We start from the raw sequence: 64546 nt of genomic DNA on the forward strand, positions 1-64546 counted from the left end.
AAGGCCTTGAAAACACACAAAAGCCATTTAGCAGACACCTAAGTGTCTTAATTAATTGTGCAGGTATTAACCACTCTGATCCTGCAGTCTTATATCATTAAAGACTTTGTATTGCTAATTTAACCCTTTCTTCCTAGATGGGTATGTTCACGGTATAGAGTGAAGTAAAGGGTATTTAAAAATAAGAAAAATACCGACTTTCTCCAGCAAATTCAATTTATAATCCTAAAACTTGGGCCTACATATCGCGCACTTACTTCAAAGGTGAATTAATTCAATATTTGCCGTTTTTGATAAAAAGCTGCAATACAATTGTTTTTGTAATTTGAAAAAATCTGCCTACTTTATTAATACTTACGAAACAATAATAGCTGTCTGCGTGCGTGTCTGGAGAGCAGTCAGGTCGTGCTTTGTGATAGCCATTCCATCAAATAAGAAAAAAGGGCAAATAATCGCTTTACAAATTTAAAAGTAAAGACCTATTTTTTCTAATATTGCTGACTGGGTAGCTTATTTTTTAAAAAATGCTCGCCCATACGCTCACACAGCATACAACTAGCCATATTTTTGGTTGACACCTGCGGCCATGACTTTTGCCGCCATTACGACAACCACGGTGTGATTGTTGTTTTTTTTTCACTGTTACTGAACGGCATAATGCAGCACAAACAGACACACAGGCATACGAGTACTACACACATAAGCAATTTTGTTATTATATTTTTTTACTCTTTGCTTTGTTACTTTTTATTTGTTAACGGAAGGTATACAGACCATAGCGCCGGAAGTAAGCGATCATGGCGACAAACCACAATAACAAAAGTAACAAAAAATTCCAGCAGCAGCAAGGATAACTGGCAAATTTTACTGCTACAACAATCTAGCCACAATGGTGCGACGCGACGGAAGTGTTGTCATTAGTATACAGCGAGTTTGTTGGCGGTTATTTGGTGGAGGGTTGGTTGGGGTCGAGCGTGGATGCTGAAAGTCTCCAGCCGTCGCCGTCGTCGGTAGTCGGAGTGTATGAAAGTGGCCACAATTATGCGGTAAAATAGTGCAACCCGAAATTGCGGTAAATGGCAACAATAGTCGGCGAATAAAAGGTCTGTGGGCTGTATGAACAAGTGAGTGCATATGTGTATGTGTGTGCCGACAACCTCAAACTTTTATATAAATGTTTTAACCTATGCAAATGCGAAGAGATTATTATTGTAATATTTTGATTATACTCGGTATAAAGACATATGGGTGTTTCCATGAAAATGTCAACCAGGACTGAAAAAATAAAAACAACTGAAAAGGGTTTTTAAGACGAATTAATAAGAGAAAAATGCTCGAATTTTTATATTATAGAAGTATTTCAGCTTATAGGAATTTTAAAACTCAAAAATGGAAGAGTAAAACTGAATGTCTCTTCGACTCAGTTTTCTCTAATGAAATGAACTATTTTCTCTTTCCTATTAACTAAATTAAGAGATTTGAAACATTACAATTACATCTTAAAATCAAATTTGCAATAACAACCAACTATAAAAATGGGAAAAGGGAGAAGTTAGAGCTAGAATAACGGTAATTTTTTGATTTGCTTCTGATAGTATTCTAATGTCGCGTACGTTATGCAAAAACATTGTTTGTCTATTTCATTTGTATATTGGCAGTGGCAGGTAATGCAGATTACAATTCTTAAGCGAGAATTCTTCTAGTTAAAAATATACAGTAAAATTTTCTTTCCAACCGAAGTAAAAAAAATTTCATTACCCTTTAAGGTTTGTCGCATACGTTATTGTAAGTAAGAAAATTTCAATCAAATACATCAAAACCAATGTTAATTGCAAATTTTCCATTTAACTTATTTAGAATAGTTGTAAAACAATGAAACGGTGGCGAGAAGAGTTCTCAATAAATACATTTTATTACTTACGAGAAAAATTGTCGCGTACGTTATTGTTTTTTTTTTAATATAAAACTAGCCAGAGATAATTTCTCTTAAAATATGAAAGGATTGTAAAGGTACATTATTTAGCTTAGTTTAGGGATTTTTAAAGAAAAAAAAAACTCCCATGATTCGCAGACTTTTGCATATATGTATATGTGCCTTAAAACCACTTATTTTTTTGTCGCGTACGTTATCACCTGTTTTTGAACGGATATTTTCCACACCAAAGTTTCGAGGCTGCTTATTTTTTTTCTCAAACACAGTACCCTTTGATTGCAACATAACCGTAATCTTTTTTTTTCTGTAACTTCTATTTTTGATAGATTTACGTTACTCTATAAGCGTACGAATGTCGCGTACGGCTGTGTGGAAACACCCATATGTATCTATGTACATACGAAAGCATATGCATGTTGACTGAATGTATATTAGGCCGGGTCGTTCAATTAAATTTCGAAAAAAAGGTAAAAAAAAGTAGCTTTGACATGTGGATAAATATTTCTGTACTACTATTTAGCGACGTCAATATGGCTATACAAAGTCATCAATTTCATTAATGATTCTCTAAGTTTCTCGAGTACCTTCCCGATTTTTATGCAAAATTTACTAACAAATGTATCCATATTTGTATCGATAAATTTATCTATGTATATTGATATCGTAATAATTTAAATTTGGCGATATAATCTATTGATAAATGTGTCGACATTGTTATCGACTTTTTCTTTGATAGAATTAATCGATAAAGTTATCGAGGATGTTGTCAATCATTCTATCTACGGATGCATATCGGTATTTAAAAACTGAAATTTTCTACTACAGAATTTATCGATAAAGGTATCGTTATCGATTAGTTTATCTATGTGTGTGTATTGATAGCCTATTAATTGAAATTTCCTTCTACAAAATTTACCAATAAAGGTATCGATATCGTTATCGATTAGTTTAACTATGTATATAGAAATCGTATTAATTGATTCGTAAGGCTTAAGGGTCGTCCGTTTGGTTGCGGCGGGGTCAGTAGCTATTTCTTGTATATTCTCATAAATAGAATAAGTTCCACTTTCTCCGAATTGACGCAGAGACTGCAACGCGTGGACTGGCTACGTATAAATACTAAAACATTTATCAATAAAAATATCAATATGTTATCGAAATCAGTATGCATACGACTTTATCTATTTCATTAATGATTTTCTGTAAAATTTTTGCTGGACCAGTTTATCTACGCATCATCGTAACATAAATTTTCTTCAGTATTTTTATCGTTGCATTCACTGATTTTTTTCGCGCACTTGGCGCTTGAAGTATTTGATGAGGCTAGAGCTAAACTAGTTGGAAGTTTTACAGGCCTAGAATGCAGTCACATTAGCCTTGTTTTCGCCGGTGTAATGTACTGCTTGTCCGCTTTGGATTATTCAATTTTATGAAAATGTTTGCCATATATACTGACCCACTATAATGGACATAAATGTGTATACATACGTATATGGCACAAAATTTTGGCACTTATGCTCATACAGCTCGTTCATACTCTCACTCTCGCACACATTCCGCTTGTTTTTTCACGTTGGTTTTTTGGTGGCGTAAATTACAAGGCGTTATGTGAAAATTAATTTATGGCCAGTTGGGGTTAATTAATTTTTAACTTTTCGCCGCATTTTTTATAAATGACCGTCTGGAATGTTTGTTCGTTGGTAAATGTTTGTAATTTTTTTGATTTTCATTTTTCAATAAGAGAAAGGGTTTTTAAGGCTATCAAATTGAAAGGTGTATAAGAAAATTGTTGCCTATTTTTGATTTCGTGGAGGAAGACAATAAACAAATCAGGCCTTATATGTAACTTAAGAGCACAAGAACATCTTGTTTTCACTGAAATATCGATGGACGTCGTGTTACGGCTTGTATGAGGTCTTAAAGATTCCACTCAGAGACAAATTGAAATGACCTCAACAAGTGTGTGAGATGAGGCTAATGCCTTATAGCCAAGTGTCATTATAAAGTCTGTTAAATTACTAACTTTCCCAGCTGAGGTTGAGGAGATCTAAAAGTTTGACTTCCGCTATATGTGCAAAGCCATATCCCAGGTGCTTGTGCCATCTGGACATTGACATAGGAAAGTCATTTTCATCCAGACGACTTCTGCAAAGAGCGCTATTTGGTGTATGCCGTAGGTGGAGCTTTAAGTTAAAAATTCCTCAGTTCGTTTTTTGTTGTACCCAGCCATAATGACATTGAGACTCCACAGTGGCGTCGTTTGCCTCATAGATCATTTGTTACGTCTGCGGTATACTCGTTATTTTCCCTTAGTTGTTCAAGAAACTGCAGTCCTTGGGAGTTCTCAGTAACTTTCCCAAATATAACCTTTCTGTTCCCTATGCGCCAGGCAGCCTTATAAGTATATGGCAAATGTCTCCCCTGCTGTCATCAGGCAGGAGATATGATTACATTAAATATCTGCTACTGCTTCAAATAGAACCCAACTTCAATGCCTCTTACAATTTGTTGGACATCGGTGTAGCTGATAAATAATACCATTACTTTCTGTCGTTTGGCTGGCTGGCTTTTTATTCCATCATTCATTCGAGGCTAGCTCTTCAGCAGCATTTTCGCAGTCTAAAGCTGTAACGATTTACAGCGTTTAACTAGGGTGAAAGCAATTGCTGAAGAACAAAGAGGTCTTATTTTAGTCGCATCGACATTCGTATTTTAAAAAGTCACTGGAAAGTAACAGCGTTTAAAAAACTCAAGTAATCTGTATATAAATACGCCACAAGAAAATATTGCAATCCCTTTTTTGAAGGCACCATTCGCTCGATTTCAATGAAATATACACCGCTTTAAAGGATATAGCTTCCTCTAATTAGGGATGCAAATTTTCAGAGCCAACATCGATACATCGATGTTTCGATGTATCGTAAACACTTAGATCGATGCCGAAAAAAATCGCCCCAAAACTACCGATACATCGATATTTTCCGGTGTTTCTCTTTTTTAATAAGTATGTTACAGGTACTTCATGATTTTCAGAATTTTACAGGAAGCTGTTAACGTACGCCACCTTCCATAAGGTTTATTAATGGCGAAAACCGCTTTACCTGTAAAACCTGCAAATCCTGAAATACCTGGAACTGACTTAATGCTTGTTAAAATTGTAAGAAAAACTTAGTGTCCATCTAAACTGCTACACTGTTAACATTTCAATGGGTGGTTTTTTGAATTTAATTAGATTTCCTTCCAATGTCATAATAGATTTGCTGTTTACGCGCAGATAATACTTACACTCACATTAAGTCGTGTTGAAATACTGTAACTACGTCATGGAAATCGCCTATGTTCAACGTTGCCAATTGCTTTTATTAAGTGCAGGGCTGCCATTACCCATAATACGCTTACCCAAAGGGCTCTGTCCTACGGTCAGTAATTATCACGATATTTGGATCGCGATCCATATTGATGGATTGATGGATCGCGCATGAATGCTACATGTTCAATATTTAACGCGTCAGTATTTGCATATTTTTTTAGCTGGACGCTTATTATGACGCAACAAAATATTTTTATTTTGTACGTATAATTTACAGATAATAATAATAATAATAGATTGGCGCTTACACATATGTTAGTGTTTGGCCGAGCTTCTTCTCCGATTTGTGGCGTGCGCCTTGATGTTGTCACACAAAGCGGAGGGACCTACAGTTTTACGCGGACTCCGAACGGCGATTGTATTTTTATGAGAAGCTGTTTTTCATGGCAGAAATACACTCGGAGGTTTTGCCATTGCCTGCCGAGGGACGACCGCTTTTAAGAAAAAACCTTTTTCTATATTTTTGCGATGTTGTTTTCACCAGGGTTTGAACCCAGGTGCTGCGGAGTGGAAGCGCGCACTGCTTACCACTACACCACAGCGGCCGACAGATAATGCATTTATTATTTATGACAATTATTTTAAGATTTGTTCAATTTGTTTTGAAAGATTTTAAGCCCCGAGGGTGAAGGCAGAGCCGATGTTTACATTATGAGAGTAAAAGATGTACTAAAGAAATGTATGGATCGCGTTTTGAAAGTGCTACACGTTCAATATTTATTGACGGTATTGCGATCCGCGATCCAGATTTCAAAATTTTTAGAAATTTTGCGATATGGATCACGATCCATCAATACTGCATACTACACCGTCAATAAATATCGCGTAACTTGGATCACGTCAATAAATACTGACCGTGTGACAGAGCCCAAAGAATATAACATAAAGATGTGAGCGCAATGGCAATTTTGAACCGAAACTAAAGTCGATGTTTAAAACATCGTTAAAATTGACATCGATATATCGCCAATTTTACGAGGTTGAGTAATTTTCAAATATCGATGGTAAACATCGGTTTTTTGGCCGATGTTATCGATGTTTCAGAAACATCGATGCATCGTTTGCATCCCTACCTCTAATACATAAATGTTAATCCTGATACATAGGGGGCCTGGCATCTGACATATAGACTAAAATGTGAAACCACTATATCTCTAAAACCAATTATGCTGGGGAACTGAAACTTAGCACAGATGCATAGATTGTAAATACCTTATGTACGGCGAAAAACCGTAGGTACTGGGAAAGTGGGCGTGGCACCTCCTATACAAACTGAAATTCTCTTATCGGTCATCTCTGTAACCGCCTATGCTAACGTCCTGAAATTGGACACAGCCACATATGCTATCAATGCCGTACTTACGGCGAAAATTGCGGCGCTTATGCTAACGCCTTGAAATTTGACCCAGCTATTTACGCTATCAATGACGTTCTTATGGCGAAAAGAGGTAGATATTGAAAAAATGGGCGAGTTACCTCCCATACAAGCTGAACTTCGCATTTCACTTATCTGCGTAACCGCTTATGCTAACGTTCTGAAATTTCACACAGCTGCATATGTATCATTACCTACCTTATGGCAAAAAGTGGTGTGTATTCGAAAGGGGGATGAGGCCCCTCGTTTACAGAATGCAATTTCCATATCGTTTATATCTGGAACCACTTATGATAGATAAGGTAATAGAATTTGATACACCTACATCTATATACATTTAAAATGGCAAAGATCATTCAATTGGGAACCATTTCCTACCAGATTTCTCAATCGCATTGAATGATTGTTATTTTGTGTAATGATTTTTGAAAGGATCAGTGTGTTTCTCTTCCCTTAGGTGGCGCAGGGATTGAGAGTAGAGATGGGTATGGGACTAAATATTAAGTCCCAATCCCGCCCATCCCGAAATTCAATTTTTAACTTCCGAACCCGCTCATCCCGACTTTTTTCAGAATTGTACCGCCGGCCCGGGGGCCACGAAATCTATCTGAGAGGTTCCATGGGAAAGTGGACCTCAGTGCAAAAATTATTTTCTTTATAAAACTAACAAACGTGGGGATAACACATTTGTAAAAATCTTGAATCAACCAAAAAAAAAAGTAACAAATTAAAGCTTTAAATGCATTTGTGCAATTCAGTTTTAACGTTCCAAGGGGCTCTCAGATCAATATAATCGAAAAAAGTATTTACAGTCTGGTTTGGTATTTGTTTAACAAAATAGTCAGTGAAGAACCGTTAGGCATCTCATCTATACATACATATGCATATTTTTTGTAAATGAAAATTGAGGTTCCTTTCTCGGTATAATTTCGAAAGCTACTAAGAAATTTGATTTTAAGTTTTCCTGTAAATTCGCTATAAATTTTGGTGGTGGACTTCAAAATCGTCATTAGCATAAAGGAGTCAATATTGATGATAAACAAAATTTAAAAGTGCATGAAAAAATGTCGAATTTCGACAACTGGTCGATACTAGTTATTTAAATTCCATGAAAATGGAAAGTTTTCAAGTAATCAGAGATAGTTTCCTTCCTCAAGCAAATTTGTTATCGAGCTTTCTATCTTTATCAAAAAATTATCAGATTTACAAATATTCGGAATTATCGTCACAACTTGCAAAAAATATGGCCAGCATCCTTGTGTATGTGTTAAGAAACCCTATTAAAATTTTACACCTTCTGACCTCGAACTTGACGTGATGGAGGGTAACAGACCGCGGATTCGCATTCAGGGCGTCTAATAACATATAGAATATAGAGGTTTGGTTCAATATGCATATCATTTTTTTTGTAGACCTGTGTTATTTTGACTATTTTTGAAAGGGCGTACGTTGTTTTGTTCCAACACATGAAAGAGAAGAGTGTATCGAGTTTCGAAAGACTATTTAATTTAAAGTTTTATGTTCCGCCACCAAAGAGGTCTGTATTAACCCTTTCAGGATCAAAAAAAGTTATTCCACTCATATGAATTTGTTTGAGTTTTCATTAGTTTTCTATTTGCTATTTTGGAATGTGAATCATTAAACCATTTATTTTAATCAAGCAATCAAAAAAAAATATTTTTATAAAAACCAGAAAATTTTTTGAAAACAAAATTTTTTTGGGAAATTTGACCTAGATTAGAAAAATTGTGTTTTAAAACCTTTTGTTCAAAAAAATAATGTTTACGAAAAAACCGTAATTTAGGAAAAAACCAATATGATCACCCAAATTAAAAAAAAATAACACACAGTAGAAACAAAAATTTTTTTGAAGAATAAAATTATTTATTTCGGGGAAAATTATTTTTGCATTAGAAATTGTAATTTTTTAGGATTAAAATTAAAGAGAACTAAATAGTTCTTTAAGAAAAAAGTTAGTTTAGAGGAAATTCTATTATACTCAAAGAGGGAAAAAACGAAATTAACAAATTAAAAAAAAAAAAAAAATAAAAATTTTTTTTTGCATTTTAAAACATTTTTTGGATTAAAAAATTAAGTTTTTTAGGATCAAAATTAAAGAAATTGTGCTTTTTTAAGAAAAAAATCATATTAGAGGAAAAACTGTTGTTTTTTAATTTAAAAAAAAAAAAATATGTTTTAAGAAAATAGTGTCTAAAAAATGCCCTTCTGAGTGAAAAATAATTAGATAAAATTATTTTTTTTTGGGGAAAAAAAGTTTCAAAAATAGCTTTGGAAAAAATTAATTAATAGCATAAAATTGTGAGATTAATGAAAATTTCTTACTGCCGATTTCACCAGCAATTTTAGTGAACAATGATTTTTCTGCTGTCAGTTTTGATAATAATTAAAAAAAAAAAAATTATTTTTCACCTAAATTGCTTTCGTGAAACCGGCTGTTAGAATAAAAAAGTTATAAAAGAAAAGTGAGGTACCTCGATGTAGTATCTATTTCAATAAACTAATTAACTGTGTTAAATTTGAACAAGTGGCAACCCCCTTCGAAAAAAATTTTTGAGGAAAAAGAAACGTAACTTTTTTCTTTAACACCGGTTTTATACGGTTTTATTTAGCCTATTTTTAAATTGAACTGCAACTTTTTAACCGGTGGCAACCCTCTCCAAATGTATTTCATAATTAAACCTTACATAAACTTCGCTCATTTGACGCCCTTGTTACAATATTTCGTTAAACGTTCTAATTAAATTGACGCTGACTTTCTATATATTTTAAAATTTCAACTTTTTGAGCAGTTGGTAATACAATTTAAAAATACCTGTAACACCCAAATGCAAGTATTTCACTTGACTTGTTAATTAAATTGATTTGGTATTTCTAATCAGGTGGCTACCCTAGTCAAAAAGTTTTAGATTCTCATCGCAGTGACCGTTTATTGATTGATTTAAATCTAAGAACACTATTGCAATGCACTTGCTAAGAGATCTGTGGAAAATGGTTCGGACGATAAATAGCGATTTAGATAATAAGTACCTACAGAGTCCAGTCGATGGACTTTGTCCGTTTTAGTAATTTTCGTACGATCAGCTGCAATGAAAAAAGCCAATTGAAGCACTTGTTTTACTCAGGGAAGTGGACTGTTAATAACTCTTTTGAAATTTCGACTACCCTATTCAAGTTACTTATAATCACAAGTGACTCCATTTAGCGAACTCATTTGCGCCCAACCAAGTATTGGCTTAATTAAATTTCCAATTTTTCACATAAGCAAGTGCAAACATTGCATTTTATACGAACATGCATGTATACTTATGTGTGTTAATTCAAAGAGCGCACTGTGTATGCACATTTATTGGCCACAAATACCTTAATGCCGCGCAAAGTGTATATAGCTTCAGCTATTTGTGTCCTTATTTATGAGCAAATACATAGCGTACATGTGTATGCATATATGTATGTATGTTCGTAGTTGCTTGCCTTGTATGCCCACTTGTGTGTCCTTTTACTGCGGGCCATCAAACCATTGCATTTACTGCAGCATGCATGCTTTTGCGTACATATTTGCAAGCCAAATTCTACCAGGTGCCTCTGTTGCTTGCTACGCGTTCAATGATGAGATGTGGAGCGTTTAACGTATTAAGCGGGCATATTTAATGCAAAATCAACAACGCCGCTGTGGTTCAGTGCACGGTTAATATGTGTTGGAATGCCAAGCAGACACACAGTGCCCAATAGCATAAGCAACAACAACAATAACCACAACAATAAAAAGTCGAAACTTAGCGCTGTAATTCAGAACACACTGACCACCAATGCTAATGGCCAACAATGGCTATGGTGGCGACTTTGTCGTTAAGTACAGCAGCAAATGAGAAACACCAAGGGCGCCATAGAGACATGCATATGTATACTAGGGTGGTCCAAAAATGATTGTGGAAAAACTAAAGTCGGAGTGTTAATGCTCTAACCCCCTATGATTATTCTATACCGAAAAAAATTAAACCCCTGCCTCCTCTGTAAATATTTAGAGGTCGCTCCAGGTTTCCCATGTATTTTATGTGGGGAAATACCACTTTTCGCAGAAATGGTATAGAATTCTTGAAAATCAATATTTTTCGATAGTTTTTTTATTACCAGCAGTTTTTTTTGTGTCCGCCATTGCATTTTTTTGGTTCTTTTAGCGGACTTATAAAAAATGGTTAATATAAAAAATTAGGGATGTGCCGGATAGAGATGTTGCCGGATAACCGGATTCCGTATGCGATGTAAAAAATATGAGCCCGATTCGAATATACCATCGGATATTCGGTAGACTGCTGCCCATAATATTTTTTTAATTTTATTATACTAGGATTTTTTGTTTAGCAACATAGTACTTATGACCAGATTATCTGCGTTTTCGACATGAACTATCCAATACGTAATTAGGAATTCAAAATTTTTCTTCCTAAATCCATGTTATAAAACAATTCTCTATTGAAAAGATAACTTCTCCGTTTGCAACATTGATTTATCGATTATTTTTGGTAAGTAGAGGACGTCAAAGACAAAAGATAAACAACAATGAACGCCGCTAAGCAGAAACATTTGGTTGATGTTTATTTTAAGATGCGATTAAAATCGAGTTACTATGCATGCTTACATATCGCTTCGCTTGCCGTATCGTCACGTAATGCTTCATTGTTGAAATAATTTGCGACCTACGTTTCAAAACTCGTTTTGTTTTTACATAAATAACCCTAAAAACTGGTGGAAGCATAGTCGGAAAGAATTTCCAAATTTGTTTATACTGGTAATGAATTATCTCTGTGCACCACCTTCCTCAGTGAACTCAAAAATAGTGTTTGGTTCATCGGGTAGCAATTATGTTGAAAATAGAAATATGTTGTTGCTTGATAATGCGGAAATCTTCGTTTCATAAGTCAAGTGACATTTTGTCTAGTTTTGGCTATTTTTCTTTTATTTATTTAATGTTTATATTTTTTTTTATAAAAGATTAGCACTTTACATATGTTGTTGCTTGATAATGCGGAAATCTTCGTTTCATAAGTCAAGTGACATTTTGTCTAGTTTTGGCTATTATTCTTTTATTTATTTAATCTTTATATTTTTTTTTATAAAAGTTTAGCACTTTACCTAATCAGCGCCGCATAAGTCCACATTTCGAACTTCGTACAAAAATTGTGAGCATTAGACAAATTTTGTTAAAGTGCAAATTTCATGACGATAGAAAATCGCAGTGATGTTTTATATTTTTTTTGGCTCACGGTGTTGAGCATTTTCTTCCATATAAAGTATGCTCGACAATTTTGTTTGTATGGGAAAAAATGCCTAGCCTAAAATTTTTCCAAAAATTTTTTAATAAAAAGTTTGAAAGTTTTTGTCTAATTACTGATCATATAAATACTATTAAACTTGATTATAAGAATACAAAAAAAAATGATTCTGAACTAGGTTTTTAAATTGAATCTTCTATAATTGAAATCCGGAAATCCAGATTTTAGCTAGAATATGGCCGGATATTCGGATAATAGAAAAACCGCCGGATAAGCCGGATACCGGATATCTACCGGATAGTCGGCACATCCCAAAAAAATGTTTAAATAAACATTTGAGTATTATTATTGGAAGTCTCCTGAAGAGACTAAACAAAGATAACCAAAGTTTTCTAATCCAAAAATATTTATGTACTTTTAAGAAGTCTATGTAGTATATAATTTCTACGAAAAATAGTTTTTTCCCAAGCAAAATACATGATATAAAATAAAAAACAGGGGTATAATTTTTTTCGATAGAGAACAATCCCAGGATATGTTGACATTAAAGTTTTGATTTACTTTTATTGGACCACCCTAATGTACATACATACAAACGTTTGTACACTTGCATATTTTTCTTTTCACTTAGCCAACAACCGAGCTACCCAGCAGAGAAAACTCTCTTATCATAGAAGCGAGCTTGGAATTGTGAAGGAAAGGTATGAGTCACTCTGGTCTTACATCTATGTAAGGCTGTCTGGACTCTCAATTGGCAAGGTGCCCCAGCTCGGCGAGGAGGGAAAAGCGCCCGAAAATTTTACCATGGAGTTAGGCGACTTAATGAAGGTTTAACGGACTGATTGGACATACGTGTGATTAAGACTTCGTAAATTTACCACTACTAGGTGCTCACTAGTAGTAAAATTTTGGAAAATACCTACATACCATTGATTTGTCTATTTAAAAGCCGCTTTCGAGATAGACTTGGCATCATTTGACATTTCTAATTAGCAACAGTTGACACAGAAGAGGAACAGCCAAACTCGTTTAGGCGGCAGCAGCGCTCTCAAAAAAGAAGTCTGGCATTGTCGCTCACGATGCAGAAAATGAAGGTGGCGCTATTCGCGGACCGCTAACCCTCTCTTCGTCGATTTGACAGCATCGACCCACTCGCTGAAGTCACACAATACTTTTGTTTACATTCACTGCTGCCAACTTGGTGCTTTTCTCACTAAATTTAGTGCGTATTCAAAACGCGAAAATTTTTGGGTTTGATGCTTGAATCGTTTTTAGTGCTTTTGTTTTTAGTTTGAAGACACCCAATTTGTAATTCTTTAAAAAATGGAAGCAATATTTATAGAAATCGTAAGTGGTGGCGTAAGCAACTTTTCAAAAATGAAAACAAAATCATGGCACAATGAAAATCATAAGCGGGAGAGCATATGTTTGCCAACAAAATATGTGGCAGCACCTTCAATCATGCCAGAACATTGATTTTTATTAATTTGAATCGGCATTCCTAAATAAAACTTCTATGCATATAAAGTCCATTAAATACGCCAACAAAAATTCGGTGCTTTTTCAAATACAAAACTTGGCAACACGGCCTCTTGTTCGATTCTTCCTCTTCTTCTTGTTGAGTTCGTTTTAGCTCTCTCATTCTGGTATTTGAAGACGTCACGCCCAGTTGCTCTCAGCTGGATTTTCGCAATCTTGCAAAGATATAGCCCTTTGTATCCGAACAATGCACTAAAGAAGTGAAGGAATATCTCTTCATTCCAAAGCAAGGCGTTTCAGCTAAAATTGCCCTTAGAAGCGCTGCCAAAATTCTTTGCTGGGTAGGCATACCAAATAGCGTGAAAATGTTTGTTTGTTTGCGTGTATGGTCGTAAATTCGGGTAACAAAAGCTTCTGTCTGGTTAAGTTGCCATGCACCGCTAGTCTGTGGTGGTGGTGTTGTCGTCGGTTGCATGGTCAAGTCAACTGAGCTTAAGTAACTGGTTGAAGCGGCACATGGCGTTAGCTGTTTGTTTGAATGGACGTACAGACATATGTAAGTACATACTAACTGTACATATGCCAAGACTAAGTACATAGGGTTAGTGTGTGTGTTTCAGTACAAGCCGCACGTTTTGTTAGCGCCCACAGCGATCATAATTTTCCGCTTTCAGCTCTTTTGTGCTCCTTTTGGAAGTTTATTTAGTTGTAGTTGACCTTGGAACTTGGCCCACAGCATAATGTGTTAGTGATTTTAATTCAAACATTTTATAGTGATTTTAATTAAAACAAGTTGATAAAAGCGTTGTAAAATAATCAAATTTGAAATTATTCTATTAAAAATTATTAAAATACTTCACACAGACGACAATCACACACCATGAAATACTAAACGAAATTGTTTTAAAATTCATAACTATTAGATTAGATTTTTGTAAACACTCATACTTAAATACGTACACGCTAGCCGTACATTTGTCGATTGAAATGCAAACGCAAGGCATGCTTTGTATAGCAGCTCGGAAATTTTTGGAAGAAACGAAATCACCATAAGATGGTAAATTTTTAGGCTGATTGTATTGAGAATGGATGAGATTCATTCCCTTTCGCTCGACAAACTACTAAGATTCGTAAGAGTGGTAAGCTGTGCGCGCTTCCCCTCCGCATGGCCTGGGTTTAACGCCTGTTCAAAGCAACATAGCAAACAAATTTAGAAAAAAGTTTTTTTCTTAACAGCGGTCGGCCCTCTGCAGGCATGAAAAACAGCTTCTCATAAAAATACAATCGCCGTTCGGAGTCAGCGTAGCACTGTAGGTCCTTCCCTTTTGTGTGACAACATCAAGGCGTACGCCACAAATCGGAGGAGAAGCTCGGCCAAACACTAACATATGTGTAAGCGACATTCTATTATTATTATTAATTATTTAACACGGCCACCTGTCTTTCTCGCCAACTTGTTAGCTTTTTCAGCACCACGAGAAACATAATTCCGCTGATAAGGAAATTGTGTGAATAATTTTATATTTTTAAAATGCGCAAAATTAGGCTATTTTCATCAGTTTACCAATTTTCATACCGAAAAAATTCTGACTTATTTCCTTTGGTAATTAACCGATTCCGTTTTTAGAAAGCTATATCTTTTGATAAGTAGTACAATTTATTAAAATAAGAATTTTTTAAACCTTTTTATATTAAAAGATCAATTCTAGTATATATACATATATCCATAAAGTTCTCGCTCGCTATAGGCTCTAACGATTTTGATGAAATTTTGTACACCGTTAATGTTTTGGATTTTAAGGTTATCTGAATAAGGATTATCTCCGAGAGGTTGCCACCTATTCGAAATTAGTTAAAAATTGATTAAAACAACATAATATCGTTATAAAATGGAAGGTATTTTAAAGTTTCTTAATTCAGAAATATTTTTAATAGGGTTGCCACCTATTTTGAATCGCATATTTATTGATTTTTTCTTTAGAAAAAAATTTTAAATATTACTATTCATGGGTACCAAGAGAAGATTGCTAAACAATGCTTTCCCTATATACAAAATGTTATCGCTTAGGATAATAGTGTAAGGTTGCCACTTATTTTCGATTCTACACAATTTATCTAAAACATCGCAATATAGATATTAAATGAAATGTATTGTTGAGGGCTTTGGTCAGAAAATATTTTCCATCAGGGTTGCCACCTTTCTATGTAATAAAAGTTTTTATTTTGTTAATTTCAATCAACATTTTTTTATGTATACACAGTACATATACGCTCAAGATATGTACCATTAATTCCAGCGTATTTCGGAATAGGGTTGCCACATACATTTTAGACTAAGGAATTTACTTAATAGATATCGAAATCCAATTTTTTTTGTTTATTTCCAAAATATTTTTTTGTAAAGCTATCCAAATCTTGAAAACTTTAATGCGTACATATATGCACTTCGAGCAAAGCTCGGTCAACTTGGTACTTTTGACTTATTAGAGAAAAAGTTTTCTAAGGAACCTTCTTTTAAGAAAAATAATTTATAGAAAAAAATAAGGAAAAAATTATTTTTACCCAAACTAAAAAAGGTGTACCAAACTGTAAAAAAAAAAATTGTTTAACGAATTAAAGGAAAGAAGTAATTTTGCGGTAAATATTTTGTACATAAGTACTTATTTACATAATTTTTTTTTTGGGATTAAAATATATATTATTTTTAGCGTAAAAATTAAAGCGACATAATAAAAAATCATTTAAGGACAATTATTTTTCTTTAGATTTTTTAGGAAACAACAATTTTTTAAGGAAGGCAATAAAACTACGCGAGCATAATTAATTTTGGAAAGTGAAATAAGGCTGCGGGGACATATATAGTTCATTTTTTGGTTCTCTTATATCCATCCCAAAATTAGTTTAGACCACCGATGAAATAAGAAGGTGGCTTTAAATCACGCGAAAAAGTTATTTCCTTGTGAAGAAACAATGTTTTGGAAAAAAATTTGGAATTTGTATGTAAATATATATGTATAAATATAGTTGTGTAAAAATTAAGGAAAGAAATTTTTTTTAAAGCATTTCAGGGGAAAACAATTTTTTTGACCTTTGAGAAAGAATCATTTTATAAAAAACTGACACGTCTAAAAAAATTAATTTTGTACAAAAATTACTTTTTTAGGAAAAAACCATATTTTGGAAAAAACTACTTTTAAGAAAGAAACTCAATAATACTAAACAAAATCTCTTAGAAAATATTATTTTATAGAAAAAAAATACGGGGTGACGAAATTTTTTTAGAAAAGTTAGGAAAAAGAGTAGTGTTTAGTTGAAATTAATGAAATTTATTAAGAGCAAATTAGCTTAACATTGATTTCCTTTTTTTTTGTGATGTGCAAAAAGTTTTTTATTTAGCGTTCGCAATGATGAATAACATTTTGGAATATAAACAATTGGCGTTTTTCTATTGTAGGCTTATGGTCCTGTGAGGGTTAATCAATAAATGGGCAATATTTCACGATTGCGGCACAATTCCGTTTAGTTTCAATCCGTTTTATAATGCTACTGGCATTAGAGATTGCATTAAATTTTATTAAATTATTAACATAGTATAAACTTTTTTTCACATTCTAAAAAAAAGAAAAAAAAAATATATCCATTTTCCATATTTCCTTGCACTGGATATTGTGGCATGGAGTGACATCCGATTTTTGCTATTCTTTTTGTATGTCGCCTTGCAAATTTTTTATTCGTTTTTTTTGCAAATCTTCAAATTACTTGCAACCAGCTGCAATAAATTTTGCTACTATTTTGTAAAACTGCTGCACGTACTACTTTCCTTCCTTCGCGCCCTAAATCCGCTAACTTAACCTCACAACTTATACACCCTCCATTATTGTGCTTCAATAATATTTGTCCCCACTCTTTAATGTTTTTTTTTTTTTTTAATTTAACAACCCGTAATTTGTGGTTTTTGCGGTCGTCGTTTCTGTTGTTTTTTTCACTTACTGTTTTATTTATAGTACCATTTTAGCGTACAAATAAGCCAACCAGTGCTGGCGCAAGAGTACAAACATAGCTACAAATACACGGGGATTGGCACATGTTTGCTATTATGTATGTATGTATATATATGCACATTGACCGCTATAGCTTTTTAATTGCATATATTAAGGCTTTTCGCATGGCTAGCTGACTGACTGAGTGGCAACGAGCTGGGTCATTTTCTGCATAAAATTGCACCTGGCCAGTTTCTATTATTAGTATTTATCGTAGCGCGTTTTTCTTTTCCTTGCTTCATGTATTTTTGAGCTTGTGTTTCATTTTGTTGTTACTTTTTCTTTTCTTCCTTACTTCCTTAATTGGCGATTGTTTTGTCATTGGCTATCGACTTGTAAAAGAGTTTTTCTTTGTATGAATTTTCGCTTTGTTTGTCAATCAAAGAGAGTTTGAACTGACTAAACTGAGGAGAAGAAAAAGGGCTGATTTGCAAAAAAAAAGTAAAAATTTTTATTTTCGAATTGGTAAGCATATCAACGCGGTTGCAGGAGGGACACTCAAGCGAAGCAGTAGTATAGATATAGAGAGCTTAAGGTAAGGAGGTGGCAATATCCTTCGGTTCAGAACCTAGGTATGGGTGAACAACGAAAGAAAGGGCGCCCGCATACACAACGGAAAATGCGCGCAACTTGACGAAGGATAGTGGCAATTGGAGAAGCTCTTTAGGCTCGATCCAAATCGGCAAACGGCTGTAGTACCCAATAAGAAGGAGATAAGGAGTTCAACGAGGCAATTTTGGCGACTGTCTTGAAAGCTCTTTACTGTCTTTCGAAAGATTATCTGAAAGAACTGCTAAAGAGCTCATAGCGTTATGCTGTTCGCCTTTTAATAATACGTTTTTTTAATTAATTCAAATTTAAAAAATATATATGTATGTTCATTTCTTTTTCGTTTAGAACAATAAAAATTAATAAACACAAGAAAAGAAAAATAAATAAAATGAAAAAAATATATACAAAATTTATAAAAAATAAACGAAATTAAAAAAAAAAAATATTTTTCTTTTTAAAACAATAAAATCTAAAAAAAAATTAAAAAAAAACAGGTTTAAAAGAAAAAAAAAAAAATTATTTTAAAAAAAAATTAAAAAAAAAATTGAAAAAAAAAAAAAAAAAAACAATTTTAGTAAAAAAAATTCGCTACCCGAGGTTTCGAAACTAGATCTCTCGAACCACCAGTGCAAGTGCTTTCTGAACAAGAGATCTTTATTTGAGGGACCTAGAAACTAAATGTAGTTCTCGTAGTTTTGTTCCCAAGAACGATTCAAAAGCAAAAGCGAAATGAGAACAAAAGACTGTCGAGAACGTTCTCAATGGGAATTATATGAAAACGAAACCCTGCGGAACGTTCCCAAAGAGAAAAAAATGCGAACAATACTTTCGGAACATTTCTAAGAGAACAAAATGGAAACAAAAGCCTCCGGGACGTTTTGACAAAGAACAAAACGGGAACTAAAGTCTAAGGAAGTTTCTGACAGAGAACGAAACGGAAGCAAATATTATTTGAACTATTCGGGAAGAATGGAAGCGAAAACAAAATTTTTCACATAGTGTCCATTAGTATGATATGTTTGAATATTACTTAGAATTAATCAAAATTAATTATGCAAATTAAGTCAACAGCTTAAGACATGAATATTTCTTGCACAATTCCCCCTAATGAAAAACGATCTGGAAGTTGGAATGTTCCAGCTTTTCTCTGGTTTATAATCGTAAATCGTGATTCCCACAGAAACGATTTATCATTTCAATACGCAGACTGAAAGGGGCATTCTTAACGTAAAGTTCTCAAAGCTTGTGCTCTCGTTTTGTTCTCTATCAGAAAGTTCCCCAGACTTTTCTTCTTATTTGATCCTCCTTGAAAACGTTCTCGATATTTCGTTCTCATTTTGTTCTCATTCTGTTCTTCTTGAGATTGTTGTCGAGAGTTTTATAAGCATTTTGTTCTTTACGGGAACGTTCGGGAACGGGACATTGCAGTTTGTTCTCGTGCAAACCTAAACTAAAACTAGAAAGCGTCCTTGTCTCTGCTTTTTTTAAGACTTTTGTACTAGAATAACAAAAGTCTTTCTGTCTTTCATTTGTCTTACGAAATACGAAAGATAGTAAATCTTAGCCAGAACTGCCCTATAAACGTACTATGCAATATTTTTTTTGGTAAACAAATTCTTGATGGTATGGAAATTGGCGACGTTATAATTTCATTACAAATATGCGTAAAGAGGACTTTCCAACAGTTCTTTTTTGTTACTTATTGCCCAATAAACCATTAGTTGAAAATAAGTTTCAATAATCTACTCAGACTTTCTCTTCTTACTGCACGGTTTACAAAAAAAAAAATAATGTTTCAAATTTTATATTTTCATTTTCAATTAGTTATTCCAACACTTACCTACCACATCCAGATAGCCCATTTGACTTTTCATTGGATCTGTATTTATTTGACACATATACCAGCCTTTATCGCTTTCTTTGATATCTTTGATTTTCATTGTCCACGTTTTATGTTCGGAATTCGTTATGCCGATACGTTGATTTTTTGTGATAACATGGTTTTGTATTGTTAAAATTGTTTGAGTATCTACACGCAGCCACGCAACCTGGAAGCGGAAAGAAAATATTAGGTAAATATTTTAAAAAGGCGCGAGAGAGGAAAGCCAAAAGATCAAAACAGATGGACCTATGAGTTCAAACTAAACACTCTAAACACTTTCAAAAAGTTATAAGAAAAAATTGTTTGCACATCCATTTCACCAAGTGTCAATCATACTCAGTATTGTCTGCGCCTTTCCTGCAAACAGCCGGCAGAGATGGACCCATGACTAGACAGATCACATCATCCGCATAGGCTTGAGCGTAGATATCCAGAGTAATAAAGAGTGACAAGCACCAGAGCAAAGGGGAAAAGCACACCACCCTGAGGGCAGCCTCCTTCTGCCTGAGACCTGATGTCCCGCTGCGCCAGCATTGAACGAATCCAATTTACCAGTACAAAATCTATCTGGTGCCGTAGATAAGAATTGCACATGCTATCGAAGGTGGCATTGTCAAGAGCCCCCTTATTGTCTACAAAAATGCCCAAAGGCGAATTCTTTCCTATTGATGGCATTGCTAATTCTGGCAACCAGATTTTATAAAGACATTTCACAGGATTTCCCCGATTTCCCCGCACAACGTCAGTTGTAAAACATTATCTACACACGCATGTATATAAATTCACCTTCTTTTCCATTCAAAGGGACCTCCGATTCAGAGCCAGGACACGAAGAATTATCAAGTGTTGCTAGCATTGTAGAGTATTTGCTAGAATGTCTCAGCAACATTTAGAGCATCGTCCAGTATGGTACGTTTAAGAGACTGTCATTTGAAAATATGCACCTGGAATGTCCGGTTTCGGAGCCACAACCCTTATTTTAAACATAGAATATATCATATTTTTAAGAGCGCATTCAAGTTAAAAACTGTACATGAAATATTTGTTTTGATTGTTTGTATTGAATTTAATAAATCAATACGAATAAAAAAATATTACTAACTAGCTATAGAGAAGCCGAACCACATGCTGATTAACAAGCTTATCAGCAATTTCGTTTCATGCAATAGTAGTTTCTGTTCTGGAATCCAGAACCCAAACCGGATTGGTCAGACCAAGAGTATTCAGCTTACGAAGGTACTCCATCACAATTTTAGATGTTACCTGATGAGATTCGAGTGCCTTGATAGCCGCTCGTTCCAACTACGGAACGTAATCTCTCTTCAGTCAATGAGCTATCAGTGTACTAGGTTAACATGTTTTAGTTTATCTGATACGATTTGGATTTGTCTGCACAGCTCTTGTTGTTACTCAGATTAGTTTTAAACCTCTTCGTAAAGCTGAACTTCGGATACATGGTTTTCATCGATAGTGCATTTTCAGGGCACATCTTTGTTAGAATATCGAACTTTCTACGACTAAGAAACATTTCCGCCCCGATGTTGGTACTAGTCATACTTAGTAACTCTCTTTTCACCTGAGTCTGTACACGAATATGAAGGGGGGGAGGGGTCAGACCTAAAAGAACTTCTCAGGATGGAGTTGGAAAGATTCTCATGGCTCCAGAGGCCGCCGCGTTTGAGCGCTATCACGTTCGCGCACTAATAATTATAAGGACTTCCCCGAACATAGAGCGCAGCGCTCAAATCCAGACTTCCCGTCGAAATACCTGACGACAGTACCGAGGAATTGGTACGCGGACCTAAATATATATATATGTATATGTATATCGTTACATAATTTCACAAAAGCCCTAAGACAACTTTTTCGAAACTGTGTTTTTCACAGATTTTGATAGGATATTTAAAAGACCACTTCTCTAAAAATTTGAAAAGGTTAGTATCAAAAATAATTGAGTTTTGCTACTTTTTTAATAGTAGTAGTAGTTTCTGATTTACTTCTTAACCGACTTCAAAAAAGGCAGGGGTACCATGTTCTCTCTAATTCAGCACTCTTCTTCTTTATATACCTGTGGCAGCACACCACAAAGTAATTCAACGTTTTCTACTTTCATATAACATTTTAGATTTAAGATAATATGGCAACATTGTCCCTGTTACTAACGACTTATGTAAATTAGACTCCCACTGGATTTTCACTTTAATATTAGGTATAAGTTAGCTGTTAATGGTGGTGGAAAATAAATCAATCATTCGTTCTAGAACGTTACATACGAGCACGTTTTATTGTCTACATTGGTGACCCCGACGGGTAAATATCAAAATGGGTAATGATGAAAAAACTGAGATTACTCAACAAGATGGGGCGATGACTAGCATAGCTGCGATTTCTACACCTCGCATCCCTCTTCCTACGATAGCCGACAACGATATTGAAGCCTTTTTCTACTCATTGGAGTTTTGGTTCGAAGCGTCGGGAATTTCAGGAGACAGCAGAAAGTGCTCAAAATTGGACTACTTTTTTGCCCATGATTCTGTTAGGACTACGCTGCACCTATAAAGAAGACATTAAGGCAAGCCCTAGCGAACTCGTATTTGGTACCACCCTTCGACTTCCAGGTGAGTTTTTCACAAGTAATGAAACCGACCAAACGCATGCAAATTGTTTGCAAAACCTTCGTAAAGTTATGAGAGAACTGAGACCAACGGAGACGGCTTGGCACTCGCAAAAGAAAGTATTTGTACATCCGAGTCTGAGAACTTGTACGCATGTGTTTGTTAAAGATGGACAGATTTGGACTTCGTTATCTTCGCCTTATAAAGGACAATTTGAAGTCACAAAGTGACACGAAAAATACTTCGAACTCAATATGAATGGTCGACTTGCCAAGATTTCCATCGATCAACTAAAACCTGCCTTGGTTAAGACTACGGAGGAGGGTAGTGTGGCAGTACACCACACAGTAATTCAACCTTTTCTACTTTCATATAACATTTTAGATTTAAGATAATATGGCAACATTGTCCCTGTTACTAACGACTTATGTAAATTAGACTCTCACTGGATTTTCACTGGAATATTAGGTATAAGTTAGCTGTTAATAATTATACATTGTGGTGGTGGAAAATAAATCAGTCATTCGTTCTATAACGTTACATACGAGCACGTTTTATTGTCTACATACGCATGACCCGTTGATGTGCCTAGGATATCTGTGGAGCTTAATCAATTTTGCGCTTCTATTTATGCTTACTAATGGAAAGAGGCTTTATTAAGTCATCTAAAATGTAGATTTGTAGGGGGGCGTGATTTCAGCGCTATCTATGTTTTGGGGCCATTTATTTTGGAGAAACACTTTTTATCATAAAATTAATACCAGTTAAGCCAGGACATTCAATAAAGACAGGTTCTAGAAATATCTCGACTCCGGCGCCATCTGTCGGCACCATTTTTTGCAAAAGTATATTTTACGATTCAGAGGAAAATTACAAATTCATGTGACGTATGATTCCGAAGTTATGGCTGCTTAAACATTTCACTCCTATAGGATGTGCCACGTCCCTTTTACAAAAGTATTTCGAATGCTGAGTGGAAGATCGACCTATCGCGGCAGCCAGTTCGAAAATGCCATATCTCAAAAACTTTTAAAAAACGTCCTATTTCAGAATTTGGTTGAAGAACGCCCTAGTTCAAAATTCGTTTCAAAGACGCCCTATCTCAGCTGCCGATTCAAAAACGCCCTATATCGGAAAATTTTAAATACATTTTGGGATAGGGCATTTTGGAATCGTATTCTGAAATAGGGCGTTCTTCAACCAAACTCTGAGATAGAGTGTTTTTCAATAAAATTCTGAAATAGGGCGTTCTTGAAGAGTTTTTTGAGATACAGAGTTTTCAAACTGACTGGCTGCGGAGATACGTCAATCTTCCACCCAGCAGTCGATTTGTACTTTACTCTAAGCATCTACCATAGATATGTTTGTCAACACACCAAATTTTAAAGTCATGTGACTTACGGTTTCGAAGTTATAGGTGATTAAAAATATCACGCATATTGCAGGTGCCACGCCCCCTTGTCATATCTAATTATTTTATACCCTGGATTATTAAAAATCTATTCAGTAGTTCCGGAGATTAGTGAGTTGAAACAGACAACAAACAATTTACAGTTTTATTATAGTATAGATAGATAATATTTAAACACACGTATTTAAAAAACCATATCTCATAGAAAAAATCTGCTTGATGGCGGAATTTAAAAATAAATACTTCCTAATTTTATGAAATTTTTTTCATGAATTTATTGAAAGGTATTTCTTTCAAATTTTTTTTGATGTCTTCTTCAATTCATGTAAAGGCAATATGAAAAGTAATTTATGGTATTAAATAGAATAGTAAGGCCACACGGTGTAGCCGAATAGGTACAGCAGTAGGTGCTGGGTTCGTGGACTGGTCAGCACAGACTTTCATTTTCTATATTTAGCACATAATTAGAAAACCTGAAAAAAATCGAAAGATTTTTCTAATGATTTCGTTGTAACGATAATTCCACTAAAAATAAAAATAAATAAAAATTATTATTAGGTAGTATTCGTACTTAGACGGTAGGACGCTTAGCTCGGGTTGGAGTTTAGCTGCTGATACTTCCTACCCGTACAAAAAATAAATATATAGGTACTAGTATTAAGAGTATGATTTAAATGCAAATGTCCTCTCACCAGAACAACGAAATATGAGATTCAACAGTCTTTTATTAAAGCAGGCGCCAGAATGTCTCATATGCAAATTAATAAATGGAGTGAATGAAAAATGTGCAAAAAATTGTCCAGGTAATGAATACATTTGAAAAAGACCCAGAATAATAAACGGGTGGAAATCCAAAACCGTAAGACGCACTCAATTACTTATTTAAAATACAAAAGTGTAGAGAGAAACAATTGAAAGAAGAGATATTTAGAGTTTTAAGAGAAAAACCGCTAGCAGCATAAATTGATACGAGTTGGAGGTAGAGTGAACATAAAACACATACAACTGAGGAAATCCTCGGCAGAAATTAAGAACTGCAAGAGAAAAATGGTAAAATAAAACTGACAAAACAAAAAAAAATAAAAAATAAGAAAAAGAAAATAACAATACTAAAATTTGCAGAAAGTAAACAAATATGATGAAACAAATACAAAGCATAACCATGATGCATATTAGACGAGTTGAAATGTTTTGAGGCAGAACAATCCAATAGCAGATGAACGATGAACTGAAATAATGTGAACTGGTGTGGGATAATCAGTTGATGGAGTAAGCAAATGTGAGATGGTGCATTGAATTGGGAACTTCAAAGGAAGCAAAGTCATGAAAACAGATAGTCATAAATTAAAACATCGGGTTTTGGTAAGTGGGGAGAATGATATTCAAACTAAGTGGATGATGAGCTCAGCTAAGATAAGCATCATTGAATTGAGTACTGCTAGGAAGTGGAAGAAGCTTTTATTAACGCAGCAAATGAAGCATATGACTTTAATAAGCAACAAAAGCAAAATTACAACAATAGTGGGAATAAAATATGTGAGCATAATAGCAAAGAACAAGAAAAACAATACACACAGGAAGAGTATAAAAAATGTTAGCGCAATGACAACTCTTACCGGATGAAGAAAAGCTTCAAAACAGGAAGTAAATAATTGCGCAGGTAAGAGAAATAAATGAAGTAAAAACAACACAAAAACCAGAAATAATAAACATTTAAGAACAAGGAAATATAATAACCGCAATCAACAAATACACGACACAACAAAGGCGACAAGGGTATGAGGATAGACGGGGAGATTGAAGCTTCATTGGTTTGGCAATTATGGAATTGTTGACGCGCGTGGGGTGAGGTTGCCGCTGTTTTTGTTTGTGGTGTTATTATTATATGCCATAAATGAAATATGAAAAAGCATAAAATAATAATGAACCTTCCAGCAAAAAAACAAAAAAACAAAACAAAACAGAAACAATTCAACCAACAGGCACGGAACAAAAAAAAAACTTAAACATAACAAACACTCAATAAACAATGAAACCACTATAGCTCACACCATAAACGCAATTTTCTTTCTCATCAACACTCTATGCATGCAGCAAATATGAGGCAGTCAAAGTCGTGGCTAGAAGCGGAGACTAAGGGAGGGTGGGCTAACGCCGCATGCTCAATGCCGACAAGGACCATAAAATAAGTAATTACACCCATGAGCCTGCTCGATTATCTTTTTAAGGCTTAATTGGAGAAAATCATTTATGAAAACAATACACCAAAAGCAACAACAGCAACACGATGCGACTACTGTCTTCGCGCAGCCTTTCATGCCTTATTACTCATTCCATTTTGGTCTTATTCAAACCGAAATTTAATGGTTTTGTAGTATGTGTGCGGGCAAATTGAATGCCCCAACATGCTGTTAACAGCGTAAAGGAGATCGGGTAACTGGGTATGTATGAATGTGAGTATGGGTGAGTGCTTAATTGGGAAGTGACCCTATCGGAATATTTTAGGTTGTTATGTAACGTTTAAAAGAGTGAGCCCATTGGCACGCTTAAAGAACTGTAGGTCGTTTAAAGGTGTTCGAAATTTTAATTTCCTCCGCGCCAATAAAACTGCTTGTGTTTGGAGACAAAAAAATTAGATATCAAGCCAATTTTTGAACTCTGAAATCAATTGAAGCGTACTCCAGTAAGAACGTTCTGCATCGACTGAAACAAACGTGAGTCTGATGGTGCAAGGTCTGGGCTATAAAGCGGGCGAGTTAGGACTTCCCATCCGGTACTATCGAGAAATGTTTTCACGATTTGTGCCACATGCGCCTGACATTTGTACATGGTGGAATATCAATGACAATGCTCGCTTCAATCACATCAGCTGTTATCTGAAGAAAGCCCCGTCGATTGTCTGATTACTTTCCAGAAGCTCATTATACAGTATCCGGTTCTAGTTACATCAAATGCTGCCGTGGTTTATGCGTCGATGGTCCAGGAGAGAGGGAAGATGTTTGGTAAAAGTCGTTATCCAGGTCATGACGATTCAGACACAGACCAGGAGAGTGCAAAACAAATACTAACTCAAAGACAATGGGAAAAAAGCTCTCCAGCCGTACAAGCTAGCCATAAAGCAAAAATAGAGTTCTTCTGTAAATTGAACGGTTAGCTACTATACATTTCGTACTGATCGAACGAAAATATCTGAATAGGCAGATGGCATCAAAATAAGATAAGTACATGATGATCGTTTTAATCCGTATAAAGAAACGACTGCATTAGATAGAGCGGGTCGGTTAAGGCGAATTACATTCATTTTACTGCAAAATATGATTTAAAACCGCTAATCCACCATAAACACGTTTGGTATCAAATGAAAGAGGACTTAAATAGCTTTAAAAGTGAAACATCTAAACGAGGAAAGCCATATATTGAAAAATATTTTAATAAAAAATGTTAATTAAGAACCATAGAACAAACCTTGTGTCGAGTACATTAATTTCTTTAGTTTTAAATTATAAAAAAATATATAAATAGAGGGCGTTCCTTATTTCTGTATATAAGCTATTTCAGTCCTCTTTCATATGATAGAAAATTTGGACAGGCGGTTTTTTTTATTATCCGGAAAGCACTTTTATTTCGGAATAATATTCGCAACAACCCTGGTATGATGTTGAAGAAGATAAGAAAATCCGCAGAGCTGAATCGCTCAGGTAAAATTTTTTATAAGAAAGACACCAAGTATTAACGAAGAACTTTTTAATAACCAGCATTAGCACCAATAACAATGCCAACCTTGAGTCCCAAAGGAATATCATTCTTACCAGCAAGTGCTGCTTTGAATTCAGTAGACAATTGAGAAATAAGGTCCTCTCCCGTCCCGATGGGCCGTTTAGCCCTTGAACTCTTCTAGAGAAAGATTCTGCGTGAAATTTACCCACCTTTGCATGTAGTCGACGAGAATACCGCTGCCGATAGAATGATGAGCTGGGCATGAATCACGTATGACGACAATCATCTGAATGATATCGTGTCGAGATTGTATTGCTTCATGAAAACCAAAAATTGTTTGATCGTTTGCGCGATATCGTCAACTCGATTCCAGTTTTTCTTCTCGTAACAGTAATAGTAACACGTAAGAGCAACACAAATGCTCAAATCAGTGTTTTTACGAGGTCGTTTTGTCAGTATCATTTGAACGACTATCGTTTCAAAGTTACGTGATTCATGCCCTGGTTTTACCACGACATATTAAATTGAATTAAAATATAGCGATTTCGCTGTATTTGTCTTGTCGTACGAAGAGGCGGAGAGGGATTTGGTTTGAATTTCCATTTCCAACTTGCATCAGTTGCTATAGAAGGGAACGATAGGCATATTCTATTGGACTCGGTCAAAAACGGCTTAGGATGTTACAGCGCCTCCCAATGGGAAGAACGTAGCTAATTTTCATGGCTATTAGCTGCCGTAGGACGGCCGCTATTAGATACAACTTTTGCTACATTTTGATGCTCATCGTTGAATTCATCGTCGGAAGTATCAAAATTGGTAAAAGTGATACATTGATTTTCGATTGCAAAAATAGATTCTGTTCTTTTTTCCGAATTCCATTGCTTGCTTACAAAAGTTCTAACGGGGTTCTTTGAGTCCATTGTTGAAAGTATGCGAGAAAATATTACATACAACTTGTAAGTTTCTGTAGGTATGTATGTGCGCCTGAGCTGAATGGGTTGGCAAGTTGTTTCGTATTTGTTAAACACTAAGTGTTGGCATATAGCATTTTGGGAAACATTTATGCCCACTTAAGTTGTGATATCACACAAATACATAGTTACATAAGTATGTATGTTGTTGTGCGAAAGCAATTCATTATTGTTGCCCGTACGTATATGTAGTAGGGTGGTCGCAAAATGCATAAGAAAAAATAAAAGTGCGAATTTAAATTCTCCCACCCCATAGGATTGTTCTATATCGAAAAAATATACCACTGTTTTTTTATTTCGAAATCAAAAAATATTTAGAGGTCTCTCAAAGTTTTCAAAGTATTTTATATGTGGGAAAAATGTTTTCCTACAAATAGTATAAGATTCTTGAAAATCCATATTTTTGATTGGAAAACTATGTTTTCCTTCCGAAGTCTTTCAATAATGTAACTCAATTGTTTATTTTACCGTTTTTTAAGACTAACAGTTTTTTATATTACATTTTTGGGGTTTTTTTTCAGAGACCTATGCGAAATAGCTACTGTTAAAAATATAAACAGAGAAAAAGAGTTTTCAGATCGAAAAATAGTGATCTTCAAGAATTCTATGCCACTTCTATGAAAAATTGTTTTTCCCCATATAAAATACATGGAACACTTTGTGCGACATCTTAATATTTTTCAATTTCGAAATAAAAAAGTTACATATATTTTCGATATAGAACAATCCTTGGGTGGGAGAGTATTGCAGCTCTGACTTTACTTTTTTTCGGACCACCACCCTAATGTATATGTACATGTTTGTACATACATGCGTGTATATAATGAAACGAGTATTGAGCGCGCGCTGTAAGTGGTAGTTGATTATGGTTAATGTGCTGTTAAAGTGTTACCATTGTGCGTAAATATATGTACGTATATTAAAGTATACATGTGCATACCAATGTGAGTGTTTATGTATATATGTACGTAGATACATCCCCGTTTATCTCGTTAAGGTTGCTTGGAATTCCTAATGAAAACGACAAATTGTTTTGATTCGACTTGACATATAGACAGTTATGTTGGATTTGGCATCTATCCGTACGTACATAAGTATAAAGGTATGAAAATATAATAATAATAAAAGCATAATTTTGGGCGTAAACGCTTTGTCAATAAACCACTTACGAAATTATCACGTACTTATCACATTGTGCTGAAGTGTGTGTATCTATTTAGATATGATTCTACCACCAAATAAGTTAATACCTAGTTGTATTCATGTTATAGCCGCTGCGGTTATCTTACATATATCAATGCCCTATAATATTTAATTGCGCGACCTCTTAATAGAAATCCTCAATTGCAGGTTTCACAGTTGTGATTGCTTTCTGGGTTATTTAATAGGCCTCCTCGTATTTCAGTAATTTTCATAGACTGTCGCTTTTATTGTTGTAGCTGTGACTTTTATGATTATTACTGCTGGGTGAAATAAAAATATATGATTTTACGCTTTGTAATTTTACTCTTATTTGGCAGTGATTTGCATTTATATGTTTTGATGAACAAATATTACTGTATAAAAATAATAATCCTATGAGTTAATATTTTAAATATTGAAGTTTCCGAGTGAGTCATTATTTTTCTTGCTCTTTCACGTGAAAAAGGTCTAGACCGATTTGGATAGAACAGCTTTTTGACATAAATTTAAATGAGATATATATCAAAAAAAAAAGAAGCTGATTTTAACTTTGGAGTCCACTTTATTTTGACTATAGCTACGGGTCTAGGACTTTACTATAATCCATCTTTTATATTACTTATGTAAGGCAATTACTTACCTTGTATGAACCCAAATCTTGTACAACGCAAGTTAGAAACGCTTCACGCCCCACAGACGCTGTCACATTTGCAATTGGAAAACTGAATTTGGGATCCGCTGAAAAGTAACGAGATCAATGATTAAACATTTTTTTTTTTTTAAATCAAATGTTTAGCTACTAAGATAAATTACATGGGAATAGAAATACACTACAATAACTGAAAAAATACTTAAATTTGTATACAATTTTATTTTTACAGGGCAATTCTGGCTAAGATAGTAAAAAGTTTTTCGTAAGACAAATGAAAGACTGATGGTAAGATGGATAGTTCGAATTACTTTTGTTATTCTGCACCTTTTCCAACTGTATTTTTTTAAAAGAGAAAATGTATTTCAGAAAACAGCGGAAATGCATAAATGTATTTCAGATAAGAAACCTTACAAATTAGTGTTTTTTTTTGTTCTACGAATGTCCCTATTTATTTCCCATGCAGAATAGCCCACTGATTCCGAAATTCGAGTTAATTTTTTATTCTTTGGATAAGTTTTTGAGATATTTTCAATTTACCGTTATTCAGCTTAAAACAAAAAGTGGTTCCACTTACGAACTAATCCAACAATCTTAATACCAACTACGGAAAATCAAATCTAACAAAATTCTTCATAATCCGTATATACTTCACTTTTCGATAGGTCTGATATTTTCTGACAAATAAATTAATAATTCCATATTTTTTTGTTGTTTTGATGAAAAAATAAAACAAAATTATCAAAATTTAGTAGGACAAAAAATTTTGTAAATTTTTTGCAATTGTGTTAAAGCCTGTTCGGTTACAAAAAAAAATCAAGCTACTAATGAAAAACGAAAGAATGTTACTCATACGCTATGTATGCCTGAGTAACCCTATTTTATTTTATTACAACCAAGGAATGAAACCGATTCAAAATAACGTTCCGGTTTGGGTTTCGGTTTTGCCAAGTGTTTCGGTTTCGGTTTTGGTTTCGTTCTTCAAAATTTATTTCGGTTTTGGTTTCGGTTTCGTTCCGGATTCGGTTTTTCACAGAAATTTTGTTGATATTATTTAAATCACAATGTCTTAAACGTTGAGGAAAGAAAATCGAAAATTACAGTTCACTGATAATATCAACACTAGGTTCTTTCCCTAACAATCCGGACCGGATTTGGTAATTAGAGAATAAGAGAAACATTTTCTTTCAAAAATGGAACAAAGTTCAGAAGTACGGAAACGCAAAAACCCACATTTCGTGCCCACAAGTCGAGAAACAGCTGATTCACGTTGTTCTTGTTTTTGTCACTTATACCATGTTCTGACCGACATCGAAAACATGTTTTCGTTGCTAAAACTGGTTTTCGACCTAAAACTTGTGTTTTCGTCCATATAAAATCTGTTAAACGAAAACCAGTTTTCGCTGAAAACTACTTGAAAACTCACTTTCCACTCATTCCAATCGGTGTCTTCACTAGTTTTTTTCGATTATTTATCGAAGTGGAAGTCATATTTTATCATCTTTAATACGCCATTTCGGATTTATTGATAATTGCCTGGCCAAAGCAAAATAAGAATGAAAGTTAAAGGTTGTAAATGAAAAGATAATGAAGGAAAAATGTTTTGGTTGTCGGTCAGAACATGGTATTAAATGCAAACACTTGGAAATTGAATTTTGGTTTCACAAATTTGATTTTAAGTACATAGATTGAAAATACATCAACAGGCCATTCACTTTTCCTTAAAAGCACCAAGTAAATGCAGGCAACATGTAAACACAATACAGCTGATATGCACTTTGACACTTTATCCATTTTTACTCGGAGAAAATTGCGGGCTGTTTCGGGCAGGAAGAAGAATACACTTACGATCGAATACGCTCGAATTTTCGCTCTCTATTACCCATTTTGTTGAGTACAGGCATGATTTCTGGGCTATTTTGGGCACACGCGGGATCTCGCATTGCGTACGGGAAAGAAACTACTTAAATATAATTAATCGATTATCGATTCACAACAACAAAGTCATCAGCAGATTTTTGCCCAAAGTTACCTTGCCATACTTATTTACTACTTAACAAGAATTTTAGCAAAATGTTGCTGATTTTGGTTAAATAAATCATTTATTTCAAAGAAATCTTTATTTATTATTTTTGTAAATTTCTGTAAACCGATTGAAACCTGTGATTGAAATGGTTTCGGTATCGTTCCTTTTCAGGTCAAGATAACGGTTACGGTTTCAGTTTCGGTTTTGAAAAACGAAACGGTTTTAAACGGTTACGGTTTCGGTTTGGGTTTCGGTTTCATTCCTTGATTACAACGCTTTTATCAACTTGCAATGTTGTATGTCCAGACCACCATTTACTATAAATATAGCAAAGGTATTAATGGAAAACCTAGTCTAGATATCAACCTCGTCGTAGGTATCATATCAAAGACATCATAAATTTTAACGTTGACGTTTTGGGGGTTAAAACCCTCGTCCCTCCCTCCCCCTCCCACCCTCAGGTCAAATAATATTTCACTAATATGGGTCTAGAAAAAAGGCTCCTTAGAAAAAAGTATGCGTAATAAAGTTTCAAACACGAATTTTTAAAATCATATTTTCAATTTTTCCTTTTATTTATAAAACATTTTGATAATTTTAAACACATTAAGTTTTTCTTTTTACTTATAAATCAATGAAACGAAGAATTTTCAAATTTTTCGTGGTTTTTTGAAAAATTCTTCTAGAACTTCGTCAACTGAAAAATTTATATCTTTGTGAATATTCATAGATGCTAGACCGTTGAGCCTTTCTTGACTAGTTGTATTTCTCAAGTAGGTTTTAATTCTTTTCAGGCATGAAAAGCTTCGTTCAGGTGTGGCTATTGAAACGCGCAAAAGTGCCCATATACGTAAGATCTTAAAAACATTCCCAAAAGACGTTGTATTAGCTAATTGTAATGATTCGAGAGCATTTCGAAAATGTGCGTGTTAAACTCGTTTTTTCCACATTTTTACCTCCAGAAGAAAGTTTTTTTTCGAGCAGTCGAACGTTTTTCATTTTCAATTTCATAGTTTGTTTATAATGGCTTTTGCTAAAATTTCAAAATCAAAAGTTATCAAAACAAATTCTGTGGGACTGAGAAATATTATTTTCTACTTTTTAGTGCATTATAAAAGCGTTGTGTATTAAAATGTTTCTTTTTTTTATTTATTCTGTTAATATTTCAAACAAAAAATCCTTGCGCATTTTCATTTTACCGCTCATTTATTTCTTATTTATCCAACGATTTTCTTCATTGGTAGCTTAATTTTTTTTGTAAAGGAACGGGCATTCATAAAAAAAATTAACAGAAACCCGTTATTCGTTTATTTTTCCCTTGCTAAAGTTTGAACTTGTTTAAATTCTTTCGTAAAAAAAAACAAAAAATCTGGAGTGATTTATTAGTTTTTCACAAACTGTCACGCCTATCGAAAAGTGGTGTATATGTATACGGTTTATGGAGAATTTTTTTTTGGCTTTAATTTGCCGTACCGTATCGTATGACGATTGTTAGATTGGTCTCGTAAGATATATTTACGTGATTAAGTGGAACTAGTTTTTTGTTTTAAGCCGAATACTGGTAAATTGAAAATATCTCGAAAACTTACCCATAGAATCAAAAATTTACTCGATTTTCGGTATAAGCGGGCAATTCTACATACGAGTTGCATCCATTGAATATTTTTGCTGTAAACCAGTGTTATTAGTACAGTGACGAACGGTGTGGAACGCGAGCAAACACCGATTGCTTACCAACTGTCATTTTGATGGATAGTTGCGAGCAATATGATTTGCAATTTTATGTGTGTGGGCACTTTGATGGCTTGATATAAAAATTTTGCCACATAAAGCCACCAGACAAAATTCTATCTATTTCCGGGCTTGGAAACTGTGAAATTCTAAAAGACTTTTCTAAAACGTAATATTAAATAATACAATAGGGAACAGCTTCTTATTTTGATTTAATATCAAAATTTCATCGATGTTACCGCCAACACGCTTTGAGTGGTGTTGTCTAGAAATTTTTATCGAGAATGAGTTCACCTCAATAACAACTTTCCAAACAATACCATTCTGTAACCATGAAAATGTACAAATCGTGTGATCCCTGTTTTAGATTTGAGTTTTTCTCAAATAAATTTGCGGTTTTCTGAAATAAAATTGAACTTTAGTGAAACACATTTGTTCTTTTCTGAAATACAATTGGAAAAGGAGTGGTTAAAATTCTTAAAAAAAAGAAACCTTTCTCATTCACCATTCGTGATGAAAACCTACTTTGAGAGAAAACACTTGTATAACATTAAGCTCGCCTTGTTTCACAGTTGTAATGGTTGAGTGAGCAAAACACTGGTGCGCCTTTCGAGCGATGACGGTTCGAAGTCTCCTGCAGAACATATTTTTTTTCTTATAATGCTTTATTTTTTAATTTCATTTTCTTTTTATTATTATATTTCAATGACTTAAAAGGAAAAATGTATTGAGCCATAGTTAGTTTTTAGATTTCATTTACTTTTTATTATTTATTTTTTTAATTTTATGGTTTTAGAAATATTGGTTTTATATTTCTATAAAATTTTTAGAGACTTATTTTATTTATATTATTATTTTATTAAAGATTTTTTATGTTTTCAATTGAATTTTTTGTTTTAAAAAGAAAGATTTATTTTATTGATTTAATTTTTAAGATATTATGTGATATTTTATTTTGAAATTTTACCTTTTTGTCATTTTTAATTTAATTTTCTTCTCTTCTGATACAATTTTTCCTTTTTCCAATTTATTTCTTTTTAAATTTTTAGATTTATTTGTTTTACAAAATGCATATTTTTTTTGAAATTTCATTTAGTTTATAATAACATTTTTATTTATTTTTTCTTTATTTTTATTTTATTGTATTTTCTTTTTCTTTTTTTTAATTTAGTTTTCATTGTTTTTAAAAACTCATTGCTAAGAGGTGAACAGCATAGACTTTTGTCTTTCTAAAGACTGTCGTGAGTTGAACGAGAGTTGCCAGAATTGCCTTGTTAGCTTGCATTTTATTTTTAGAATGTAAACAAATTTAATTTAAATTAAAAAATGGTTTAGGTTTATTGTCTGCTTCGTATATTTTCTGATGTACAAGACTGATATTACTAATAAAAGATCTTTGTGGTCTTTTACGAAAATTATGACGAATACATAAATGAAAATTATTTAATGTCTTTTTAGGAATTATAACATTTAAAGATTAATAAAATTGCGTTTCCCTTAAAGTACACAATTGATTACAGTTAATCAAATGTTTAACATTTTTTTTTTGAGTAAATCTTAATACTTACTTATCACATCGGCAGCAGTTTCAATTAAATTGAAATCATTTTCATGGCACATAAATATTAAAACAAATAATATACTCGCTGCCGGTTGGGTCAATAGCCTTGTGAAATGTGTAGCTCGCATCGACGGCATTGCGCTTTGTTTGATTTTATCTACCTTTTTTATTTGCACTTATTTCCATTGAGTTTATTTTTTAATTTTTGGCATACTGTTACAATATGCTGCATAATTCATATTTGTATGTATGTATTTAGTTGAATCATCCTTTATAAAGTTGTACACGCAATCACTGTATGCATTATGGCCATGTTGCCACATTGTTTCGATTATAAATAGTAGCTGAAAAGAAATAAAGAAATGCATATGTACATTCAATATCATTAACATAGCAATACCTGTATAAATATCAAGTATAAGTCATTTTATTTTATTATGTATGTAAGTGGTTTTTATAAGTGTAGTAGCATTCACACCCTGCAACATCTAGTTACATGCCCCTCATACTGCTAGTTTCGGCTGTTTACTCATTGCAACTGTTACTTTTCTATGTTATATACTTTTAAGCCCCCTGCTTTTCATTTAGAGAATTGTGGTGACGAAAATTTAGCGTAGCAGTTGTCAGATTTCCAATGCCGTATGTTAGTATATACAGCTTATTAACTCGAAGACGTTCGTCACGGGTGAGAAATTTTGTTCCAAACAACGAAAAAGGTGTCGGCAAACATCTTTTTAAGAAATTATTTTACACGCCAGTGCAGAACTGCAGGCATGCGATTAGTAGTTGTTTAAAACGCAAAACCACTGATACAAGTTATTCAAGCATAAAGTGTTGCATACTTCTTGGCGTACTATTTGTAATATTGGTAAATGAGAAAATTTATTGAACTGATTTTGGTCTATGAATTTAAACCCAAAGTTTACATATGCAAAACTATGGTAAGTTGAGGGGTCCCTGAACCCTATTTGCATCTCAATCAGCATGCTCACTGTAGGAGGAGGTTCACGAACTCTGCTCTGTATGCGTTAGCTATGTAGCTAGAATATCCCTTTGAAGTTGAGGACATAGCATTTTGCACCTACCTTAATATAGAGGGGACCTTCGACAACCCACGACCTTATCGAGAATTCTCTGTGAACAAATATTCCCAAAAGTTATATAGCAAAGCAAAAACCATTTTTCCCTTTTTTTTGTTTTGCTTGTTAAATTATAGGAAGGATTTATTCACATTGAGTTGGTGATAAGGTTAAAGTTATTATGTTAAGTTCACACAAAAGCAAAGCTGCTGGTATTCACATTGAACGAGGCAGAGCGGAGCTTTTTGCATAGAAAAGCTTATCCTCAATGAACAGTGGTTCAAGTATTTGTTCATTTTGCTTCAATGGCTTTCTCTAAAACCACATTTTCAATTACATATTTTCACTGTCTTTTCGCATCAGCGTAATGAAGCTGAAAAATTAATAAGCAAGTTGAAAATCAAACAATGCTCTACTTTCAGCTCAAAAACACATATGAAAAACCTTGCTATATAAACACATTAATATAATAACAATAATAACACTGTACGGCAAAATAAACTTTTTTTCTGGGTATTGAGCCAAACCAATTTTTTTAAGAGATTGAGTTATAGGTAAAAAAGTAGTTTATCCGTTTTTTGAAGTTAGCCTCCGAAATCAAGATATGGGCCTTAAAAGTTCGAAATAGGACCTTTGGTAAAAAATTATATTTAATTATTGCATATAAATAACTAAAAACCTGAAAATACGGGCGTAGTCCTCCTATTGCTCTTATTTAAATGGTATATAACTTTTTTTATGCAAGCTTATATTACAGGTTCTATAAGGGGTAAAATTTCAGGTCTTCGAAAAATTTAATTTCCTATATTTCAAACAATTTTGAACTGATTTTTAAAAATTTATATCGTTGTAAAGGTGATTAAACCCCCTTTATTCGATGTGCATATTTGTACACTACTCACGAAAAATTTTAGATAAAACACATTTAAATTAAAACAGTACCTTTTTTTATAAAAAAAAATATATTCAACAACTTTTATTGAGCTTGAGACCGTTTTTTAATGAAAACTTATTGTGGAAAAGCAACAATAATTTGAAAAAGTGGTAGAAGTGATAGCTATTTCGGAAATCAACACATTTCCTCATCAGACTTCTTTCAGTAGGATTCGAACCGACGATCTCACTGACTCAGCCAGTTGCCTACGCACTGTGCTAAGTTCGCCTTGTTAATTCTTGTCGCTTATTTCCACTATTTTAATATGATTTGGAGCAATTCTAGTTGTTTTTATAGTTTTTCGAATTAATGCAACTTGTTTCAATTTTCTTGTACAACGCCAAGTGTGAAACGTCACGTGACGTAGCACAATAAAAATACCGAGTTTCGTACAAATTGGTGGCACGGTTACCGAGATACATACATGTGATCATAAGTGGGCGGTGCCACGCCCATTTTCCAAAATTTTATCATAAACTCATTCCTTGGTAAAGAATTGTTGCAAGCATCACTTTTGAATAAATTAGCTTTAATATTTACTGATTTATCGAAGATTTTGTATATCTCTAAATTACCGTTATATGGGATGTGGCCGTGGTTATTGTCCGATTTTTTAAACTATCGGCCATTTAGTATGCTGTACCAAGGTCGGCAACTGTGCCAAGTTTGGAAGACATTGGTGCAGCGGTTACCAAGATATACACATGTAACCATAAGTGGGCGTGGCTACGCCCATTTTCCAAAAATGTATAATATTCTTATTTTTCGTCTGAAAATTATTGTAAATATCAATTTTGAGTGAATTATCTTTAGTAGTTAGTAAAATATCGTAGTTTTCGTATTTCTGGAAATTACCGTTATATGGGAAGTGGGCGTGGTTACTGTCCGATTTCGCCCATTTTCAATACCAATCTACCTTGAATTAACGGAAACCTTCATGCCAAATTTCGTTGAGATATCTCAATTTTTGCTCGAGTTATCGTGTACACGGACGGACGGACAGACGGACAGACGGACGGACAGACAGACATGGCTTAATCGATTTCTCTATTCATTCTGAGCATTTATGTATAAATTTGTCTATACCTATCTCGATTCGTTTTGGCTGTTACAAACAACCGTTATGTGAACAAAGTTATAATACCCTTGTGCACAAGTGCGCTCGGGTATAAAAATAAAAACAAAGACGCGTACATATAAAGGCAAAAATGAAGACCAAGGTAAAATTTAAACACTTTACTTACATATACAAGGGCAAAGGTGAAGAAAATGATGAATATAAAAGTAAAGACAAAGAGGAGGATGAGGATACCGATAAAAGTTAAGATGAAGATAGGGGAAGAAAGATTGAGATAAAGGTAATTAAAGAGAAAAATATATAGAGACACAGATACTCAATCTGGGAACTATTTTGGGATTTTAGAGATTTTCGGGATTCTCGGGACATATCGATAAAATAATCGATATTTTTATCGGTTTTGTTATCGATATTTTTATCGACTTTTTTATCGCAATTTTTATCGATATTGTTATCAATTTTGCTATCGATATTTTCGGAACTTATGGATATAATAGTCTATATTTATATCGATTTTGTTATCGATATTTTTATCGATTTGTTACCGATTTTGTAATCGATATTTTTGACTGTTTTGTTAGCAATATTTGTTATCGATATTTTTATTGATTTTGTTATCGATAGTTATAGATTTTGTTATCTATATTTATCGATTTTGTTGTCGATATTTATCGATTTTTTAATCGATATATATCGATTTTGTTATCCGTTATGTTATCGATTTTGATATCGATATTTATCGATTTTGTTATAGATATTTTTATCGATATATTTAAAGACTTTTTATCGATTTTGTTATCGATATTTTCATCGATTTTGTTATCGATATTGTTGTCAATTTTGCTATCGATATTTATCCAAATTATTATCGATATTTGTCGATTTTGTTATCAATATTTATCGATTTTGTTATCGATATTTATCTATTTTGTTATCGATGTTTATCGTTTTTGTTATCGATATTTAGCGGTTTTTTTCGTTAGGATAACAAATGTAATTAGATAGAAAAAAGATAAAATATAACCTTAAGCAAAAGCAGATGCATGTATGTATGTATATTGGTTATGAGACAAAATAGATATGTATGTAACGTAAGTTTCACTTCTCCAGTGTGGCCAAGGCGCATTTACTTTTTTATTTCTTTTGTCGTGGTGGACCTTCCGATCGAAACACCCATATATGCATGTAAAATGCTGTGGACATTAGATACCAGTCAGAGGTTTACATTTAGATCGCAGCAGCTTCGATACAAAACGCCTTAAAACGGAGCTTATTAGTTAATAACAACACGATAAACATTCTAAAATAATTTTGAAGTTTCCGAGCAGTTGCTTATCAAGGCCAGGGCACTCTGCAAACAAAGCGAGATTTTTTAATACCAAATATATTTATACCATTTCGTCTTTATTTGTTACTGCGCTCAAAATATATTTAACAAAGTGTAATTGAAGTTGACAGTCTAACTTTTTTGTATTTTTGCATAAGATCCACCATTTTGAATTTTCCAAATTTAACTTCAGATTTCTAATCACTAACCCCCAAAAATGCCTCTATACAAAGTTTGAAAAAAAAAATGTTATCATTTTTTTTAAAAGTCATCTGACATATTGGATCCTCCATTTTAAGTTTTTAGCATCTCACTTCAGATTCGTAATCCGCGAGCCCAAACATTCCACATAGCTTTGCCACTTTTAATAATTTAGATGCTACCGGATCAGGGATCGAACCTAGGTCCTACGGGGAAGTATTATGCACCTCTACCCACTCAGTCACAGCGGCTACCATGCCTTTATTGTCTACCCTGGATTTCAAGTCGCTAAGACCGATTTTAACATGTTGGTGGGGGCAGCGTTCATACGCATCTCCTTGGCGCTAATAGTTAGAACGGCCTCTGGTCCATTATCGTCCTTTACCTCGGTCGGTGCGTGCCCGCAAATTAGGCTGATGTTATTGAATTCGGTATTTATGCGGATTGTGGAAATTCGTTTACTGTTGGTCGTGAACTTGGATACAAAGAGTAGTAGTATTTTGAATTTCCTTGCAAATTTAAGTGCCATAGTGAAAATCATGTCACAATTAAGTACTGTGACCTTCAAAGGTTTGTATTAATTTTATGAAAAAAATTCACATTTTCCCTGCAATACACTGAATCTGCTGGCATAAAACTAGTTGCTTAAATAATTGTACAGCCACTTGAAATAAAGTTAGCAGACAATTGAGCGCTAATAAGACGGTAAATAAGAGCAGCAAAGAAATCAACAGCTCAGCAGACAATTATAGACTTGCAGTTAAAAGTGAAGGGTGCCATGGAGCGTGGCATAGCGTGCCAGTGAGAGCGGCTGCATATTAAAAAGTTTCAAGTTTAAAATAACGTTTTTTTCGCGGATAGTAATGGCAGTAGCAAAGTTTGGATAGAGCAAAGAAAATTTTAAAACGAAGAAAGCTACAAAAATTATTTAACCGAAACTGCTTGCATTGCGAAGCGAGTAAATTTTACGCTGTGCGCCAATGCTAAGTGCCTTTTGTATTTTATTTTTATTTTTTTAACTTTCCTTTATTTTATTACATTTCCACTGTTGCCCGCTTTTGCTGCCGATTTGCGTGTTTAAGTTGTGTAAATTTCACCACTTTTCATATACTTATGCTTATGTGCATACATACGTACATTTGTATGTATATACCAACTTTCCTACTTTACACCCAGTTGTTGCTCGCGCGCAAAGCTTTCAAACACTTCAAGGCTACAAGGAAACGCTTTCGAAGCGGCTAAAGCGCTTAGCGTGTGTGTGTGTAGTTGCTTTTTGTTGTTGTTGTTGTTGTTGTTGTTGTTGCCCACCTTAATGTAGTTCAGTTTTTATGCCACTGCAATGACGCTACATCCAAATGTGGTGCTAAAAATTACCAGGGCAATGCAGTTGGCACTAAAAACAACGAATTGTAAGCGAAAATATTTTACCGCTACACAACCAACGCAAAGCAACAACCTTTTAGTTACATATGTACGAGTACTACATTTTGTAGCTAGAAAAAGAAAAAGGAAATAATAATGAAGAACGAAGCATTGAAAAAAACTTAAAGGGAAATTGCTAACCGGCGTCAAAGTTGAAAGGCGGCAGATGTGAGCCAAGATATGCTCCACACTATGAGCGCGCGCAAACTGACACCGGCAGTGCTAACGTGTTGCAAGCGAGGGATAGCATGTGTGGATGGATGCACACGTGTATAAAAACGCCTACAAACGCTCACACAAACTTTCCATGCGCTGTGCGCCTTGCATGTGGCATGAAATTGTGAAATTGTGGTTGTATTATGGGAATACAGCTCAAATGGAATATACCTGTGGGGCAAATGGAGTATACAAAGCGCACGCCAAAGTGTTGCCTATAGACTTACTTGCATACTTATTCACTTAAAGAAATTTAGAACTACTCAAACGAATATGTGCGTTCACTTAAAAACGAAGTTTTCCATTTGCATTCACTTTTCTAGCACACAGCTACACATATATGTATGTATCAACTTCTGGCTGAAAAACTGATTACGAAAACGGAAATGAAATAGCATTTAATTACTTTCGTAAATTAAGCATATTTTAGTAGCTGAAGTATAGAAGAGGGTATTTGCTGCTTTCGAAGCATATGAATAGAGAAATGAAATTGTTTAAAAAACACCTTTATTGGGTTATTGGAACTATCGTAAAACACAGTCCAAATATACACCCTAAAAAGTAAATGTAAAACTACTACTGAAAGTGTTTGTTTTTCAACCAGAATCTGTGTAAGATGTTGAGAATTTGATTTTTGAACATGAAGTGTTTAAAATTGCAAACATTTTCAACGTAAAAATACATTTTCTACTAATAATAAATATTAAATGCTCATTTTTTATTAATTTTAAATATATATGTGTAATTTTGCGGTAGGCAACAAATTTTGCATGCAAAAGTAAACAGACAGAGTTTAATATTATTAACGCCGTGTGTAAAATTGCACACATTAGGAGAGACAACTTGTTACCTCTCTTTATATGCGTAAATTTAAAGCAACAATTCTTAGAGCAAATTTTAAACATTTTATATGTAAACTGTGAAATTGTATACAATAACACCCAAATTCATAAAAAAAAAAATAAGAATTTAAATCTATTTAATTTTTTACAAGGCCATAAGTGTTTAAATTTAACAAACAAATTTGAAATTTGTTCTACGCAGCACATACGGTAAGTAAAAATAAACAAGCAGAGTTTAATTTTGTTAACACGGTATGTAAATATGCATAGATTGAGAGAGGAAGCTTTTTACCTCACTAAATAAGCGTAGATTTGAACAAAAATTTTTTAGAGTGTTCACCCACTAGAAAAAGTTTCGGTAAATAAATTTTTTTACAACATCCCTAACGATTTTCATAAACAAAGTTGTGTTAATTTTTTTATAAAAATATAGTTAATTATATAATATAAACCATTTAAATATAACTTTTAAGCTTTGTCTAAGATTAAAAAAAGTTTGTGAAATTTTCAGCAAATATTTTATATATATATGAAAATATTTTTATTCTAATATTTTTCCGGTAATTTTTTATAAAATTGTGGTTCGTACTACAACAAAAAACATAAAAATATAATTTCTAAACTTTGAGTGATACTCGGGATAATTCCAACAAATTTTCACGCAAATTTTCAACTTTTTAATCCGTTTATTTGGAATTTTCCTCAGTATGCAGTTTCGTAGCCCATTAAATTCTAGTATAAAAAATATAAGCTTGAAGTTAGCCCAAATCGCGTTGATTTTTGAGAATTCTTTTTGTTAAAGGTGTTTTGCATTTTTTCTGTACAAAGTATTTTTCGAATGTTTTTTTGTATGGAAGAAACTGCGTGAAAAAATTGCCAAATATCAACGGTAAGTCCTAGCCACTTCAAACTTGCTATTTATTATAATAAAGTTAATTGGGCTACAAATCTGCATACTCAAAAAAAAATTCTAAAAAATCTGATAAAAAATTTGAAAATTTGAATGAAAATTTCTTGAATTTTCCCGAGTTTTGCACAAGTTTTAGGAATTATATTTTTATGTTTTTTGTTGTAGTATGAACCGTATTTTTAAAATAAAATATTTTTGAATATATTGTAAAAAATTCCAAATTCCAAAATTTGAAAAAGTGTTAAAAATAGTAAAAATTGGTGTACATTTAAGATTAACTCCAAAAACTTTCCACACATTTACAATGTTCTCACAAAATTTACTATTTCCTTAAATACTATTTCCACAAATAAAAACTGAAAATTTGTTAAAAAATAACCGACCTTAAAAATTTTTTAGCGCCGGAAGTCATGCGAAAATGGTTTTTTAAAAATAAGTTGAGCGTTTTAGGGTGTTAGAAAAATTTTGAAAACAGTTTCGGGAATTACTCTGCTCATTTCTACGATCAATACTGTATTTAGTATTGCTAGTACTGCTATTTTTTGTATTGGGAAAAATTTATAACAAAGGAAGGTGGCAAAGAGAGTATAAAAAATTGTAATTACGTATATTTGCTGTAAATCAATTCAAACAAAATTTACATAACTTAAATACATCTATACATATAAAATTAAAAGACTGGAATTGCAGAGTGCCTATAAATAAGGTTAAAATCAATAATTGAATATTTTAATAATAGACTTCCGGATGACCATAATAAGAAGCCATTTGAAAGCCGCCTAGCAATTATGTGAATCCTAGATACATATATATTTAAATACATATATACATACATACATACTTTTTGTGTTGATACTTAAGTATGTCTGTGCTTATGGTCATACGTATGCTTAATTTGAAAAGACAAACGCACTGACATATTTAGTTATTGACAAGAAAGTCATTTTAAATTATAACCATAGCATAATGGCTGAGGGGGAAAATCTAACAAAGGATATGAAATAAACGAGACCTATTTAACGAAAAGAGCTTTTAATACCTAATAGCTTTACAAAATGCAACAATGTAATTGAAGCCGTAGGGAATTGCAAATTAAATTTTAAATTAATTTTGTTACTGGTAAGAAGCAGCTGCCGGAAGTTTGACTGCATTAAATTACATTACTCAAGTTACACGAATACATACATATGTATGTATCTACAAGCATTTGCACATTTGTAATCTTAACTTAAAATGCTGTTCAAAGTTCAAAATTAGCCATTAACTTCCATTCTAGATGCATAGTTATGAATTATTAATTTGTTTTGTATTGTCAATTGGAGAAAACTAATTTACTAATTATACGCACATTATAATCAAATACTTACGAATTTAAGCGGATTAACCTAGCGCATATGCGTTGATGCAGCTTAAAGCTTATCATCGATAGAGGCAGGTGTCATTCAAGTGTAAAGTATTAATTTTCAAGAATCTTTAAAATGTGAAAAAGTAAGAAAAATGCAGACAAAATTTTCTCAATAACTCACTTTTCACTAACGAGTTAATGAATTATTTAAATACGCATATGTAAACTCCTGGAGCAAAAATAAAAAAAAAAGCTTCAATTTCATGATTTCGTGGTTCAGGCGCACAAACGTACACACTCAAAAGTGCGTGTAACGATATTAACCAAACACTCGTGAAATAATAGCTTTCATAGTCTACTTTTATGCGTTTTGACATGCAATGGCCCCCCCTATGTCGGTAGAGATACGCGTACAAAGAGTTTAAAAGCAGTTTGACTTTTTAGATATGTATGTACGCATGAATGTAACTATTTTAAATAGTAAAAGTACTTGTATGAATGAATGACATTGAGCTGGCAACACAGCTAACAGGTTTTATAAAACTGGCCTTTAAAGCGGTAAGTATGTATGCCTTTATGCGCCTAGCAGCGTGCTAAAAATATCATTGAAATTGAGTACTATCTAGTGAAGGGTTTGCGTTTGCATGCGAAGGTTAACGTACGTCATTTTTTAGCTCTTGTACTTCGTACTTTGCAGTACAGTCAAATGTACTTCTTTGAAAAATTTTGTACTTCGCGTCCTGTTATTCTCCGACCTTCTGGACGATCTTCGCATGGCCTGGGTGATAAATTCATTCAAACCCTTCAAGTCGCCAGGGACCGATGGCATAACACCGGCGCAGCTGCAAAGGCCTCGGGTCAAAAGTCAAATATATTCATAATCTGGGGGTTGAAACCAACCTAATAAGGCTTATCTACAGTTTACCGCATGACAGAACTGCCTAGGAAAACTAGGAAAAAGTAAAATCGAGTCGCAAAGGAAAATTAATTTTTTAAGTGAAAGAGTAGTACCAAATGACGTTTTAAGTAGAAATTAGCAAAAAAAATGTCGGTTTGCATAATATAACCTAAAATCGCTGTTTATGGACTTTGAGGTCAAGTTACATGAAAACCCTGAGCAGTTATGCTGCCAGATTTAGATTAATATTTTGGAGCTCCAGAGTTAAATAAACTTGAAGACGTTACAACACTTGGACTTCAAGCACTTCTGAAATTCACAAAAAGCTTTCAATAACCAAAAGACCGCATGATACCTTGTTATAACTAGTATAGGGAGTTTCTGGCTTCTATCGAAGAAAATGGATGGCGTGGTAGCATTAAATATAGCCGAAAGACATTTAATTTCTTCACAGATGGCTCTAAAATGAAAGATGGAGTAGGAGCGCATAATATTAGAGAGATGGGCCACGGTACTGATTTCAAAATGGTCGGGATGGGCCGTATCAGGAAGGTCCAAAATTCGTTCCCGACACTCCCGAAAAAACGCGCAACCTCCGCAAATTCAGAAAATTTTCTTAAAAATGTTTAATGAAATTATCACTTTTGTATATTTTATTGACACGAAGACGAAGGAATACAAACAAAAAAAAAATTACCAGAAGATGCCAGATTTTTTATAATTTAAAATTAATTAATGTGAATTAATCTTAGTGATAGGAGAAATTTCGGGACATACGGGACGTCGGGATGGGCGGGTTCGGGACTTAAAAATTGAATTTCGGGATGGGCGGGATCGGGATTGAAATTTTTGTTCCGTGCCCATGTCTACTTCGAATATACTTAACAAAAGCCCCAATCTCCACCTGGCATCACAAGCAAGTTCATAGGTCTATGTAGGGCGTGCCGCCAGCGAGAATAACCCAACTTAACCCTATGGTATTGAGAGGGTTAACTTTGCACGAACTGGATAACTACAGGTGGGTTAGGGATCTGACATGTTGGGTTGACAAGCAGATCAGGCCAAGTACCAAGAGAAGATCAAAATCTCGAATGGCTAACGAGCATGGTCATCTAGCAACATTTCCTGAAATTGGAGGTGAAATGAGTCAATACATGGGTATTTATATAGAATCTTTATATTTCCAATAAAAGCGTAATATAGAAATTCTTCGAAATTTCTTAGAGATCTTTGAATTTAATTTCCTTCATTATTTAACTCGTACTCCATTTAACAAATAGACGATAAAAAGCTAAAAAGCAGCGCCTACCTTTTTCGCTTTTTGACAGAACCTATGTTCTTGCGGTTGCCGTTTTTCACTGCATGAAATTCGCATAAATCATTAAGTAAATACATACATACATACACATATAATGCAAAACTAAAAATGTACGCTCAATCGTAGTCGACCATACACGCTCATGTGTATATTACTGCTGACTTTTCCAGCGCCTTGAAGTATGCAGCATATGCGATGTCTGCATTCACCAGCTGCTGCTGGTTGGGTGTGCGATTGGTGTGCGATTGGTGTGCACAACGCTTGCTGGCATGTTGAATGCGACTTAAAATCGGAAGTTGATTATTATCGCTTGTAATTAACAACGGTGACAACAACAACAACAAACGCAACAGCATGAGTAAAACTCAAAAACAAAACAAAAAATATGAACTTGCATGTGAATCGTGCCGGCATGTAACGACGACGACGACGACGACGACGCCGACAATTGTGCCTGTCAACGCTGAAAAGCTGGCGGCTGTGGTGATGGTGGTGTTTGCTGCTTTCAATTTTGCTAGCCGTTGAGTTGTGAAATGTCTAGCTGACCGCTTGACAGATTTACCAAGCGGCCGACAAACAAATAGTGTATGTATGTATGTACATATGTAGAAAGCAAGTGCGCACAGACAGGACAGACAGCCAGCCAGACAAGCCAGCGGCCTTCAGATTGACCAACCGACAAATCAAACATAACCGCTTGTAAGTAATCGGCTTGCAGTATACTGGTTAAACTTGTCTATCAGTGGGTCGGTTGCAATTGGCTGCGTGGTATATTTCCCAGCGATGATTGCATTCATTATTATGCCAGATATATGTATACATACGTAAATACCCAGTGGGAAAATGTAATGTATGGTATTGTTCCAAAATGCGTTTTTGTCGTAAAAAGACCCCTTTTCTACTTTTCAAGACCCTTGGAGAGGTTTTCTAACTTAGCATGGCCTTTGGCTTATAAGGTAAAAAATTACTTACCGGAAAATCTTCTACTTTGTAACTAAAACGTTACTGCCAATTTTTATATTTTTGAAGGAATTCGGCAGGACTTGAAATTGCATCGATCCGTGGCAGTTTGTCGATAAATTTCTAAAATTTCATATATCGATACCTCGATGGATTTGTGAAACGTTAAAATCCGCAAACTCAATAAAACTCGATAACTCGACCAATTTCGATAGCTGTCGATAAATATGCATTTCAAGGATATCGATAACTCGATTAACTTTGGATAGCTATATAAATTTCGACTACTCGATTAATTTTGATAGCTCCAAAAATTTCGATATTTTGGTACACACTGTTAACTCAATAGAATTCGACAAACCGATGAATATATGTATAGTGACAACCTTAAATATTCGATAGCTCGATATACTTGAAAATTCCAAAAACTTTGATTCGATAAACCGAGGAATTTCGGTAAACAATAATTATCGATAGCTACATTATAGATAGCTACATTACGATAACTCGATAAATTTTGTTAACTCCATAAATTGTGATAATTCAATAAAGACCGACAACATGTTAAATTTCATTAATTTAATAAACTTCGATAATCTAATAAAATTTCTATAACGCGATAACTATCGAGTTAAGTTTCTGTGTCTCTATAAATTTCGAAAACTAAATAAATATTGATTAATGTGAATACTTCTATATATTCCAATAACTCAATAAACATAAATAACACGGTTAATTTCGATAACTAGAAACTTCGATGATTTATAATAATATGGAAACGTGGATGTAATCTGTAATTTTGAAGAAATGTTGAGCATGATGGGCAATTTTGAAACCTTTCCAATGGTTTTGAAATTGTTGTGGGTGGAATCGCAGCGACTTTTTGGATACATTAGCGCATTACTACTTTTCTCATTGGGCACCTAAACACAATTGAGCGCGCGCGGAAGTTTACAGTTGTGTTGGTGTGACATATGCGCCATGACTTACTCGATTGACATGCTCATATTTTCGCAGTATTTTCAACATAACAGCTAACACATGCATACATATCGAGACACGCACAAACATACACACACACACACACATGCATGCGGTAATTTGAAGTGCATTTTTGTGAATGTTTACCCGCTGATATGGGATTTGTTTGACCGCATTGTGTGTGTGGAAAGTTAATTTTAAAATAATTTGTTGTATAAGCTTGTGTGCGGGTGTATGTATGTATGCCACATTTGTAGTACTATCGATTACTTTTAAATGGCATTAAAAATTAAACGATTGTAATCACGGTGAAACCGATTACACAGACAATTTTATAATTATCTTTTAGCGGCCGAACGCTTGTCGTTATGTATGTATAGCGGTCGCTTGTGATTATATAAGCACATATATGTAACAAAAGAATACTTATAATGTACATACGTTTGCTTATGTGCATACAAACATTAGACTGGGTCGCGAAAAAAATTTGCAACTAACCGCTCTAGTTCGAAAGCACACTTTGATAGGAGTCCAGAGTAGTAAAAATTTTCTTGCTATATAAATGGAAATAGTTTTGAACAGGAACATCCTTTTAAGAGTACCAAGCGACTACCATAGGCAGAGAGTCCCCAAAAACCTCAAGCCTGCTTGATTACTTGCCTGCCAACATATATGTATATACTACTTGCATGCCATGGCGTATGCGTTATCTATCAACATCAATATGCAGCGAGCGACTCAAGTAAGTGATCACCTGCTATTTTTTTTTTGATATTTACTAAGTTTTTCAATATAAATGTTGTTGTTATTTTTCTATAAAAATGTTGTCTAAGCTCAGTGTAGCCAATTTTGCCGTTTGCCCTATTTTATTAAAATTCGAAAATATAAATTTCCATTTTTTTAAATTTAGCGACCCAAAATCTTTTAGAAATGGCTAGCCTTATCTCGGAGAAAATTTTCATGTCGGACTGTGTTATATAAAATTTAAAGAAAATTCTTTCTGATCCGAAAATTCTTAAGATACTGAGCCGATTTTCAATGATTTTTATTTTAAGTGAATATGCACACATATACCTATATATATATATTGGGACGCAACATTTTAGCAGGTTTTGGCTACTTTTTTTGGGTTATTTAATGCTTATTATTTTTTTTATGAAAGTATAACTGATTACTTACCAAACACCATATGCATAAAACCAACTTTAATACTTTGTGCAAAAATTATGAAAATTCTGCAACTTTTCACCAAAATTTTTAACACTTACCGTTGATTTTTGGCAATTTGTTTTTTAATGGTGTTCCAAATATTTCTCATATACAAAATTGGCGAACATACTTTGTATGGAAAGAAATGCGTAACACTGTCATAGAAAAAAGTTCCAAAAATAAACGGTAAGTGTTAAAATTTTAGGTGAAATTTTGAAAAATTTTCACAATTTTTGCACTAAGCCTGAAATTTGGATTTATTTATGTATATGGTGTTTGTTAAGTAATCAGCTATATTTTCATGAAAAAATAATAAATATCAAATAAGCGAAAGAAAAGTAGCCAAAGATTGCTAAAGTGACGCGTCCCATTTCACATTTGGGTCACTGTATTTTTTCTAAGGAAGGACGTAACGGGGATTTTATTCATACAATTTTTGTTATGAATGTCTTAAATATATGTAAGTGTGAAGTTTTATTCGCAATACTTCGAAAACAACGAATGAGAAAAAAAGATCACGAATTTCGATGTGAAAGAAAACTGTCTGGGATGACAATACCTGTGAATAGTGCCTACATAGTACTTTATTGTTGCTTATTATTGCTCTCTAATAGGTATGTTTAGAGTGTGAGCAGGTCATTAAAAATGCGAATGGTTAAAAACCTGAAAAATCGAGCGGCTTGTTCGATATAAATTAGTGGCGTTTTCTATTCTCGAAATAATGTTGCCATGTTTTCCTCAGCCCTTTCACAGATTTATGATATAGCCATTTTGCAGGACAAAAATCAACCTAGTGTATATGTTACAATACAAAAAGACACAATTTTTCAATAGAAATGAAGTAATAGTTTGTAACTGATATCTGTTTTATATTTAAGTAATATCAACATGACTTCTGATATAAAACTGAGCTACGTATACAACAGTTTCCTTTGTTAAACAAAAACGATTTGTAACGAATTTACCAGTGTCTGCTTTTGTGATTTATATAACGAGTGGTGTAAAGCTTAGCTACCTATAGCCGTTGTTAACTAAAAATAACTTAATGAATTTAGTGAATTTTAGTTGAAAAAATTTTTTTTTCGTTTTTTGTCCAATTTAGCCGGACGGACGAAAAAGTTCTGGCAACACTGTTTAAGCTTTAACCAAATTCACATAAATCCATGTGACAGACTTTATAAAAAATTCCGAAAAATTCAACTACTTTCCATCAAAATTTCAAACTTTTTATTATCAATCTTTAAAACGTTCGTGGCTACGCGGCCTTATAGCACATAGAATTTTAGTCTAACGAGTTGTAAGTTTTAAGCGGTTAAAAAGTCACCTCGATTTTTATTACTTATTTAATTTTTTTTGCTGATGGATTTTGCGCACTTTTTTCATATATATACGTAATACATCGATATCTTATGAAATAAAACGCGAAAGATCGTTCGCAACGAAATTTCAAAAAACCAACGCCAGCTTTTGTAAATTGCACTTGCTATATCAAAAAAAAACGCAAAATTTTTTTAAAATAAACGCGATCTTTTAGCTGTTTGAAACTTGAACTTAATTAGACTAAAATTGTATGGGCTATAAATTGAATATCCAAAAATTATCTAAAGGTTCAGATTAAAAATTTTGAAATTTTTATGAAAATTTGTTGGATTTTTCTAAATATTCATTTGCTTTACAGGTCTTGGTTAAAGCTTGTACAATATTCTTATATAAAAATTACAAAAAAATTTACTTTAAAAAAATTACGCACAGTTGAAAAAATCAAGACCCGATTACATATTTGATTCACTGCACATATGTATGTATGTGGCGGGTCAAACCAAAAAGTTACATTTCATAAATAAATTTCGTAAAAATAAGTTTTTTTTTAAATTGATCCCTAAAACAAGTTTCAATAACACATTTAAATAAATACACTGGATCACAAATTTCAGTTTTGTTGTTGTTCTCCAGACGCCACTATCCAATTCCTATGTAGAATTGCTCGGTGATTCCGAGAATCGAGTTAATATTTTTTCAATGCGCACGTTTTCGAGATAATTGCATATTTCCGTTTTTTTTTAGCTTAAACAAAAAAATGGTTCCGCTAAATCACGAATATTTTACGAACATATTGAAAAATCGTAATACGAAGAACGACAAATGAAAGCCGTGTATAAATAACTTTTCGATGGGCCTAATAGTTTATAAGAAATTAATTAAAAACTCCATAATTTTTTTCTAAGGTCCGCGAGCGCCCCTGTGCAATAAAAAAGGAACTGTGCCAAATGAGGCCAATTGGAAATGTCAAGTGTAGCTAAGTCCTTCTCCATTTGGTCTTTCCGTCGCAGAGGTGGCCTCCCTCTACCTTTCCTGTCACCAGCGGGTTCCAAGTTGAATACTGATAAATTCGAACGACACGGTCAAGCCATCAAAGCCGCTGTATTTTATTTCGCTGCACTATGTCTATGTCAGTGTCATCATTCCATTGTCTGCGGTACTAGCCGTCTGCACCGCGTGAAGGTCCGTAAATTTTCCGCAAAATATTTCTCTCAAATACTCTAAGAGCCGCCTCATCGGATGTTGTCATTGTCCATGCTTCTGCGCCATATACCAACACGGGCATGATGAGTGATTTATAGAGTGTGGTTTTTGTACGTCGAGAGAACTTTGCTCCTGACTTGCCTACTCAGTCCAAAGTAGGACTTTTTGGCAAGAGTGATTCTGCGATGGATTTGAAGGCTGACCTTATCGTCGGTATCAGTGCTGGTTCCCAAGTAAACGAAATTCTCTTCTTCTTCTTCTTTATTGGCGCTGTAACCGTCTAAGCGGTCGAGTCCAAAACAGCACGCCAGTCATTTCTCTTCTGTGTCAACTAACGCCAATGAAATTCTCTATTTTCTTGAAATTATTACCGCCCTTAAAAAGTAGTAAATTGTTCCTGAGCGGCTAAGTTCTGTGACTCTAATTATCTTCTCCAATATCGGATTAGAGTTATAACATGAAAGGGAGGCACCTCGTCTGAAACCTCGTGTGATATCAAACGGCTCGGAGAGGTTATCTCCAGAGAGGGGCAGGAATGCCCCTGGAAAATCCTATAAGATAACAAGACAGTAATCAAATGGTTTTAAGCCTGGGGGCCAGCTCCAGCAATGATGAAAATGGAAACATGGTAACATATGTCCAGAATACACTTGAGATATGGAGGGAACACCTCTAGACACTTTGAAATGGCGAAATACTTGGCTGGAATTTCAGTGTGCTTTGCCCAATCCATAGGAAGGGGAGATACCGCCGTTTGCGTCAACTATCGCGTAGTAAGCCTTCTTAATAAGTATTGCGACAAGGTCCTGTCGACGATACTGTGTGAAAAACTGAAGTGGTACTCGAACCAAATGATTGGATCTTATCAGTGTGGCTTTAGACCTGTTAAGTCCACTGTTGACCGGATTTTCAGAGCACGTAAAATCACGGAGAAGACAATACATAAGCGAAGTTACACACATCATCTTTTAGTCGAATTTAAAGCTGCTTTTGATAGGACGAAGTGAAGCTGCCTGTACGGCACCATGTCTAAATTTGGGATGTCCGCAAAACTAATACGGCTATGTAGAGTGACATTGAGCACAACCTTCAGCTGCGTCAAACTTGGTTGAGGTTTCAGACAATACTGTACTCTCATCCTTAAACAAACTTTTACATGGAGTCATAAATAGAAAAGTAAGTCCAATTATTTTTTTTTTTTTTGTTAGATACCATGTTAGTCTAATGCATTGTACTTATACTTATACATACATACATACGCACATACTCTACTCAAATGTATTGTTGTGCTAAATAAATTTCTCACGGCTGACTTATGTAGCATATGATTAAGTGGCCGGCGCTTTAGCATAACGTACGAGTAGCTACGTAAGTACATGCTTATATGTACATACAATAGTTTGTCAAAGTGATACGTTGTCTATGAATTATTTTTGAAATATGAACAATTGTTGTGATATTTGTAAGTATGTGTGTGCATTTTTCCGGTATTTTCTGCATTATCTGACATTTAATAATTGACTGTAGAACGAAAAATCAGATGGACCCAGTTTATTTTAATAACATACGTATATTTTTATTTACAAAAGCAAAAAATTAATAAATACACAAAGACAGAATAATAGAAATGTTATATTTAGTATTACTACTCCAAATAAATGTTGCACTTAACGAATGGAAAGAAAATGCTTTGTTAATCTCAAGATATATATTTGAGTACTTTAAAAGTAATATAGTACTTACGTACATACATTTTAGTAATAATAAAAATTAACGATAAAAATAAAATGCGCATAAAAATATATGAAGCTTCTTTCTCTACCTTTCAAATGGTGTTAAGATGAAGTCTCTACGATTAGTAGAAGCCGAGATATACCAATTTCAATAAGTATATGGTTTGCCTAATTGATGGAAAAATCCAAATTTTGACAGATCGATTTGAACGCCTCATATTTATGTTTATACATTTTCACCTAGCTGGTGATTTTTTTGATGTGATGTCAAGGTGATTTTATGTCATGTGATGTCAAGTTATGCGATGTTATTGGCATTTTCGGGACTATCGGGATTTTTGGAATTATAACGGGGTTTTTTAGTATCGATAAATATAAATGTAAGTAACAATATCGATTATATCCATAAAAATATCGGTAAATATATCAATAACAATATGAGTTATTGTATCGATAAAATTATCTATAACTATATCCGTGAATATATCTATAAATATACCGATAACAATATTGACAGATATATCGATTGCAAAATTTATCTATAACAGTATCGATTATTATATTGATAGCAATATCGATTGTTATATTGATATCGAACACAATGTCGATAAATAAAAAAACAAATATATTGATTTCAATACCGATAACACTTTCGATAAATATGTATATTGATTTAAATATCGACAACAGTTATATCAATAACATATCGATTATTATATACATAGCAATATATATTATTTTGTCGACAACAATATCTGTAAATATATCGATAACAAGATCGATTTATGTATAACTATGAGAATGTCTAGAATATGGAAATAGTCCCGAGAATCCCGAAATAGTCTTGAAAGTCCGATTTTGTCCAGATAATCTTGAAGACCTCTAAAATTCCGAAATGATTCCCAAACTAAGGTGAGGTGTGGGGAGTTTACGTGAGGTGTGATGAGAATGGGTGAGATGAGTTCGCTTGTGGTAAGTCAAGGTGTGGTGAATTTAGGTGTGGTTGAATCAGATGAGTTGAATTTTATAGTGGTGCGTTCAGGTGTGGTGAGTTAAGGTATGGTGAATTTAGGTGTGATAAATCTCTGTGTCTATATCTATATCCTTTTATTTATAATTACCTTGGTTTCATATCTTTTTCATCTATCTATGTACGTACTCACCTTTATTTTGATTATTGTATTGGTCTTAACTACTAAATCCTATTCCTAAACCGCACGTTTTGTTAAATTAATACTATGAGCACACCCGACCCCACCATTTCCGTGAGAATCATTTCCGTTGGATTTGCCAATTTACTCCCAACCAACCAACCGCCGAAAGAAGTTTCACTTCAAAAGTATTTTAATAGAATAAAACAAATTTCAGGGGTGATAATTCCGACTGCAGAAGTAAACGCATGTGGGGGATATTTTTGATCGCTTGTTACCAGGGTGTTGCCAATGACGAATATTTTGCATACGTGTGCTCAAGGTAGTAACCGATCATCCGCTCGGAAGCGAGCTAATGTGAGAAGGCGTCCCCCCAGCAATGGGCTGTGCGCTGTGCTTGGTTGGTATTTAGAAGCGTCACCTGAGTACTTGCTCAGGACTCAATTAGCGCTCATAAAACCATTTTGATACGCGTTTTCTGGGATCGCTGATTGTTATCTGCTTTCATTATTCATCTGTTTCGCCAAATCACTTGTTTATGTTAGAAATGGTGTTTGGAAATCTCCGTAAGACTTTGGATGCAGAATCTACCTGGTATATCATACCTTATTCGCCCTTCCTTAATTCCCTCAAGATTGCAGCTGCAGCACCGTGGGTTGTACGGGAGACCCATTTGGCTGCATGTTTGCCACAATGTTCCTTTATACCTGACACATCATTCTCGACCTCTTTAGAAGCCCCTCAGCTTTGTTTGTCATACTGAGGTCATATATTCCTCGAAGTTTTGCAGGTTTGAAGGGTTTTCCAGCGCGTATTAGCAATTAGCAGAAATGCCGCTTGGCTATCTGAGAAAATATATGCTTTTTGTACTCCTATACCGTTCCTCTCTAATTATTTGTAGGCTTTCTTGATTCCCAGTAACTGCGCTTGCCAGCAGATTTCGGTAGTCGAAACGAGAGAGAGAGACATTCAGCATCTCAGAGAACACACCGCATCCACACTGCAGGCCATTTTGGACCCGTCAGTATAGTTTTTAGTGGAATTCTCACCAACTAACCTGCCCTAGGCCAATCCCCTTCTTCACCTGATAGTTTTTCCTGAAATCTATCGTAGGATGTATATAAAATTGTTGTCTCTAATTTGATAAGCTTGTCAAGAATACCACTTCGACCGTGCTGCAGCGCTCCACAGAAGCCTGACTATTTGAGTCCGATTGGCGAGTACTCGGCACCCACTTCTTTGTGAAGGATAGTTCCTTTTAACCTGCCCTAGAAGTGTGCATGGTGGACCTTGAAAAGTTTGGATTTTTCCAGAAAGTTCGTCCAACAGCCTTTCCAATTACTCTAGCAGGAAAGATGTAAGACTTATTGGTCGGAAGTATTTTGCTTTTCTCGTGATTTCTTCTTCCCGGTTTGGGAATCAAGACAAATTGGAGTCTTTTTCCAGCTTTGCGGTATATAAGTCAAGCAGATACTGCCTTTGTAGATCCTTTCTAGCCAGGATATTTTGAGTTCCTGCAATTTCTAGAGCGTTATCGATATGATACCGTCTGGGCCAGGGAAATTATGTGGGTAGAACTTCCAATATAGCGAATTAAATTTTTTGCTTGTATACAATCGAGACGAGTAAATCGTTTGAGAGCTGCGGATGATGCAGCTGGAAAAGTGTTTATTGATGACACTTCGCCTTAAATTTCCGCGTATCCCTTAAATGAATCAGCTTGGCGGAAGCGGCTAAACTTCTGTTAATTATCGCACACCACAAGCGGAAAGAAAGACGTAATTATTAGCCATATTATGATAAACAAAAAATGCGAAAATTATAAATAAATAAAACTGTAAATAAATAATTAGAAATGCTGCCAGCTCTCAGTTTGTGAATCGCGTGTTGGCAGCAAGTACGCGACCCCATAGTCCGGCTAGCCATTTTAGTTGCTTTTTTGTTGCGCACCGCTAATGTTGTTATTAAGTATGCTCCATGTTGTTGCTTAATTTAGTTGTTGTTGTTGCTGTTCCACTACTATTTATTCAACACGACAGTTGTTGGCAAATTATGTTGCGTTCAAACCTGTATGCTTGGACAAAGAAATACTTACGTACCCCACATTTGGTGGATACTTAATTGAGCGCACCGACGAGAGGCTGCCTACTTAGTACATATGTATGTATGTATGAATGGCGGCGAGTGGCTAATGGAGAATTCGTGATTTTTGTAATTATGACAAAAATGTGCAATGCAGCACGAGTTCACTCTACACCGTCATCAGCAAGAACGTATGTTTGTATGTATGTATGTAGAAATATGCGCATTGGCATGTGTGTGCTTTGCCCAGTGTTTGGCGCCCCATTGCTCGTACAACTTTGCTTAACCACTTTCATGGTCTCGTGACCGGCACCACTTCAGCTGCTGCACTTCAACTGCTGCGGACAGTAACTGCCAATTTTGCGCCTAACTAATTTCATGTATTCTAATAAGCACATTGTTCGTTCGCATTTTACTTTGTGTGGATGTATGTATCTATGTATGTAAAAATTTGCAGCTTCAGAAACGTGTGTTTTTGAGTGTTCTCATTTGTGGGCTTTGCGTGTGTATTAATCGCTTATATGTATGGATATTATGGCATGTGAAGTTTTTTGAAATAATCCTGTTAGACTTGGTTTTGTTGCTGTATTGCATATTTTAATGTTGCATACTTTTAGGCATTCTAAATATTTGAGGATATCCGTACGTTTGTCGCGTCGGTTTTTATAAATAACCAAAACAAGTAGCCCAAGTATCGAATATTAAATACACCGTAAAAAAAGCGCTGGCTGAAAGCAAAATTTGGGGAAAATCTCCTGGGCGGAAAATAACTATGTATTCAGACGTGAGAAGTAAGATATTATTTTGAGTCTTCGAACGTTGCTATCAGATTTTTATGTCCACTTGGTTAAATCGATTTTTATACTTTTCCGACAAATTCTACACGCCAATCTCGACAATCTCGAAAATTACTGAACGGATTTGAACAAGATTTTGTTTAAAATGATCTCTATCTATAGAGGTATTATTTTCAGTACTTAGAACTTCTATAGGGTTTCCACTTGTTTAAAAAATCATAAGATCTGTTCGATGCATTACAAAAGGTTGCATGTCAAATAAAAGGCCTTGGCCTCTAGATGTTCAATAATGTATTATTTTTTTAGTAGGGTTGCCACCTTTTTAAAAATTATAAGGTCTTCACCGTACGTTTAACTCAAATATGAGTTACATAGTGAATGGATATGACATCCGGATGTGAAAAAAGCTTTTATTTTTTTAGTGGGATTGCCACCTTTTTAAAAATTACTACCTTACATATACATAATACGTTCAGGCATTTTATTTATTGACGTAAGATTTTCACTGTTCGTCCAATTATAAAAAATGAGGTGTACAATGAAAGAGCTTGGCCTTCAGAAGTGTAATAAAGTTTTATTTTTTTCAAAGAGGATTGCTATATGTACGAAAAATAATAAGATGTATGCTGTTCGTTGGACTGAAAATTGACTTGCCAAATGAAAGGACTTAGCTTCCAGATCTGCAATAGGGTTTTATTTTTTGAATAGAGTTGCCGCCTGTCTTATAAAGTCCATACTGTTCGTTGCACTAAAACATAATATGTCAATTGAAAGGGCTTGGCTGTTAGCTGTGCAATAAGTCTTTTTTGTTTTTTTTTAAATAGGGATGCCACCTGCTTTCGCGAAATGCGTGCATGTACATACGTTTGTACACATTCCGCATACGAGGCCTTCCAATGAATTTAACAATATGTAGAATGTACCAACACCACTTTTGATGATGACGGATAAAAATTTAAAAATAAATGCTTATAATATATTTCATTAAAAACAGAAATTATTGAAATGCTTTATTTGAATGATTTGATGTCATAAATAAAAAAAAATGCGGTCAACCTTTGAGATGCACCTTGCGGCACTTTCTAACTAACTAACTTTCAAAGCGCGCCCTCCGAAGGGTTAACTTTGAGTTGTAGAATTCGAATCTGTAGCTGGGCCCGAGTCGCGGCATTCATGATCGGGTGATTACACGTTTCGAATCGAATGAAACAAAATGGCAGCTATTTTCTTCACAATACAATTTAAACGTGCTAAAGCACACTCGCTATCTAGAGCAGCGATCTCAAAAAAAAAATTCGATTCGATGGTACATGCGATTAGATATAAATTGGTAGCATTTACATATGCAAATACATATCTGTAAGAGCGCTGTTAGTAGCTTCATTTTTTTTAATACAAATGAAAAAAAAATATACAAAAAATCTGTTATTTTTTTCCTGTCCTTTTGCAAAATTACCTATGTCATCTAAAAAAAACAGAATACAGATTTACAATCTTCAAATTAAGTTTATGTAAATCGGCGTTTTTTGTTATTTAAAAACCTAAAATTTTTTATATATGTACATATAAATATGTATATTTTTAACGACAAATGTATAGAAATAATAATAATAATAATAATAGATTGCCGCTTACACATATGTATGTTAGTGTTTTTCATGGCAGAAATACACTCGGAGGTTTGCCATTGCCTGTCGAGGGGCGACCGCTTTAGAAAACCACTTTTTTGTTTTTTTTTTTAAATTTTGTTTTTGATGTTTGTCGGAAGCCGGGCTTGAACGCAGGCCCTGCGGAATGGTAGCGAGCACACTACACCATAGCGGCTGCTCATTAGCTATTCAAAAGTCACTCAGCTACCGTGTCTGTAAAATCAGAAGCTCTACCTGAAAATATTTGCTTTTCATATTTGTCAATTTGTCATATTTGTCAATTCACGTAAAATGTCCTAAGCGCGCTGAGCAATGCAAAACAAGCTACTTTTCGACTAGCTGGGAATCAGACAAAAAATGGGAACAAAGGTTCAAAAAATATGAAGGGGTTAAAATATTTCGACTACAGCGCCCTCTACATAGTCAATTCTTTGTTTTTTTGTAAAAATAATAAGTTTCATCTAAATCATTAGAGTTGTGGATAAAGGCCTCCAAGAGAAAACGTCTTTCAATTATATATGTATCTCTATATTAGCTCCACCTGGCGGACGTAGTACTTTAAAAAATGCTTATTTTTACTTGTTAGTTAAACGTAAACCAATTGACCAAAATATAAAATTTGTTTGCAAATATCTCAACTGATCACTTTTTCTTGTCACGGGCCTACTATTTATAAATACATACTACATATGTTTCGAATATGAGCCCCATCGAATTACAAATAAAAAATTTTACGAATATCACACCACCAGAGACATCTTCCGGTGCTATTTTTTTTAACCCTTTTCTTCTACCTTGGTAGTGTGGTCTTTTTTAGCTTAGCTTTCAATTCAAAAAACCTAAAACCTAAAAAAACTGGATTGGATTACAGGCATCTAGTCTCGAATGACAGATGCAGAAGTTGCAGGGACAAGGACGAGGAGAAAACCATCTGACACATTTTCTGCCATTGCCCGGCTCTAGAGAAAAGGAGTGCCAGAGCTCTTGGGAGTTACTCCATTGATGATCTGTATAACCCCAGGGCAATAGTTATTAGGAACTTATCTACTTTTGTGCTGAGCACCAAATACTTTTTATGGGAACTGGTAAATTTTTAAACGCCATGCGGTGTCCTAAAATACTTTAAGTCTAAGTGGAACCTACAAGAAACTGCCACCCAACCTAACATGCCAAACACAAATGGACCGAAAGTGAACTTGTCAAATCTATACAAGATTTGTTGAAAACTAAAGCGAACCTCCAGTTTTCCTGGTCATACTTCCATTAAGATCAGTGGCAGATATTACGAAGACCATTGTCTAATCGGACTGCTGCAGTTGTACGAGTGACGATATTCGGGTGCTTCTTCTAGCAATGTCGTGCTGTAAATAAATCACAACAGAGTAATCATAAACACATTTTTCGATTTTCTTACAGACTTAAAAGCCAGCACCATTAACGTCCTTTTCTGTTTTTTAAGGGAAACGAAGTGGTTGCATCACACGGAGAAGCTGCCCGTACAGCCTATCCTAACATAACATATTTCATCAGCAGCTTTATTTCCGCCATTAAGGAATAACTAGCGACCCAAGCTATATACATATATATATTGATTTGACTACTATATATAAGTATTTGAGAGTTAATTAGCTTCGAATTTGTGGTAAGGGATGGCGACTCTCTCGCCTTGCCTATGGCTCAAACTACTACCCTTTAAAAGTAGACTGCTTTCTACGAGACCTAAGTAATACTTCTGCCAGGGAAAAATTGCAAAGTCAGAAGTTGGGTTGGTATTCTTACACACAGGGATTCAGAGAAAAGCCCAATCGAACTTCGCGTATGAAATTTCGACGACCTCGGAGTGCAGATGGTGCGTCTAGACGAAGGTATCAGTTTTCCCATTATTAAAGTGGCGGCCACGGTAGCCTAGGCTAACCTAAGGCGTTCTTTAAAAGTTTTATTAGATAGGCCCCAAATGAATAACAGAACTGATTACTTGCATTGAACTATTAGAGACGTGGAGTGATTTATTTTAAAATACGATTAATTTTACTGTTTTATTGGAGTCAGATATGATATTGGAAGTTGGAAGTGACCCTTTTATTACTACACTACTTATGTTTACACTATATTTCTATTAGTCAGTATGTAGGCAAAGTAGATTTTAAAAAAGTGAAATGATATTTTAGATATTCGAATTTCCATAAAATTTAACAAAAAAATTATACTTTTTACAAGCTTTTATTTGACTTGTTGTGTATGTGTGAACTAATCCGCTAGGTGGCGCAGAAGTCGAGATCTTTGAAAAACCCCTATTTTTAGCCCGATTCTGTAATGTATATCATCTACACGGAAGAAAATTACTGCATAAAAGTTTCAGCCGGTAGGCGGAGCGGGGGTCGTTAGGTGGCGCACGAGTCGAGATATTTAGAAAATCCGTATGTATGGTCCGATTATGCGAAAGCTTGTTTTAAAAATGATTTTTTGCTATTAACTTATTTTTCTATAATTTGCATGAACCTAACTCAATAAAGAACACTTCTACAACTTACAGTGCATTTTCTCGTCGTTTATAAATATATATTATGTAATATAAATTCCTTTTTTCATTTGTTTAGAGACGTTAATTTTAACATTTTAGACACTCAAACTTTGCTGGAACTTTTCACTACAGCACAGCGGACGCAACACATGCTTCCCCAAATAGCTTTCAACCGCCAGGCCGCCGTTTCATAAATTTGTAAGTAAGCCCCTATGACCTATCATAAACAAAAATATTTCACCTAATTGGCCACACACACGTTTTGTCCGATTTCGCGCCACAAAATATTACCGTTATAATCCGCTCGATACAACCGCTCGCAAACGACGTCGACAAACAACTGATTCGCAATAGGTCGGTTTCCTCAGCCGGAAGCATTGGCGAAGTGTGGCCGCCGCAACGTGTCGTATGAGTGATACGAGCCCCAAACGAAAGTTCGTGTACGCCACATGCGAATGGTAGCGAAAACAAAAACAAAAAAAAAACAAAAAACGAACAAAACAAAAGTATCAGCTACTACGTATTACAACTACTACACTTACAAATGTTATCATACATTTACAAACACACGTACTATACATAGTGGGTACAAAGACAACGTGTGCCGGTCGACTTCGCATTTACCGTGTATTACCGTCAACGTTACCGCCGACAATGCAGACGAATCAGGACGAATCAGACAACTGTGATTTTGTTTTTGTAGTCTTTTTCTTTTTCTTTGCGTTGGTGGCAGTCATGGCTGTTACATTGTCGGTTTTTTTACTCCTTTTTTATTGCTTTTTATTTTGTTTGCTTCTAAGCGATTTTCGCACACACATATCTCTTACTTAATGTTGGTATATTAGTGAGCTCCCCTTTTGCGCTGTTAAACGTTGCCACAGTGTGGTGAATATTTGTAGACTGGTGCTTCTGCTGTACTGAGTAGCGTTGTTCTCCTTTTTTAACATTGCCGTTTGTCAAGCGACGAGAAATATTCTTTGAAGGAACATAAACATACATATGTAGAGACATTGCAATTTGTGTCCAATGTTAACACTCTGTTTACAGGCCTATTTCGCATTTTACCGATGATTTTGTAACCGGAAAATTGTATTAACTAAATTTGTTACCACTTCGTGTCACCGCAGCTCTAGGTAGCAACGTAGGTAATACAGTCTAGTTCAGCAATTCAGCTATGAAGATTTCTGCAAATTCTTGTATTGCATATTTCACGAGGCAAAGTTTTGTTACCAGCACATCAGCTGATAACAAAATTTACCGCTACAAGAGTGCATAGAATACGAAAAGGGTTTAACAGTTTTTAAGTACTTTATTAACCTGTTATAATGTATATGTTACAAGCGCAGAATAGACATGTAAGTAGATATACTTTTTTTTCTTGTTTTTTATTATTTAAAAAATAAAATGTTTATATATTTTGTGGTAACGGTAAGTCTTGCTTCTACCAATGTGTATTTAAAAAGCGTGTAGTCCATAATAGCGGAAGAAAACAGCAGATAGAAGTTTGCAAAATATTTTCTACATATTATTCACATTATTCTTCATCTTCATCTTCATCTTCATCTTCATCTTCATCTTCATCTTC

At 34.3% G+C, this 64546-nt stretch overlaps 1 protein-coding gene across 1 annotated transcript; it reads right to left on the bottom strand.

Moving 5' to 3' along the window:
* Positions 1–19860: 19860 nt before the first annotated feature.
* Positions 19861–60466, bottom strand: LOC118749665 (lachesin-like). The gene is made up of 4 exons (XM_036484463.1): positions 60427–60466; positions 35793–36129; positions 30459–30556; positions 19861–20088 (listed from the first exon to the last, which is right to left on the bottom strand). Exons 2-4 carry the CDS (start codon positions 35920–35922, stop codon positions 19861–19863), a joined length of 456 nt encoding a protein of 151 aa, XP_036340356.1. The 5' UTR covers positions 35923–36129; positions 60427–60466.
* Between the last annotated feature and the right edge of the window lie 4080 nt (positions 60467–64546).

Source organism: Rhagoletis pomonella, unplaced genomic scaffold, assembly GCF_013731165.1.
Source record: "Rhagoletis pomonella isolate Grant_MI unplaced genomic scaffold, Rhpom_1.0 Rhpom_scaffold_00030, whole genome shotgun sequence".
Lineage (NCBI taxonomy): Eukaryota > Metazoa > Arthropoda > Insecta > Diptera > Tephritidae > Rhagoletis > Rhagoletis pomonella.

What these genes read in the sequence shown, in the direction of transcription:
- LOC118749665 (XM_036484463.1), bottom strand. Translation starts at nt 35,922, where the DNA reads ATGCCGTCGATGCGAGCTACACATTTCACAAGGCTATTGACCCAACCG. An exon ending in AACTGCTGCCGATGTGATAA is followed by an intron (nt 30,557 to 35,792) that starts GTAAGTATTAAG and finishes GTTACTTTTCAG; the next exon opens with CGGATCCCAAATTCAGTTTT. An exon ending in AAGATTTGGGTTCATACAAG is followed by an intron (nt 20,089 to 30,458) that starts GTAAGTAATTGC and finishes TTCCGCTTCCAG; the next exon opens with GTTGCGTGGCTGCGTGTAGA.